The sequence below is a fragment of the Cyprinus carpio genome, chromosome B11 (genome assembly GCF_018340385.1).
Source record: "Cyprinus carpio isolate SPL01 chromosome B11, ASM1834038v1, whole genome shotgun sequence".
Taxonomy (NCBI): Eukaryota; Metazoa; Chordata; class Actinopteri; order Cypriniformes; family Cyprinidae; genus Cyprinus; species Cyprinus carpio.
Window position 1 is genome coordinate 3,195,740 of NC_056607.1, and position 70,474 is coordinate 3,266,213.

At 36.8% G+C, this 70,474-nt stretch overlaps 7 protein-coding genes across 9 annotated transcripts; 4 read left to right on the forward strand and 3 right to left on the reverse strand.

The window, feature by feature from the left end:
- Positions 1-2,600: 2,600 nt before the first annotated feature.
- LOC109077394 (inositol polyphosphate 1-phosphatase) lies at positions 2,601-9,683 on the reverse strand. Its single transcript, XM_042733612.1, has 6 exons — positions 9,488-9,683; positions 8,457-8,669; positions 8,292-8,352; positions 6,665-6,865; positions 5,011-5,185; positions 2,601-3,875 (listed from the first exon to the last, which is right to left on the reverse strand). The coding sequence occupies exons 1-6, from the start codon at positions 9,488-9,490 to the stop codon at positions 3,371-3,373; spliced, it is 1,158 nt and encodes a 385-aa protein (XP_042589546.1). The 5' UTR covers positions 9,491-9,683; the 3' UTR covers positions 2,601-3,370.
- Positions 9,684-15,228: 5,545 nt separating this feature from the next.
- LOC109048808 (microspherule protein 1-like) lies at positions 15,229-26,387 on the forward strand. Its single transcript, XM_042733387.1, has 15 exons — positions 15,229-15,389; positions 15,624-15,708; positions 15,904-16,066; positions 16,158-16,296; positions 17,201-17,365; positions 18,158-18,267; positions 19,119-19,227; positions 19,364-19,502; positions 19,595-19,670; positions 21,318-21,346; positions 21,449-21,541; positions 21,625-21,707; positions 22,407-22,494; positions 23,462-23,589; positions 25,810-26,387. The coding sequence occupies exons 2-15, from the start codon at positions 15,699-15,701 to the stop codon at positions 25,894-25,896; spliced, it is 1,419 nt and encodes a 472-aa protein (XP_042589321.1). The 5' UTR covers positions 15,229-15,389; positions 15,624-15,698; the 3' UTR covers positions 25,897-26,387.
- A 788-nt stretch (positions 26,388-27,175) lies between these two features.
- suox (sulfite oxidase) lies at positions 27,176-33,765 on the forward strand. The gene is made up of 4 exons (XM_019066476.2): positions 27,176-27,404; positions 30,752-30,818; positions 31,065-31,257; positions 31,967-33,765. The coding sequence occupies exons 1-4, from the start codon at positions 27,263-27,265 to the stop codon at positions 33,464-33,466; spliced, it is 1,902 nt and encodes a 633-aa protein (XP_018922021.2). The 5' UTR covers positions 27,176-27,262; the 3' UTR covers positions 33,467-33,765.
- Positions 33,766-37,168: 3,403 nt separating this feature from the next.
- Positions 37,169-40,736, reverse strand: LOC109048652 (tubulin alpha-1B chain). Its single transcript, XM_042733389.1, has 4 exons — positions 40,580-40,736; positions 38,792-39,017; positions 38,555-38,703; positions 37,169-38,436 (listed from the first exon to the last, which is right to left on the reverse strand). Exons 1-4 carry the CDS (start codon positions 40,580-40,582, stop codon positions 37,456-37,458), a joined length of 1,359 nt encoding a protein of 452 aa, XP_042589323.1. The 5' UTR covers positions 40,583-40,736; the 3' UTR covers positions 37,169-37,455.
- Positions 40,737-41,421: 685 nt separating this feature from the next.
- Positions 41,422-43,887, forward strand: LOC122138790 (tubulin alpha-1A chain-like). The gene is made up of 4 exons (XM_042733412.1): positions 41,422-41,529; positions 42,091-42,313; positions 42,402-42,603; positions 42,669-43,887. The coding sequence occupies exons 1-4, from the start codon at positions 41,527-41,529 to the stop codon at positions 43,648-43,650; spliced, it is 1,410 nt and encodes a 469-aa protein (XP_042589346.1). The 5' UTR covers positions 41,422-41,526; the 3' UTR covers positions 43,651-43,887.
- Positions 43,888-46,239: 2,352 nt separating this feature from the next.
- On the forward strand, positions 46,240-54,621 carry LOC109048806 (plasticin). Its single transcript, XM_042733388.1, has 9 exons — positions 46,240-46,903; positions 50,863-50,923; positions 51,473-51,568; positions 52,159-52,326; positions 52,428-52,553; positions 52,849-53,069; positions 53,176-53,225; positions 53,908-53,981; positions 54,186-54,621. The coding sequence occupies exons 1-9, from the start codon at positions 46,410-46,412 to the stop codon at positions 54,255-54,257; spliced, it is 1,362 nt and encodes a 453-aa protein (XP_042589322.1). The 5' UTR covers positions 46,240-46,409; the 3' UTR covers positions 54,258-54,621.
- A 1,795-nt stretch (positions 54,622-56,416) lies between these two features.
- LOC109048649 (SAP domain-containing ribonucleoprotein) lies at positions 56,417-63,072 on the reverse strand. Of its 3 annotated transcripts, none has more exons than XM_019066299.2 (11): positions 62,984-63,072; positions 62,111-62,210; positions 61,713-61,753; positions 60,596-60,660; positions 60,392-60,443; positions 59,172-59,245; positions 58,726-58,763; positions 57,698-57,717; positions 57,528-57,590; positions 57,355-57,441; positions 56,417-56,603 (listed from the first exon to the last, which is right to left on the reverse strand). In XM_019066299.2, exons 1-11 carry the CDS (start codon positions 63,014-63,016, stop codon positions 56,562-56,564), a joined length of 615 nt encoding a protein of 204 aa, XP_018921844.1. In that variant the 5' UTR covers positions 63,017-63,072; the 3' UTR covers positions 56,417-56,561. The 3 variants fall into 3 exon arrangements, with proteins under 3 accessions (XP_018921844.1, XP_018921845.1, XP_042589333.1); XM_019066300.2 differs by having other exon boundaries at positions 61,713-61,750; positions 62,984-63,052; XM_042733399.1 differs by having other exon boundaries at positions 57,698-57,708; positions 62,984-63,052.
- Positions 63,073-70,474: the final 7,402 nt, after the last annotated feature.

A 70,474-nucleotide genomic window follows, 5' to 3' on the forward strand; every position in this document is an offset into this window, starting at 1 on the left:
CAGACAGTTTCTTATTGCACTAAACTTCCTCCTGATGTTAAGGTGTTGCTGACCTTTTGAACAAAATAATGGATCGCTTTAAGTTGACTGGCGTCTAAGCATCAACAAAAATGAGTAGCTCATGTTGCTTTTATTGTTTGACGAATGCATTTGTAAATTTCATTATATGTGACAATATTCCACTCGCTATTTCAAGAAAACGTGATGGGTATTGTATTCATTACATTCACTGTACTTGAGAGTTTTAACATCTGGTCGAGGTGCTGAATGGACAAATGTATTAGGGATTACATGAAGGTTTATTCCAGACAGATGTGTTGTAGAGAGTGATCTAAAAATGTTCTAGATCACTCTAGATTCAGACAATCATTATAATGGTGATAATGTGCAGGACACTTTTTTCATGATTTGGTATCTTGTTGCCTGTCACCCAACACCCCTATATTAAAGCTGATTTCCTCAAATGCTGTGCTCTTCAACCTGTACAAGTGTAACATCTGTGCGTTTAACTCCAGTATACACCGCAGCAGCTGCTCAGTGCTGCTCTAGAAATAATGTTCCCACTTCTATCACAGAATGTGTTCCGTTAGAAGTTGATAGAAATATGTAGGACAGTGCAAACGTCATTAAAGGCCATCTGCAGCTCAGTGTTTTTTTTTTTTTTATTCTGCTAAAGATGTCAAAATATACCTTCTTAAGGGTAATATTTATTTGTTTTGCCAAAATTAGTTTATCATTGTTCGATGATGTATGATTTGTGCTAATACTTTAGTAACTGTAACAAAATTCTTACTCTTGTTTTTCAGCATTGCTTTGCTGTGTGTGTGTGTGTATATATATATATATATATATACACACACATACACATACACACACACACACACACACACACACACACATACTATTTAATGCCTTCTTGTCCATGGTAGCTCATGGTTTAATGAAGGTAAATGTAAGACTTTTTAAGACCAAATAAAGAACATTTAAGGAGCACAATTCATCAATGTTCTTAAAATGTACTTCCAACAGATATCCATTACTTTTTTTACATTTCATTTACAAATTAAAAAAAAAAATGACTAAAGGCTTGAATAACTGCTCCCGACCACTAGAATATGGAAATAACTTGTACCTTCTGATCACATGCACTGCAAGTGATGTTTTTCCTCAGAGTTTGTCTTGTCTAGCACAAATGTTTTAAATCTAGACACAATCACAAAGAAAAAAAAAATGAAGTACGTTTTATTAGAACAATGGTCCCTTTAAAAATAATTCCCTTTAAAAACAATTTAAAGGCAAAACGAGTTTTTCCATCCCATTAACAGATATTTGCATAATTTCTCAGAAAACGAGATGTTTTATCTTCATTTTGCATAAGGATGTTTAGATATTTTGATTGGAAAACATTAAGGCCTTCATTTGTGGAAAGGCAAATTACACCCCGCAGAAAGCCTGGGCTTAGAACAGATGAAATCTTTCAAGGAATAATGTATGATTATGCTTGCTAGAGTTCAGTGTGGCACTATAAGGAGGAGATCAGCTGTTGTATTTAAGACCACAAGCAGCTGTCAGATTAGCATTTATATAATTCTGAAAGACTAATAACTTCACTGCACTTGATTAAACTTCATTTTGATCTCTGTCACCTTTCATGACTATATTATTGCGGATAACAAGCATTAAAGAACTATGGCCCTTATCCAAAAAGGTTTTGTTCATGTGAAACGTATCCAGTATTTTCTATGAATTCATATGTGTTCAGTGTAAAGTGACACTTTGGATCCTTTTCTAGTCATTAGCACACTGGCACTGACATGAAGCCAAGAGGGAATGAAATGAGGATCTTTTAAAACAGCTTTTGCACATAACTAAACACACTTTCCCCATCAGCCCCTTAGCTCTCAAAGTTTTTCCATCACAACAACAAATACTTTTCAAATAAAAAGACTTCATTATTTAATATTTCAAATGAAGACTGTTACAGATTATGACGAGCCAACAAGGGTTGCAGTATATAAAGGCTGCACATCTGCTTTTTTTCTTCTTTTTTTTTCTTCATATTTTGGTCCACAGTGCCGGTCAAAAGTTAATTATTAAGAATAATTCAGATTTGTTAATGATTCTTAGGCGGAGCAAGGCTGTTTTCATCTAATTAAAAACACAGTAAAAGCAGTAATATTAAGAAATGTTATTACAGTTTAAAATAATTTTTTATTCTTTTTCAAATGTATTCCTGATGTCAAAGCTGAATTTTCAGCATTATTACTCATCTACAGTGTCACATAATCCTTGTTGCTCAAGAAACATTTCTGATTATTAATATTGTTGAAAACAGTTTTTTATAAAGAATGAAAGAAATGCTTTAATTCAGCAAGGAGGCATTAAATTCAAAAGTGACAGTGAGGACATTTATAAAGTTACAAAAGATTCTATAAGATTATTTTGAACTTTCTATACATCATTAAAAAAAAAAGGTTTACAACTATTTAAGCAGCAGAAATTGTTTACAACTTTGATAAGTAACCAATAATGCATGAGCAGCAATTCAAGAATACATTATAGTGTAAGATGTAAAAATAAAACAAAAATAGTATTTCAGATGTTTGTACAGTATTTTTTATTACATAAATACAACCTTGCATTTAATAGATTTATTTCTCAAACATTTTTAAAAAAATCATAGCTTTTGACCAGTACTGTATTTTAACAGAGAATTGAAGAATCTAAAAATTCCGCAATTGTTTTATTACAGTATTTACTGAAATATTTTGTAATAAATTTAAATATAGTCAGTACCTTAAAAGTTTGTGCAGAATGTTTTAGGTTTGAAAGATTCATAAAGGCCCTTGAATGTTTAGAATGAGACTGAAAAATACAACTCAAACCAGTCAAATGTCTTTCCTGTGAGAGACTCCTTTTCTCAATGTTTCTGCCATACACAGAGCAAAACATAAGAGGGGGGAAAGGAATCAAGTAAAAAACATCACCATAAAAGAGCCTGAATGTCCATGTATCATACATGATAATCTAGATATGAAACCCTGAGAAGTTTCGGTGTCTGGTTTTTCTTTTATTTCAGGTGACCATCAGAAACTGTAAAACGTGATATTATCTGTAACATTTACACAACATTACAATACAGTAACTGCTTTCCTTTTTGTCTTGAAAATATAACCAGCTTCTTCCAAAAAATAAAACTTACTTAATATATATATTGTAGATAAGCATTATAACATATTTTCTCCTGAAAAGCTACAGCCTTAAATTAATATTTGATTATGCCACTAAATCTTAAAATAAAAACGACATAGGATTATGCATAAAAAATACAAGCATACACTTGCATACACTACGCTCTTGCATTTCAGCATCAGAATATCTTTCCAGCAAGTGCCGCCACGACTTTATCAATTATGCTGGAGTCCAAATATGCGATTATTCCTCCTCGGTTCGCCCATCTGTCCACACCTTGACTTTCGGTGTGCGGTTGATGGTAGGTCAGTTCAGCTGTGTGTCCCTTGTTTCCAGAGACTCGGGCACGCATACACTCCCTCAGGTCCGAGACGCCGCCGCCCAGCGCCCGCAGAAGTGCATGAGGTGCGCATGAGTCCCACCTGAACGTGCTGCCCTCGGAGAGCACATACACATCCACCAGACCCTGGACCACGCACAGGATCTTGTATCCGGCGCCGGACGCGTACATCAGCGAGCTGCTGGGAATGGCTGCTAGAGCGTCCTTCACAGCCGGCTTCTCGCTGGAGCTCAGCAGCACAGACAAACCATCTCTCTTTTGTGGACACGATGGCCTGCGATGCTTGAAGGAGCAAACGTTCACTTCACCATACGAAACGCCCCAGAGGTGCTGGCCTTTCCATCTACAATCACCACGACATGAGGACATTAAGAAATGCAGTGACTTACATAAGCAACAGCTCAGGAGAGAACTGGTTTTCAGGGTCATTAGAGGTGGAACGTAACAGTCTGTCATATTTATTTATAAAGCAAATTTAAGAACAACAGCACGCTACAATTATACCACTGCACCTACTTATGACCATATGCAAAATTAGGTTTACGAAGAGACTTAAAATCAGCGTATGGTGGGGCAGTTTTTTAAAAGATGGCAAATTGTTCAAAAGCTGTGGAGCAGCCACTGAGAAGGCACGGATCTTCTTTCAATTTTAAGTGTCTTTGGAACAGTTAACTGAAGACTACTAGTTGATCGAAGTTCCCAGGAGATATTATGGTGGAACGAAAGGAGATCAGAAATACATGGAGCCAGTCCATGCTACCCCTTATAAACAAACAATACTGTTTTAAAATGGATACGATATTTAACTGGGAGCCAGTGGAGAGAGAGATCAAAAGGATGTATTACAGACTCCATGTCTCTTAATGTTAAGAATGACTTCATTTTCACATTTTAACTAGTTACAAATACTTTCGTTACAGTACTTGAGTAAAGGTGCCGATTGAGAAACAGGGCGAGATGGTGTTTGACAGGCAATTTTCCAACTACTGGGGTGGAGTCCTGCCCTTCAAGCAATAACAGATATTGCGTGCAAAACTAACAAAGACTATAGTATAAAAAAAAAAAGAGTTCACTCCTATTTCTTGGAGCAAATTAAGAAATAAAGAAGCCACAGTACGTTGAAAAGAACCGGAGGCCAAAAAATGAAGGTTTGCTAGAGGTTTTGATAGAACTGGTATTGCGTGACTCCTAGTTGAGGGTTTTATTTCCTGAAGCAAAAAAAAAAAAAAACTGTGTCCACGCCTTTTCAGCGCGTCTTTAGTAAAACTTGACATTTTTAACACCAAAAGATGGTTTGCACTGGCGCAAGCTGTTAGTAAAACTGGCCCCTAGTTGTAGTTATTTGCACCTCAGTGTGCAAAGTCACTACAAGTCATGACAAAACAAAAAAGTTTTTATTTTAACTAACAAAACTAAAATTAACTAGCTGTAAAACTATATCTGTGAGGAAAAAGCATAGGTTCTATTCCTACTCTTACCCTTTACCCGTGGAGTCTTTGTGGTTGAACGGCTGGTTTATGACACCCATGACCGGTTGGCCAGTGGACCGTAAGTAAACCCCAATCAGAACCAGAGCACATGGGAGACCGAATGGACAAAAGCCTTCATCAGGCTCTTCTTCCTCTTTCCCTTCGATGTACTGACTTGTTCCATCTATCAAAAGAAAATAGCCAAATACACACAACCTGAATAATAATAATAATAATAATAATAATAATAATAATAATAATAATAATAATAATGCATTTTATTTCATGGCGCCTTTCAGAACACCCAAGGTCACCTTACAAGCAATATACAGGTCACTGCATAAGACAAAACAAACAACAAACAAACAGCATATACATATAAAGTGCATTTAATTCTCAATAAAACATGTTATAAAAAAGCCTGTATAAAAAGATATGTCTTAAGACGTGTTTTAAAAGTCAACAAGCACTCGCTATTTCGAACATCGAGGGGAAGAAAGTTCCATAGGCGGGGGGCAACATAAATAAAAGATCTAAGGTACCGCAAGAGAAATTGAAGATGAAGATCTAAGTGCATGTGAAGGAGTGTAAACCTGGAGAAGCTGAGTAAGCTATTGTGGTGCAAGATTATGAAGTGCCTTATAAGTGAGTAGCAAGATTTCGAATTCAACTCTATATTTTACTGGAAGCCAGTACAATTGCTGGAGTTAAGGTTGAATGTGATCAGTATAAGGTGTTCTACAGAGAACACAAGCTGCAGAATTCTGAACCAATTGAAGCTTATGCAGCAGTTTGGAGGGAATACCTGTGAGAACAGCACTGCAGTAGTCTATACGTGAGGTGACTAGTGCATGAATGAGAACTGCAGTATTATTATTTGAAATATTCACACACCAGGAAAAAGAAGTGTCATAAGCATAACTGGTTGGTTTGTTTATTGTCCAGAAAGAACAAATCTTTCCAGTTTAAGATTTCACAGCTCCCGTCTCACTTTTTTCACAAGAAAAATAACTGGTTCTGCAACTACTGACACACAAAGACATCCAACTGTACACTTCTTATGTACAACCTCAGGTATATCAGCAAATATTTCCTCTACCCTTAATTCTTTGGTTTATTAAATCTTTATGCTATTTAGCTAATTACTGAATGTGGAATAAATATAAAATGTAATGTTGTTGGTTATACGATGTACAGTGTTAAATGAATAAGCCCACAATGACACTGCACACTTTACATTATCTGTGCTGATTTGAATGCTGCTGAAAACACAATCAAATTAGCCAAAACATTTCATAAGGATGTGTAGGATGTGAATGATGGGTCACTATATGGCAAACGCCAACATTTCCATGACTATTAAAAATTACTTTTTTTTTTGTCTGATCTTAGTGCTGAATGTAAACAATACAAAAACTGCAACAATACCAGTTAGAGCACAAATGTATCTCACTTTTGACTGAACATCTTACAAATGACACTAACCTTGAATATTTGTTTAGTAACCTAATGTACAATAAACATGGTACTGTGAACTATGAAATGTTGGCTCTACGAAAAATGCTCTTTATTTGGATTTTTTAAAAAGTCTACTGAATGAATAAAATGTAAAAGTAAATAAATTACCAAGTAAAAAGCTGGACAGAAATAACAAATACATTACCAATGGGATCAATCCAGATGCCCACATCGGCTGGGCTGATTGACAGCTGCAGAGATTCAGCCGTCTCGTCTTTAATCTGAAGGTCCTGGTGGATCACCTTGGTCAGGAGGGACGCTGCGTTTTGATCACCATCCAGAACTTTAGCCAACAGAGCAGTTGTGTCCTCTTCCTGAGCGCATACTCTCACAGTGACACTCTCCCCTGAAAGAAATACAATCACAATCAAATGGTGTTATTTATCTGATTGATACATTGCCTAGCTCTAAGTTTGAGTGTTCATGGCCATCAGAGATGCATAAACATACAATATGAGTAGCAAAAGCATACCTGCAAACTCCAGACTGAAGAAAAATATTCTGAAAAAGTATGGAATGATAAACCACACATTTCAGCCTAAAACACAATGTACTGTGGTTAACCCTGTACACAAAGCAAGGCTTTGCTTCTATTTATTTCTTTATTAGGCATTGTAAAGAGGTAAGATGAAAAGAAAATGTCATCAAAACTTATCTGAAGACAGTCAGTTCTCTTCAAATTAACATTCATATAACAATCTCCCAAATAAAACCTCCCTGGATTTACAAATCATGTGAACAGCCTATTTCTTTGTCAGAAGAACTAATTTTAGCACATTCGATGAGTTTGCAGGTATGAAAAACAGTGGAAGAAAACATTAATTACACATTATTCCCTGGCATCTCCTGAACACCCCAAAACAAACACAAGCATTTCATCTCATGCCAAGTATTTCTCAGCTCCTCCAATATAATCATAAAATACTCCATAATGATAGCTACGACTTGGCTATATTTTATAATCATGCAACCATTTGCCTACCATGTACCATAGCCACAACCTAACCACTGACTTTATCCCATCTAATTTTCAAATTGTTTGCATAACCCCAATTCAAATAATGACATATTCACCCCCTCAACCCAGGATAAAAACAGCTTGAACCCAAACTGACAGCATTTTTACTCTTCTCATTGTGTTTCATCTGGATCTGATCACACAATCACCCACCGCTGCTATAAACAGAGAAGCGCATCTCTGATCTATACTCTTAGACTGCCTATGCTATTTGATAATTGGACCCAGCAAGTGCTGTGGTCATGTAGTGAGCAAGCCCTTAAAAACCCCTGAGATCAGAAAGCCATTAAATTGAATTTAATGTAAACCGGGTCTGTCGCTGCAGTTGCAAAATATTTATTTTCTACATCTTGCATCCTAATAGAGAGTCCCACAGGGCTTTGTACTTGGACCATCCTATGTTCTCTAAAACAGAATGCTTGGCTCCTTTAAGAAAACATAGTTTCTTACACCAGCTCAACATAACGTACTTCAACTAATAGTAAAATTATCTGAATATGCTTTAAACTTTAAACTGTTTTAACGCTAACTTAATTTTATCTGATTTTACTTTTCCATGTGATCATCAAAAACAACATTTGCCATGCAAAGAAACATGTACTTATGTTGTCAGATGATCTACAGCTCTCCATATTTCAGCGACGCTGAAAGTCAAATAACGAGTGCCACAAGAGTGGTGAAAATTTGAATACAATGACATATGAAATCCTATCAAATGCAGCACAGAATCAAAGCTGTTCTTGGGGTAACTTACCAAGTCCATTCTTAAACTTGTTTGACTCCTCTCCATGAATAAATCCAGTCAATTCTGGAAACTATAAAGCAAGAATGGAATTTTTAGCCATCAAGATGACAACAAAAACAGACAAATCTGACTAAAATTAATTTTGATTTTAGTGAAAGCTTTATATTTAAGAACCTTGGCACAAACATCATGGCGAATCATTTCCTGTATCAACACATCAGCAAGTGTCTTAAAATCCTGGACAAATTTCTTGTTTTTGTCAACTCCTGTCTTCTCTTGTACCAAAAGTTCAAAAAGAGGTGCTTCCTGTCGACAGACCCGTGCCACATTGGCAGCTTTTTCTGCCACGCTCAGGAGCAACCGCAGCAACTCTGCCATACCTGAGGCCTGTGAATCACACATAATAAATAAGCTTGGTTCAATATATTGGATAGGCAATGGTCCAGTTTTATATGTCAGTAACATTTCAGCACACTTAAGAACTAAACAGGTCAAGTTAAAATCAGGTCAAGTTGCAAAAATATTAGTAACCTAAAGAAGGACTCATTATCTAAGTGAGACACGAACTTTAAGATCAAAGCACCATGATGAATGCCAGAAGAAATATAAAATTAGACAGATGTTTCTGCAAATCACAGCTTGAGAATGAAAAGCCTCAAAGAGGTCCACATAAACACATTAGAGTCTTGAGTATCATGGTGATAACATGGTGACTTCATTGTGAAGTCATAACCCTGAAAACATATGTTATGTGAATTTGGAAACAGTGAGTGTATTTGTATCAATGTGCAAATGCATGTTGCTTGTTCAACTTTGGACTCAGATACAGTGAATGGTGCAAATATATGCAAATAGACAAACAAATGTACATCAATGGACGTCCTCTACACAGTAAAATTACAGAGGGATAATGTCTACTTAAAATTACATTTTGATTATTTATTTTGCTAAGGATTATACAGCTTTGATGAATGTTACAAGTTCACATCATCTCTGACACCAAAGGTCCGAAAGACACAAAGTCACGCAGACACACAGAGACAAAATACATAAACATGTATACATGAAGCACAGCTACAGACAGAAACACACAAAGAGAGAGACACACACTGCCCACATCTGTGGACATACTCGAAAGCTTTCCTTATTAGAAGACAGACCTAACAAGCAAAGGCAAGACATGATAACGTAATTACAGCTCATACCATTGAAATAAATCTGTAGTGGTTAGATGTCCTTGAGTTGAAGTTGAAAGCTTCCTGTGTGTCACAGTTCTGTACTGATCCTCTGTCTAAAAGCGCAAACACACTTCATCTCTGCTGCGTGACGACAGCGCATTTTAACGCAGATGTGTAAGTAATGGAAACGCCTCGGAAATGAGAGCATTTCCCCCCTCAATGCGTCAAAGTAAATAACGGCAGGAGTGTGTTCATGAATACCGCCCTCTACTGGAGTCATACATGCATTACAGATAAACAAAAATGAAATCAAGTTTTAATACATAAGTCAAACAAAAGCTTGGACATCCTCTGCTCTCCACTTACTTTTGCCTGACTTTTGGACATGTCTGGTTTTAGATTGGCTACTTAAAAAAAAACTGTTGATATCAGATGGATATCATAATAAAGCAAGAGAATCCTACTATTAATCATAGACTGTGCTATTAATGCAAAATACTTAAAGGGATACTCCACCCCAAAATGAAAATTTTGTCATTAATCACTTACCCCCATGTCGTTCCAAAACCGTAAAAGCTCCGTTCGTCTTCGAAACACAATTTAAGATATTTTGGATGAAAACCGGGAGGCCTGTGACTCTCCCATTGACTGCCAAGTAAATAACAGTGTCAAGCAGGGCCGCTGCTGGCCAAAAGGGTGCCCTAAGCAGGATTGTACTGTTGTGCCCCCCTTCCTCAAATATGATGATGAAAAAAAAAACCACCTACTATAGGGGTGAAAACAGAACTTTAATAAAATAAAAAAGTCAATTAATAAATGAATAAATTGTATTATTTACAAATTACAATTGTAGCTCTCGACATTTACCTAAGACTATAACTATATTATGACTCTAATTTAGTCTCAAAGATTCAGAAATCATGCAAAAGAAAATTAAGTAGTTTTACTATGATAAAACCGTGGTTTCTTTTTGTAAGGGTTGTGATGTCCACATGTTTTTTTTTTTTTTTTTTTTTTTTGAAGAAATTATAGAGGCTAAGTCATCTATTACAAAAAGGTGGCCAAAAATGAAAGATTAAGTGAATATTTGGATTAAATGTTTGGCCAATAGCCTAAACAAGGATTTGATCGTCCTGTTAGTGTAACAGCAGTAATAACCAGGCCTTTGGCTCCCTTTGCAGGTATATTCTTCTGTGTCATCCATGCCACAAGGATGCACTGTTTCTATGTATTTAGCTTTGATTTGAAATAAAACAGCGCATCCTTGTGGCGCGGATGATACAGAAGAGCATACGCAGCATAAGGTGATATGGAGAGACACAGAGGAGACCGTTGACAAAGAAATTGCTGAATAAAGTTGTTATTTTTGTTTTCTTCGCTTACAAAAAGTGTTCCCGTCGCTTCATTAAACCCAGATTGCACGTCTGATGGCAGATGGAGTATTCTGACAGCGACTTTCATACATTTTATGGACCTTGACGCTGTTATTTACTTGGCAGTCAATGGGAGAGACACAGAGCTCCCGGTTTTCATCCAAAATATCTTAAATTGTGTTCCGAAGACGAATGGAGCTTTTATGGTTTTGGAACGACATGGGGGTAAGTGATTAATGACAAAATTTTCATTTTGGGGTGGAGTATCCCTTTAATATTAATTGTAGTACATAAAAGAATGTCTGCCTGAAGTGAAGACAGATCTGTAAGAGGTTCTTAAGAAGCTGACCATAGACACCCTGCTCAGTCATGACTGGATGAAGCCTGCACAACTGACAAAGCCATTTCTGTGTAGCAGGGACGTACAGAGAGTTCCTCAGGGGCAGCGGCAGGGGCTCAGATGTAAAAAAAAAAAAAAAAGGGGCAGTGTAAAAAAAAAAAATAATAATATTAATAGATCAAATGTTTGGAAACATTACGATTTTATATTTTTGCAAGAAGTCACTTATGGTCATCAAGCCTGCATTTATTTGATCAAAATTTTAATATACTTTAAAATACATTGTATGCAATGCTGATTTAAGCTATTATCAATGTTGGAAACCTGTGGTACTTTTTCAGGATCCTTTGATAAATAAAATGTAAAAAAAAAAAAAACAGCAATTATTTAAAATATAACTTTTGTAACAATATACACTACCGTTCAAAAGCTTGAGGTCAGTATTGGATTGGTCAGCAAGGATTTGTTAAATTGATAAAACAGTGATAGAAAAAAATTAAATTGTTAGAAAATATCTCTATTTTGAATAAATACTGTACTTTTTAACTTTTCATTTATCAATGAACCCCAAAAAAGTTTCACAGGGCAAAATAAAAAAAAATAAGCAGCACAACTCTTTCCAATATTGATAATAAATCAGCATATTAGACTGATTTCTTAAGGATCATGTGACACTGAAGACTTGAGTTATGATGCTGAAAACTCAGCTTTGCGTCACAGAAATAAATGATATTTTAAAGTATTCTTTTAAACATTCTTTTAAAATTGTAATAATAATTCACAATATTACAGTTTTTTTTATTTCTCTCTGTGTGTGTGTGTGTGTGTGTGTCTGTGTGTGTGTGTGTGTGTGTGTGTGTGTGTGTGTGTGTATCTGTGTGTTCCAGGTGGCCTTTATTTTTTGAGGTAATGCACTGAAAGCTATGATTTGTGATATGATATTTCAAAACTGAATCTGTGATATAAATGGAGAAAAAAACCTTGGGAGGAACCAGGCTTAGTTGGGGGACCAGTTTATCTGGTTCCCATGCTCTTGTGCCAATGAGCTCAATACTGAGGTGCTAAAACATTCAGGGCTTTAAAATATGATTAGCAAGATTTTAAAATCTATACAATGTTTAATAGGGAGCCATTGCCAGTGTTGACAGAACTGGACTAATATGCTCATACTTCCTGGTTCTTGTAAGAACTAGCTGCTGCAATTTGGACCAGCTGGAGTTTGTTTACTAACCATGCAGAGCAACCACCCAATGAAGTATTACAATAATCTAACCTTGAGGTCATGAATTAATGTTTCTGCATTTGAAATTGAGAGCATAGGCTGTAATTCAGATATATTTTTAAGATGGAAAAATGCAGTTTTACAAATGCTAGAAATGTGGCTTTCAAAGGAAAGATTGCTATCAAATAGCACACCTATTCCTAACTGATGACGAAGAATTGACAGAGCAGCCATCTAGACATTGTTCTGGGTTATCACATGCAGAGGTTTTTGGTCTGATAATGAACTCCTCTGTTTTTTTCGGAATTTAGCAAGTTAGTATTTATTAGATAATATTAGAAATTAGTAGTCATCCATTTTTTAATGTCAACTATGCATTTCGTTAGTTATGCAAATTTGTATGTTTCGCCGGACCACGAAGAGCTGTATCATCAGCATAACAGTGAAAGCTAACACCATGTTTCCTGATGATATTTCCCAAGGGTAACATGCAAAGCGTGAAAAACTTTTTCTCTAAAAAAGGAACATAATTGTGATGATACTACCTTTTCTAGTATCTTTGACAGAGAAGAGAGATCCATCTGGAATTAACTAATTCTTTGGGGTCAAGTTGTGTTTTTTTAATAACAGCCATTTTTTAAGTTTTTTGGACATATCCTAATGACAATGACAATTTAAAAATATTCAGTAGAGTCACTAACATACAAGTTGTTGGTTTAGATGATTTAAGGTTATACAATTCTTTCTATAGCACAGAATGAGTGGAATTGTTACCCAGGGGATCTATAGCGCACTATCTGGTGCGATACTGTAGCTGACACATTAACAGCTTTAGCTATATGGAGTATACATGAGACTAGATAATAATCTGAGATATCATCGCTCTGCTGCAGAGCTTTAGGTGTATGTATTATGTGTTAGTATTGATTATAGTGTGTGTTTTTGTCGATAAGTAAGTCCTGACACATTCTCTAACCCCAAAAGAGTTCGGAATGTATATAAATACTAATCCCAATGCATCTTTTTAATTATCAACATGGATATTAAAATCAACAACAATTAAGAATGTATCTGCAGTCAGCACTAACTCTAATAGAAAATCAGCAAATTCTTTGATAAAGTCTGTATGGTGCCTTGCATGGTGGCCTGTATACAGTAACCAGTGCAAAGGTCACAGGGGGTGTATCATTCATGCTTACCACTCTAGATAATGAAGCACCATTATTTCAAACCTGGGCTGTCAAAAAGGCTGAAAAACTAAATTCAAATTTTGTGCTTAAATATTATATTAGAATTTAAAATGCATAATTTCAGTTAGGGTAAAGAAAAGCTTTTGGCTTTTCTCCTGAGGCCACAAGAGGGCGCATCGAGCATAAGATAACATGACTATCAGTGAAAAAAAATGTTTAAAATAATGTTTATAAACCAATTATAATTAATTAAGTTGCTTAAACAACTATAAATAAAACAGCATCATGTATCTATTCATAGTTTAATACAATGGGCCGAAAGCCAATCACACAGAGTACATTTTTCATTTAAAAACAGGAGTTGCAGTGCTGGGGGGAAAAAACCCGCCATTAAATCTCAAGATTTGTTTTATTCTCTCTCTCTCTCTCTCTCTCTCTCTCTCTCTCTCTCTCTCTCTCTCTCTCTCTCTCTCTCATCTCTCTCTTCTCTCTCTCTCATCTCTCTCTCTCTCTCTAGCTCTCTCTCTCTCTCTCTCTCTCTCTCTCTCTCTCTCCTCTCTCTCTCTCTCTCTCTCTCTCTCTCTCTCATCGCTCTCTCTACTCCTATCTCTATCTCTCTCTCTCTCTCTCTCTCCTCCTCTCTCTCTCTCTCTCTCTCTCTCTTCTCTGTCTCTCTCTCTCTCTTTTGCGAGACGCGAGTGCAACGGTGATATGATGTCCCTCTAGAAAATGCGCGAAATATGCGTTCTGTGTGAACGGCTTGGTTTCAGTTTTGACGTAAACAAGATCTTCTCCACATTGATGTTCTCTTTTCCCGCAATATTTGTAATCAAAAACGCAGTACCTAGCAACCACCCCGGGTACCCTAGCAACTGCATAGCAACACCTTAGCAACCACCCGAGTACCCTAGCAACCGCATAGCAACTCCCTACCAACCATCCTGAGTAGCCTAGTAACTGCATAGCAACACCTTAGCAACCGCCCAAAGAACCCTATCAACCGCATAGCAACACCCTAGCAACCACATAGCAATACCTTAGCAAACATCTAGAGTAGTGGTTCCCAATCCTGGTCCTGGAGAACACTGCACGCTGTTGGTGTCTCTCTTATCTGACACACACATTTGAGGTCTTGGAGTCTTCACTAATAAGATGATGAGTTGAATCAGGTGTGTGTGTGTGTGTGTGTGTGTGTTTAATTGATTTAATGAATTGTAATTCTTATAGTAGCTATAATGCAAAAAGGAGAATTAGATTTAATGCTTCTAATTTGCATATTTTTCCGCGCCCTGTCTAAAACTCACAAGCACTCTATATTAATACAATAACACAAATTTTACAGACCTTCGTATTTAGTTGTATTTGATTACATGCATTTGCTATTAGTTTGCAATAAGTTTTCGTTGCATTCACAGTTTTGACCAGCAGGCGGTGTTTTGAGCGCTTCAAATCGTTTTTAGAAGCAATTGGTTTATTTGATTTAGAGTTTCGAAAAGCTTCGTTTCTATCACTAAAGTGTAGGATGTTTAAAAATACCATACATTTACCCTATTACAACAAATGCAGGCACGTTATTTATTTATTTTTTTTTTTTAACAAATGCAGGCACGTTTAGCAGAGCTTTGTTGTGCTCTGACGACATTTCCTGTGTAACCCGGAAACGCTTCAAACTCCACAGAAGCCTTCAGTTAGCTTATCCTGATTTAGCCTTATCGCTTTATTTTGTTAATCAAATAAAGGAATAAAATATTAAGTTATATTTGAATTTGATCAGAGTCAGAGCGCAACGATACTCATTCTAAAGGTAAAACCTGCATCGCCTGAATTCTCGATTTTAATTTATAACCTAAATATGTTGTGGTGGTGTCACGCTTGACAGTAATTGTCGCAATTAGAGCTGATAAAGCAAATAAATCGTAATAATAAACATCTAATGTAAAATTATCCGATATATAATAGTATAGTATTGCACTAGTTTTAACGTTGTAGCGTCTGCACTGTAACGTTACATGTATTAATAGTGTTTATTATTGTTTAGGTCTGTGTTCTGCCTCCAGTAACGTTATTCATGATTCATCGGTTTTGTCAGAGTTAAACAGCTGATCAGGAGGTTATGGAGAAAGGTAAGACAACAACCAGCGATTGCTAAATACACAGAATAGCATAAGTTTTTATTTCTAAAAGATTTTTGGTAGCAACTTTCACTCAAAAAAGTGGTATTTTCTGTGACGTAGGCTGTAGATGAACGAACAGTGTGTTTGGAATAATTGATGTTCAGAGTTATGATGTGTTCTGATTGATAAGGTGTTGTGTTGCAGATGTGAAGGCAGGCATCTCGTCTGGCGTGGCTGCAGAAGCGGTGGCCGGACCTCTGGTGACACAGAGCCGATCCGAGGACGAGGAGTCCACTGCTGTAAAGAGGACAGCCGCTCAGGCCTTCAGCGGAGCCGGAATCATTCCCAAACGCAGAAGCTCCTCCAGGTGAAGAGGAGTCATCCGTTACCATAGCAGCCCTCTACTTCACTGTGCTAATTTACATATGTCTAAAAGGTGTCAAATCATTATATTTTAGATCAATAAAGAGAAAGAAGTTTGATGATGAACTGGTTGAGAGCAGCCTTGCGAAATCTACCAGTCGGGTCAAAGGTCAGCCAGTCATCGAGGCAATCAGATACCCTGGAAATGACCTTGCATCCAGTGACAAGAAGAAGGTAATGAGGGTTATTGGATTTAATTTCACAAATCTCTGGAATATTTGATTGTGGGAAATCTTACATATTATTTTCTGGCCAAGAACAACTGTATGATAGACCACTGAAAATGTGTGTGTGTGTGTGTGTGTGTATGTGTGAGAGAGAGAGGAGAAGAATTATATACCTACATGTCAAGAGTTTAAATTTGTTGAAATTTAGGTTTTCATTTGTAATTTATTGCTGTGATCAAAGCTGAACTTTCATCATCATTTCTCCAGTCTTCAGTGGACTATTTTTTTCAGTGAAAAAAAAAAGCATGGTTATTTTTATAACTGTTTTCTATATTGAAAATAATGAGAACCATTGTTAATAATTGAGGACAAATAATAAAAAATTATTTTAAAAAAAGCTTAGTTTCAAATCAGAATATAAGAAAGGTTTCGGAAGGACTGTGTGGAAATTCAGCTTTGCCATGACATGAATGCATTTTACAATATATTCAAATACCAAAATTGTACTGGCATTTCAAAATATTACTATTATTACTGTATTTTTGACCAAATAAATGCAGCTTCAATGAGCATTTGAGGCTTCTTTCAAAAGCATTTTTAAAAAATCCAGTTTTAAACAGCAAATATTAAACAACAAATTTTCTGCATAGCTAAAATAAGGTTTTGCGCTTTTAATATAATAGAATCATTTTAGCTCATATATATTTATTTTCTATACTTACGTATGTGAAATACAGTCATTAGATGTTTTATATACAATGATAGTGTGTTTTTGTGTCTTTTAAAGTAAACATGCATGGTGCTAGAAGATTTGTTTTACTGATATGTAACGTCTGTATTTTAAGTGTGACATGAAACATTCTTTACATTTTAGTTGTTTTGATTCTCCATAATTTGTCTCTGAACTGTAGGGTTTAAAGTCTGGCAGCTCTCTTACGCCTCCTCTTACCATGGTGATCGCGCCGTCATCGATGACCAAACGAATGAAGAGAAACAAGCAGCCGTTGCAGATCACCAAAGACCTGGGCCGCTGGAAACCCACTGATGACCTTCTGCTCATCAATGCAGTTTTACAGGTCAGCTGTCAGATTTTCGGAGCTTAATAGTTTAGAGAGGTTCTGCTGAGATGAGTTGAACTGACGTGCATGTACAGTTGAGATCAAAAGTTTACATCCCCCTTGCAGAATCTGCAAAATGTTCATTATTTTACCAAAATAAGAGGGATCATACAAAGTGCATGTTATTGTTTATTTAGTACTGACCTGAATAAGCTACTTCACATAAAAGGCATTTACATATAGTCCACAAGAGAAAATAATAGTTGAATTTATAAAAATGACCCTGTTCAAAAGTTTACATCCCCTTGATTCATAACACTGTGTTGTTACCTGAATGAGCCACAGTTGTGTGTTTTTTTTTTTTTTTAGTTATAGTTGTTCATGAGTCCCTTGTTTGTCCTGAACAGTTAAACTGCCTGCTGTTCTTCAGAAAAATCCTCCAGGTCCCACAAATTCTTTGGTTTTTTAGCATTTTCGTGTATTTGAACCCTTTCCAACAATGACTGAATGATTTTGAGATCCATCTTTTTACACTGATGACAACTGAGGGACTCATATGAACTATTTCAGAAGGTTCAAATGCTCACTGATGCTCCAGAAGGAAAAACCATGCATTAAGAGCCGGGGTGTGAAAACATTTTGAATTTCAAGATCAGGGTAAATTTAACTTATTTTGTCTTCTGGGAAACATGTAAGTAGCTAATGAAGGGGTATTAAATGAAAAATTATGATATCATCTTCATTCTGTTCAAAGTTTTCACCCCCCGGCTCTGAATGCATTGTTTTCTCTCAACTGTATTTTATGTTCAGACCACAGATCTTACGTCAGTTCATCTGGGGGTGAAATTCAGCTGTCGCTTCACACTGCGGGAGATTCAGGAACGCTGGTACGCTCTGCTGTATGACCCTGTCATATCAAAGTGAGTTTCTGACCAAATCATTCTTCTTATATAGTTATAGTTCTTGTTTTAATCTGGTAGAAAAGTGAAATCAATTTCAAAAAAAAAATTGCCATCAACCTCATGTCATTCCGAACCCCAAAGACTTATTGCTTCCCTAGAACACAAAAGGACATCATTTCAAGATTGTATACCTTGTTCATTTTATAACAGAGTCATAAAAGTTACACCTCTTGCCCTATTCATTCATTCAGTTCATGGCAATTGAACGCCAGGGACAATATATCATCTGATATTTGTTTTGTTTTTTTCTTGTTTTATTTAAATGACTGTTGGTTTGTTCAGGTAGCATTGGAAGTGAGAATATTATTTTGATGCAGAGAAGCCCCAAGGCAACTATCTACCTCTTAATTAGTTACCTCTCTTGAACGGTTCTACCTAATTCTAAAAAGGCTCGAATAATTGATCATTATGCTCATACAGTCTGCAAATTAGCAATTATTTAAGCATGTCTTAGAACAGCTTAATCTAATAAAATTAATTCCGTGAACCTCAAACTCTTAGTTACAGTTTTTTTCTTAATCATATGTCTTGTGAATTTGTTTAGTTATAATAGGATTCTAGAACAAAACCAAGGAGAAGTTGATATCTGACATGTAAGTCTGTGTGTATTGATGCCTTTAAAAGGATTCATATTTAAATGAAAAGCTCTTCAGATTTTCTTCTCTGGAAGGGATTGGAATGACATGAGGGTTATTAAAAAAAAAAAAAAAAAGAGAGAGAGAATTTTTGTTTTTAGTTTAGTTTTTTACTATTATTTTAACATAGGATCTGAATGTACATTTTTTCTAAGGGTTTTGTCTGTTCCTCAGGTTGGCGTGGCAGGCCATGAGACAACTGCATCCAGAGGCTATCGCTGCTATTCAGAGTAAAGCTCTCTTCAGTCAGACAGAGGAAGCCCTGCTCGCTAAGATCAGCTCAGTGAGACATTCATTCTGGAACGAGATCAGCATTTTAATGACATATTAGAGTGAATGCTTTCTAGGTTTTATTGCTGCTGTTGTTGTTTTGAATGTCATCGCTGTTCAGTTGACCCTTGCTTCATGTTTGTGAGTAGAGCAGTCAGCCCAAGCTGGAGGTTTTTCAAGATTTACTCAACAAGCACCCAAATGTGTTTTACCCATCACGCACTGCTAAGAATCTGATGGTCCACTGGCAGCTGCTCAAGCAGTACTATCTGCTGGAGGATCAGAGCGGTGAGATGCTCTCATGCGTCAATGTAGTCTGGTGTCTGTTCCTGCATGCACTGATGATTTTCATTTACACAACTCATCCGATGTGTTTCTAGTTCAACCTCTGCCTAAAGGAGAGCAAGTGCTGAACTTCTCTGATGCGGAGCAGGTGGTTGATGATGCCAAACTCAAGTAAGTAACCCCACTCTATCATCTCACCCGACGCTACACCATCATGTGTTATTAGTTAATTAACAAATTCAATACCACGACTGAGGTGAGACCCTTGAGCAAGGCACCGAACCCCCAGCTGCTCCCTGGGTGCTGCATCACTGGCTGTCCACTGCTCCGGGTACTGTGTGTGTGCACTTGGATGGGTTAAATGCAGAGCACAAATTCCGAGTATGGGACACCATACTTGGCCACACGTCACTTTCAAATAATATTTCACAATAACACTTTGTCCTGCAGTGTGAGTAATGATCTTTTTAAAAAAATATTTTTTTTATGTATCAGTTGTTATGCAACAACAACAACAAAAAAAACAGATCAAATTGAAATATCACATAATATATATACTATGAATACAACAACCAAAAAATACACACATGCCATAACACTTACCCTTCTTTCCCGAACACACAACAGATACAGTAAATATGATTACCTAATACAAAACCGTTCATGATCCTTGGCAGCTAAAAAACATTGAAAATGAGGTGAATATGAGAGGAAACTGAAGAGTAAATTCTGTTAAGTTTAGCTTTTTTACTATAATGTAACCTAATGTGTCACTTTAAATGACAAATTAACTTTTAAAAGTTTAATATTTTTAGTCGTGCTGCAGCACACTGTTCTAAATGTCACTCACTATGTGTACATGCACATTAGAAAACTGTTTATTGTGAGAAAGCTTGTGTTCATGCATATATGTGACCCTGGACCACAAAACCAGTTGTAAGTCACACGAGTATATTTGTAGCGATAGCCCAAAATACATTTTATGTCAAAATTATCTTTCTTTTATGCCAAAAAAATCATTTGGATATTAAGAAAAGAACATGTTTCCATGAAAATATTTTGTAAATTTCCTACCGTAAATATAACAAAACTTAATTTCTGATTAAGTAATATGCATTGCTAAGGACTTCATTTGGACAACTTTAAAGATTTTCTAAATATTTAGATTTTTTTTTGCACCCTCAGATTCCAGATTTTCAAATATTTGTATCTCAGCCAAATATTGTCCTATCATAATAAAACCATAAATCAATGGAAAGATTATTCATTCAGCTTTCAGATGATGTATAAATCAAAATTTTGAAAAAGTGACCCTTATGACTTGGTTTTGTGGTCCAGGGTCATGTATGCATATTAGCGGTGTAATCTTAACTCATCTACATGTGTACTTGTGTTGTCGTCAGTAAGCAGTACACAGTTTTAGTGCACTCTGCTTTGCTTTGAGTGGTTGTTTCCTTCCACGTTGTGCATTAAAATCTTGTAATGCACACCAAGTCAGATTATCCTCTATAATATTTATTTCAGATTTTTCCACTGGTCTTTGCATTATTGCAGAAAATAAGCTCTGTGACCAACAAAAATGTATGATTCTTACACGTTTTGATCATCAGAAAAAGCAACACAAAAAAACACTGACTTCAGAATGATGGAACAAGAAGCGCTAAAATATTGTTTTTGCCTTACAGGCCTGCAAAAATACGTCCTCCCTGCAGCTCTCTATATTCATAATGTGTTTCCTCATTAGTCCCCTTGAAGCTTTTTGTGACAATTATGTATGACTCTGACTTTCTGGTTCTGATCATTTATCCTGTTCATCAGGGACAGCAGAGATGAAGTCTTAGAGCACGGTGAGTTGTTTCATACAGCCTCTTGTTGTTTTAAACATGCTAAAATATGTTTCAGTACTTTTTCCTGTGTCTGTCTATGAAATGTTATTGCATTTCTTGTAGAGCTGATGATTGCAGATAGACATCAGAAGCGTGAGATCAGACAGCTGGAGCAGGAACTTCCTCGCTGGCAGGTGTTAGTGGACAGCATCACAGGTCAGATTTAGTCCACTGGCTGTTTGTATAGTTATCAGAAGAATGTGATTGCGGAGTCTGATTGTGTGATATCATTATTTTAGGCATGAATTCACCAGACTTTGATAATCAGACTCTGGCAGCTTTACGTGGACGAATGGTCAGATATCTGATGAGATCTAGAGAGGTCAGTGAGCATTTAATGTCATTCATGTGCAGGAGTTGAATCTGGCAGTATGATGCTGGAGTCCCTCAATGAATGTACTCAAACCACAAATACACTGGATTGGTAAATGCTACTAACCATTACCAATACATGCCAAGTGTTTAAAGAAATTTTAGTCCTACATTTTTGTTTTTTTTGGGGAAAGGACAAACCACATGTATACAGTGACCCCAAAACATATTTTTACACTACCTAAAATTGCAATTGTAAAAAATGTCTGAAAGGCACTGTATTGGAGAACAAAATATTGGCTGCACTTCATTTCACAGTTTGTGCCCTTACAGTGAACTTACCCAAGAAAGTACTGCATAATAGAAGTGCATGGACTCAACATGGGTTCTGGTTTAGTATCTAGTAATTACCCAGGTATTGTGATTAATATAGTAAAGTACATAGTGTGAAAATGCAGAGCACGACTAAAATAAAGTGCTAATAAAATATGTTCTGCTGTACAAAACCATGATCTATCTGTTGTTTTAATAAGCAGCAGACTTTTTTGTGAAATGCTTCACTTGAAATGTGTTTGTGTTATTTAAAAAAAAAAAAATAATAAACTTACAATAATATTTAGTTATTTAACACAATATGAGGCACAATTGTTTTAAAAGAAGAGAGTTCGCCCACAGTTGACTGATAACAAACTCTTCTGAACGGTTTCAGATCACACTAGGACGTGCTACTAAAGACAAGCAGATAGATGTAGATCTGTCTTTGGAGGGACCTGCATGGAAGATCTCCAGAAAGCAAGGTCAGATGGTTGAACAGCATTCATGATGCGCATGGTGCTGTGTGATCAGTCCTGCTCCTTGATGCTAAGTTTAGCTTTGCATCACTAAACTTTATTACAGCATAACCCTTGTTTACTTTTTAAAAGAGGAGGGATTATCTGATTTACTGCGTGACTTAGGGATTTTGAGTTATCTTCAGCACCCGTTAAACAGTGCACTTTCTTCTACCACCTGAGTGTGTCATCGATTACAGCATTCCATTTATGTTTACTGCCGTTACATCAAAGGTTTCTGTTTACAATAGAGATGCGTGGATCAGCTCAAATGCCACCCGAATCCACTGCTTCAAACAAATCATCCACCCACACCTATAATTTTCCCTGATATAGTTATCTGCACCCAAACTTCACATTAATTATTCTAATTCTTTGTTTAATGCATGATGATATGGTCAGTGGATCGTTGATTTTTAACAGCACATTCAGTGACGTTAGAGCTAATCTGTGCATCTCTGATAAAAATAATATGTTGATCGTAAGCTGCTAAAATAAGCACAGGCTTTACTCCATTCAGACTTTATTGGCAATATCGCAGTTGAACCCAATGGATGCGGTGCTGTTCATACAAAATATTGCCGTTCATATTTATCTATCACCGTTGCACTCACGTCTCGCGCAAGAGAGCCACATGTTTAGAAAGCCATGTAAAATTAATGTAAAATTAATGTTTAAACGAGGGGTTTTAGGAGTGTGTGGACAAGTCTTAACTTTTATAAAGAATATCTCTGTGGGTTTGAGACTTTAGTCTTTGCTACTTTACAGATCTTCTTTATTCACCAAGAGCTTGTAACACTCCAAAGAGAAAGGAAAATTTGAAATCGCATCATATGACCCCTTTAAGAATTTTGATGCTTAGAATTATCATCAGGACTTTTGAATGGCATTGTGTAAACAGGATGCAATTTTAATGTTTGTTTTCTAACTCCAGGGATCATTAAACTGAAAAATAATGGAGATTTCTTCATCGCTAATGAAGGCAGAAGACCCATTTACATTGACGGTCGACCAGTTTTGTCTGGAAACAAGTGGAAACTCAACAACAACTCTGTGATGGAGGTATGGACAAGCTTATGTTTGAGTCACAAAATCACATTTGGAAAAATGACAGCTGATTTTTTTCAAGACCATGAAGATCATAAAAGATTTTTCAAAAAATTGCAATTCTATTCACACATAAGTTTTAAGCAAGACAGCTCGCATTTTGCCTGATAATGTAATACTTAAACGCGATATGTATTTGTTTTACATTATGCCCCACTCTAAAATATTTTGTCAGCTATAACTGCTCTTCATGAAAAATCTGGGAAATTCATTTGTCAAAGAGGGTAGGAAAACTGGAATTCATTTTTGTATACAGTTCTAGAATATTTATAGTATCAACTCCTAAATATCAGAGAAAGTTTTCTATCACATTCTCCTCTATGTACACACAGTGTATCAGCTACTATTATTATCAATCACCAAAAAAAACTATTATAAGGGATTCAGTTAAAGCTCAGTTTTTATTGTGGAGGCCATTAGTATAATTTTGCAGCTGAATCACATCCATATTTTTCAACAGCAAAATGTTTGCAAAAATAATGACAAGTCAGAGTCATGTGTTCAGTCCCTTGAAAATGACTTTCTAGCTCTTGGTTTCGGTTAGACCACAGGTGTCAGCTTTGAGGCTTGCGGGCCAAATCTGACCCGCCACCTCATTTCATGTTGCCTTTGAGTTCATTTCTGAAATCTATAAATGAAAAGTGTCAGTTAGTGCTTTCCTTGTGAATATTAACCCATTTGATGTGTGTGATCACACTTTTTGTTTAGAATGTTTGGCGCACAATGTGATGGTGCGTTGACCGTTTAGCGTCACTCACAGGACATTTAAATTCTTAAAGTTCCACAGTGCATACAGCAACCATCGTAATAAAGTGTTGCCAGATTCAGCTTAATCTGTTTTGGATAAAACTGAATGCACTTTTTGTGTTGTGCAGCATAGTATCATTTTGCATAAATGTCGCCACAGGCATGTTTTTCTAAAGAGCCTGCCTCTTCGCTGCTAACCCTAGAGGGCTGTTTTTGTAGGTTCATGTCTTTAGGTTCATTACACCAGCAGGTGACAAACAGATTGTTTTTTTTAGCAATGAGTATTTGAATCATTTAGAGCTGCAGCAAACAACAAGATTTGTGTCTTAGAAATAAGAGGTAAATGAACACAAGAACAGAGATATCTTGAAATTTCAGGAATTCTGGAATTAATCAGCCTTACTGTCACGGTGACTGTTTTTTACAGAGAATGCACACTAATGTGAAGTGTTTGACAGCTGCCAAGTCAGTCAGACATTAGCTGTTTCCATCCAAAGTTGCGAATTTAACTTGTGCACAAATATTGCCAAAAACATTGGCGAATAAAGCATTGTTTCCATCCAGCAAGTCAAAGAGAACAAAATCATCATTTCCTGTTAAACTGGCACTAAATATCACTAAGAAAATTAGGAGATGCCACTGAATATAATCATTTTCATATATAATTTATAATGAATAATTAATTGGTGTATTTGCTTTCGGAGGTGGATGCCTGCTGTTTGGGAACACAGTCGTGTAAGACAATTAAACAGAAATACTTTGATGACAGACTTTGGCTTAAGCATTTCAGAATGACCAAAACAACATTTGAGAGCCTGTGCAACGAGGTCAGTCCTATGGTTAGTCAAGTTGCATCAAAGTCACATGACTTTTTTGATACACATCGAGGAATTTATTCAGCAAATACGTTTCCATCTCCCATTATTCGCAAGTCAAAGACCACCTACAGCGAGTGTTAAAACTTTTTTGCAAATTATGGCACTTATGACAATATATTTGGCATTTTTATCACTTGTTTCTGATGTGATGCATTACATAGCTATTGTGCCAAATCCAGTCGCTTCCAAGGTTATTATAGTTTTGATTTATTTTGTTTTCTATATCAAATTATTTTGTTTAGTTTCATTAAAATAACACTGCTTCACGGAGGCTGGTATTGTGTCATTTTTGTAAAATGTTCATCACACTTATTGCGAAACTAACATACTGAAAATAGCTGTTTTGTGGACAAGTGTGTCATTACATATTGTTTTTATAATAAGTCACAATGAACAAAATGTATAATGTATCACAGAATGTCAGAATGCTGCCTTACCTTTAATCCTAATAATGTTATTGCATATAACATGCTCAGAAGTTGTTTGCACAATGATTCTCTAGAAAGAATGAAAAGCTGGTCAATAAAGCATGCGTGTTTGTTTTGTCCAGATTGCAGGTCTGCGCTTTGTGTTCCTGATCAATCAGGAGTTGATTTCTCTCATTAAAGCTGAAGCTGCCAAGATGAATCAGTCATGATGCTGAAGTCAGCAGTTGACAAGCTTTCAAACACCATTCAGTCTGACACCGACGTAGCAAGACAGAGCTGTACTGTCCTGTCTTTACCTCTGAGTGGAGTCATATACTGGAGACCTTTCAGCACAAGATTATAGTGGCTCTCATAGCAACAACTGAGCCGGGGTCTGGAGCTCAGATTGGAGGAAAAAATCATTTGGAGAGGAATTGGACATTTATATGCCTGTTATTAAAGGCACATATGGACAGAAAGAACTGAATGTTTGTGTGTGATTTTAGATTTGCTTTTTTTTTTTTTTTTTTTATGTATAAACTGTTTATACAAACAGAAACTGTTACTGTTTTGATGACTTGTACATTTTTTGTTTGTTTATGCTTAAAACACAGTAACCTTGTATTGTCTCATCAAAGACAGTTTGCTAATATTCTGCAATGACAGAAATAGTGTAAATATATTCATAAAGACTGATTAAAAGTAAAAGGTGTTTCATTGATGTATCTGTGTATTGTAATGCATTGTGTGGTGTCGTATGTTTGTCATTGACTGTAGCAACCACGAAAGATTTTAGAGTCAGAGTGGCGAACTTTGCATGCATCACTTTGGCCCTTGACATGAACTAATGTTGCAAACCCAGAGTGGATACAAGTAAACGACAATGCATAAAAATACATTTATAGTAAAGCTTCAGATCTAATTATAATGCACAATTACTAACTACACTACAGGTCAAAATTTTTGATTTTTTTTTTTATGTTTTGTTAAGAATTCTCTTCCATAGCTGAATTAATTTGGTGACTAATTTATTAATACAGTTATACTGACTTTTATTACAATTTAAAATTAATTTCTATTTGAACGTGACACTGAGGACTGGGGTAATGACTAATAAAAAAAAATCATCTTTGCATCACAGAAAGAAATTATATTTTAAAATATATTCAAATAGAAGGCAGTTTAATTCCAATACCATTTCAGAACATTCATGTACTACTGTATTTTATGTATCAAATAATTGCATCCTTGGGGAGAATAAAAAAAACTTTTGACCTGCGCCTTGAACGTTCGACTATGAAATGTTCCAGAAAAAGAAAATGACAAATGTGTGATACTAAAATGAGCTAAATTATAATTTTATGAAAAAGATCATAGCCGTGTTTGCATTGCTGCAGATTAGTCTGTTAGTTTTAGGTCAAATTATTGGAAAAAGCAGAAGAAAGTCCAACAAAGGACACCCCGCTGACATCAGCAGGTAAATACGGTGACGTAAAAAAATAATCAGATGCGAGTTGATCGATTCAAACATTGGGAGAAGGGCTATTGAATATATGTATATTATATTAATATAATTTGAGAATCTGATGTTTTTGGATGTGGTGTAACCACAGTAAACGTGGTGCTTGTGATGATGCGACAGGCTGCGTACACGTCACACTCGTGCGTCTCATAAAGTTTCCGAGCGGCTCGAGAAGGATCTGTAGGTCGAGATCTCCGAAACTGCAGGATAGTTACAGTAAGATCACAACTCTTCTAGCAATTTATAGATCGGGAAATCGGCAGGGTTTGGAATTCAAAGCAACGCGGTTTGTGTGTGTGGTTTTGTATTTGAAGTTGTGCAGCGATGGGCTGGGTCGAAATTCGTTGGGTTGTTTTTTTGTTTTACGTGGCACCTGACTATTATTTTAGCCTGCTGTATACAAACGATTCGATCATTTTCTAATTTAATAAGGGTGCTAATTATTTCATTGCCATATCAATAATGGTGCATTTGTGTTCATTACATGATTTAACCATTCCTTGTTTACAAAAGCATATGTTTGAGTATTCTCTCTTTGATTGCAAACTACTGCACATGTGGCATAATTATGTTGGTTATCAAACGGCAGGTTTTTTTTTTTTTTTTTTTTATAACAAATGCATGTTCATTTGTTTAACCAGTCAAGGAAATTTAACTCTCAAAGTTACTAGAACCTCCTCGGTTTCTAAAACAATGACCAGTGCAACCTAGTTGGGCAATGAAACAAAAAACAGATTTAATTCATTTCCACCCACTAAATGACAAGTGAGGGTGTGTTAGACGCACAGTTCCAAGATTTACTGTCACAGAATAGCTACTGTATTATTTCCAAACAATTGGTTGGACTTTTTTCCAGTGAGACGTTTCTTGTGGACAAATTAAGTAGTTGACCGCTTACTATATTTGCACCACAGTTACAGAAATGTAGCCAACCTTGAATGAACAGTTTATTACAGTATTACACCACATTCCATCATTTTAATCCATTGTAAAGCCTAATAATAGTCTCATAGTTGGCTTTAATGTTAAATGAATAAGCGTAAATAAAGTCAGTAGGATTTGTTATTGATCCTTTTAATGAAAAGACAAGCAAGGTTCATGTTTTCTGTACACACAGAACTTCATGGACCAAAACAAGTGTCTTATCCACTATGACACAATCATGTCAGTCCAAATATTTGAGCAACAGTGACTCATTTCAAACCCTTTTGTTTCTTTGGTTACATGACTGTTTGGTGGCTTGTTTACAACGAGGCTGTAGTTTCATATTTTTATTTCCAAGAGATTTTCTCTATGCAGGAGTCTTTCTGCTTAACCCTGCTGTCCCTCTTCTTATCATGTGCAAATATATGTTAATGACAGGCCATAAACCGTTTTAAAACCAGTAGCTCATGCAGTGCATGTATCGCTGATATAAAGCTAATAGACTGCAATCCTAAGTGAGGTCTGGGCTGATATGTAATGTTGGGGTCAGTAAATAGATGTTTATTGGGCATAAATCATTTTGTGTTGCAGTGAGATATACAAAGTTTTAAGAGACTAGTTAGAATTTTCTTCTCTTTGGTCACTTCAGGACCAAAAGACATTTTGGACATTTTTATTTATTTATTTATTTTTTTTTTTTTTTGGTCATTACCCAGCAAGCTTACATGTGGTTGCAGTGATAAGATAAATATTTAGGTTTTGATGAGTCATGATGGTGGTTAGTCTGAAAAGTTCCATTCAGTATGTTTTAAATTCACCTGATGGCTCATATTTAAAACATTGCACACATTGCAAACACAGATAAAGACAAGTAAACTTATGTCCTGAGTACCTTGCGTTTTGTTAGTTTTACTGCCCTGCATCTTGTATTTTTCAATGCAGTAATCATATTCTGTGTTAGTGACTTCTTTGACATTAAACATTTTTTGTCCCATTGTTTAGAGAACTGATTGTTTGCACAAAATTCACATCCTTTTTTAATTATATATTTTTGTGTTTTTTCACTAAGATGAATACTTAGAGCAGTACTTGTGATGACTTATTGAATTTTACATGCATGAAAACACGACTGTGAGGGATAGACTTACAGACAATCTCACGCTTCGTATAAAGGTGGTAGTTGATATTTTGTTATTATAAATATTTTTTTTTGTATTCTTGAGGAATATTTCTTTTGGCATGCAGGATTAATCGTTGGAGCTGCCACCATGTTATTACAGTTTCAGGATACGTCATAACTCGCTTTCCAATGATGTGTTGTACTGTGTAGTTAATCAGCGAGTTGCAATGCTGTCAGAGAGGTTTCTAGCCTTTTCATCAGTACTGGTGCCCAGAGACCGCTGCGCTACAGCATGTGTCTTGAGACCAATGTTTTAAAAGGTTAAAGGGGTCATATGTTGCAATTTCAAGTTTTCCTTTCTCTTTGGAGTGTTACAAGCTGTTTGTGCATACATAAAATCCCTAGAGTTGCAAAGACTAAAGTCTCAAGCCCAAAGAGATATTCTTTATAAAAGTTAAGACTCATCCACGCTCTCCTAAAATGCCTTGTTTAAATGCGCCTACACGTCTACGTCACTGTGTGGGACGATTTGCATAACACCGCCCAAATGTTTACGCAAAGAAAGAAGGTGTAACTTTTATTCTCGCTGTTGCCGCCGGCGCCATGTTGTGGAGACGCTGTGTGTTTCGTTGTGAAAGCGAAGCTACTTTGTTTGGCCTTCCAAAAGTGGACACAACTAGAAATCAGTGGTTAAGTTGTATTTACAACACCGCTCCAGAACAGTTCAACCCAAATATTCAGATTTGTGCAGCGCATTTTACAGAGGACTGTTTGTAGCCTACAATGCTTCTGTGCACTAACTTCTTTTTACCTGACACAGCAGAAAATGCGAGACGTGATCGCAGTTGCCAGACACATACTTTTAGTGCATGTTTGCATAGAGAACAGTGGAAAAACTGTGTGCTAGCTTTAAACTTAATTTTGATATAACATTTTAAAAATGTCCAGTGTCTTACATCATCATAAAGGAAAAGGGTGGATCCTGAAGCTTACAGGTTGGAGATCGAGGGTCTCCCTGGTGGAGTATTATCACTTAGTTTCAGTGAGCTAAAGTCTCTTTTTCCAAAACACACCATCACAGCGACGCTTCAGTGCGCCGGGAAATGTCATTCTGAGATGAACAAAGTCAAGTTCTTTTCATGTACATTATTGTGAACACTTTTGTGTCGTTTACCCATCTACTTGAAAACATTAAAAACTACATAGGGTCACTTCCCCTAAAACATATGATCATTATCAATTTGCGTTAAATATTACCTTTTAATGGAAAGTTGGAGGTTATGGCCTATACCAAAAGCAATATCCTAAATCTCCATTATTGATGAATTTTGATGATGAATACTGATAAATTTTTTAATTACTTTCATCTGCTTTTCTGTGGAATGATAAAAGATCAAATATAAAATCTTATTATATTCATTGTATAACATGGACTGGATTCACACTAGTCATCAAAACGTTAAGGTTTTAGACTGTCATCGTACTTTGACATTTTGTTGTTCTTTGTCTCTTTTCTCAGAAAGAGCAATGCAGCACCTAAAGCATTGCCAAGGTCTTGCTCAGGTCTTCCTTATCAGGAGTCAAAGGTAATTCTGCCATTTCATAAACCTTAAACCTTTGTTCCTTATCATTTAATCATTTCCAAATAAGACACATGAAAGTTTATCTTTCGCTTAGTCTGACTCTGAATCCCCCACATGGCACCTTGATTTAATGATTTGCTTAATGTAAATGATTGAAAATACATGGCCAGATTCTGTGAAATGCTCTGTGAAAAATTTGAAAATGTTTGTTATAATGAAATTCTTTCTGAAACATCTCTTAACTCTCAGTTCCAGACTTTCAAAGAGCGTTATCCCGTCACTGTCCGTGTGGGATGGTCATTTCTCTTGTCGCTGGAGGAGTACTGGTGGACATGGAAGACAGAAATACTTTAATGACAGGCTGCCGAAGTTTAGATTTGCCCTGGCAGGGCTGCTGGCAGGTACTGGAGCTGTTTTAGCCTATAAGCTCCACCAAGACAAGGTGAGACACCTGATATGTTTTCTGATTCCTAAATAATGAAAAATCTCTAAAGGCATAACCAGGGGAAGATATCTACAGCAGTGGGTGCATATAAATCTACTAAAAATAACAACAACGTCACACAACCGATGAAAATAACCTTTCCAATCAGGGTTGATTAATTTGTTGAAAATGCACAAAACAAGTCACAAAAAAGGATTGCTTTGACAAACTTTGTGTTTCAAACACGTTTGGAAATGTGCTTCTGTTGCCAAAAGGTTTGTCATGTTTTTCTCAGGAATAACAAAGATGTATGTGTACATTGTCATTACTCATACTTGTTGAGAAGGAGGGAGAAAGTTAATCATGTTTTGTAAATATGTTTTTTTGTTTGTGCAAAACGTTCAAAAACAACGTAAATTGAACTTAAGAAACTTATTCAAATAAAAATGTCATGACCTCTTTAAATTTTGTGTGTAAATAAGGATGTCAAAACCGACTGCAAAGTCAAACCCTGTCAATTATTACTAAAGTCTTACAAAATCATACAGTTTGACGTAAAAGACCATTGATGTCTCACAGTCTGTAAGATCTCACCGGGCTCATATCATACTATCTGACAAGCAACAATTGTAAAGGGCATAAAAATTGCAGTGTGCCTGGTGCTTTAGTTGTCATTGAGCAATCTTTTTTTTTTAATTGAGTTTTTATTGTGTCTGTTTTTGTTCAGGTTCAGTTGGCTGCTACCTCAGCACAGTTACGGGTAACGCAGACTTCAGATCTTCCCGTTTACACCCTAGAAGAAGTCACAAAGCATCGTTCCCTTGACAGTGGTGTGTGGGTCACCTATAAAGGAGGAGTCTACGATATCACTGAATTTGTGGCCATTCACCCTGGTGGTGACAAAATACTTCTGGCTGCAGGTGGAGCTCTGGAACCATACTGGGCATTATATGCCGTTCATCAGCAAGACCATGTTCTAGAAATCCTCTCTGAATATAAAATTGGTGTTCTTAATCCAGAGAGTTACAAGAAGCAAGAGAGTGCCAACCCTTCAGACCCTTACTCTGCTGAGCCAACACGTCACCCTGCTCTTCAAATCAACACTCTAAAACCTTTCAATGCCGAACCACCTGCATCTATACTTTCGGATAATTACATCACCCCTTCAGTCATATTTTTTAAGCGTAATCATCTGCCAGTGCCGAGGGTGGATCCTGAAGCTTACCGGTTGGAGATTGAGGGTCTCTCTGGTGGAGTAGTATCACTTAGTCTAAGTGAGCTAAAGTCTCGTTTTCCAAAACACACCATTACAGCGACGCTTCAGTGCGCCGGGAACCGTCGTTCTGAGATGAACAAAGTCAAGCAAGTCAAAGGTCTCAATTGGGGCATTGCCGCAATAAGCAACGCTACATGGTCAGGTGCACGTCTGCGGGATGTACTATTATACTATGGCTTTGGAACAGAGGTTGCAGCAAAAGCTAAACATCTCCAGTTTGAAGGGTTGGACAAGGATGTGACGGGTACAGCATATGGTGCATCTATTCCACTGAACAAGGCTGTGAGCGAAGAAGGTGATGTTCTCCTCGCGTATGAGATGAATGGCGAGGACCTCCCACCTGACCACGGCTACCCAGTCCGTGTAGTTGTACCTGGAGTTGTTGGAGCCCGCAATGTCAAATGGTTGGGGAAAATTGTTGTAAGTGATGAAGAAAGCAAGAGTCACTGGCAGCAGAATGATTACAAAGGCTTTTCTCCAGGCACTGACTGGGACACTGTGGACTTCAAATCAGCACCAGCCATCCAGGAGCTCCCCATACAGTCAGCCATCACTCACCCAGCAGAGGGAACCTCAGTAGACCGCAGTGATAGGGAGGTGACTGTGAAAGGCTATGCGTGGAGTGGGGGAGGAAGAGAGGTTGTGAGAGTGGACGTCTCGGTAGATGGAGGGAAAACGTGGCATGTAGCCAAACTTCGCACTAGTGATCAAGGACAGCACCCTGCTCCTCCTCCTCCACCTGGAAGAGCCTGGGCTTGGAAGCTGTGGGAGATAGATGTCCCAATTCCTCATAGGGCTCAGGAGCTGGAGATTGTGTGCAAAGCAGTGGACAGTGGTTACAACATGCAGCCAGACACTGTCGCTCCAATCTGGAACTTACGAGGAGTGCTTAGTAATGCGTGGCATCGAGTAAAGGTAAAAGTGAGTGAGGGTTTCAAAGACCAAAAATGAACTTTGTATGTAAACGTAAAATGCATATAAACAAAATTGTTGGAATTCTCTTTGGTGCAGGTTGGGTTGTGGCTTTGCAACTGTTTTGAGCTTGTGGGTTCTTGAAAGTGCTTGAAATTATTTTGATTTTACTCACATAACTGGCTTCATGGATAATTCCTGGTGATCAGGACTAGGACACTTAGTCAAAACTGACTGTACCAAACAAATTATTCTTTAGTACTTAAGATAATCTTAAGAACATGTAAGTGTACTCAAATGTGATATTTTGGGACACAATGAATATGAATTAAGATTAATTTTTAGTATAAAAAGTACAAAATTATTGCGTGAAAATAGAGGACTAAGTACATTATGGAAGTCCCCTTTTTTATCTGGGTTGCTATCATGAAATCTTTTGACATGTAAACCACTTCGTTCATAATTGTATTCTGAACATCAGCATGTTCAGTGATGAAGGCTTGCATTTCCACTGACAACTGATTGTTACATAAACTGCCTACTAATAAGGTCTGTTTAAGAATCGTATTCTTATGTTTTAAAGGTGCTGTATGTAGGATTGACACAGAATGGTTGAACTAGGTATTGCAGTCCAAATTCAAAATATTGGAGAGGGTTATTTTCACCCGGTCCCTCCTCCTCAGACTTGACGCACACGCAGGTTGCCAGATTGACGCTCTGACCCCTTTCGTTTGCCGACTTGCATGACTGAAATTAAATGCGCTGTGTTTCCTGCCAACTGGCCACCTCGGGAGCCGAAATACAATTGGGTAAACTGGCAGTGGATGGGTTTCACAAACCAAAAGAGAGACCGACATTCCAGCCTGGAACGCACATTTTTAAAGGGAAATAACTGACCGTAGCATTGTTTTTCAGATAAACAAATATGTTAACTTAGCATGTTTCTTAAATACCTGCAAACATATTATGGTATTTTTATGCTTTAGTAGAGTCAAAAACTTACATACACCCCCTTATATATATATATATATATATATATATAATATATATATATATATATATATATATATATATAGATGCAATTAAAAAAAAATTGTTACACATTTTTTTTGTGTAACTTATTTCAAATATTGAAACTTTCATATATTCGAGATTTATTACATTAAAAGTAAAACATTTCAGAAGTTTTTTTTTGTTGTTTTAATTTTGATGATTAGAGCTTACAGCTCATGAAAGTCAAAAATCCTGTATCTCATAATATTAGAATATTTGCATTTGAGTGTCATTAAATGACTATCCCTAAAGTATAAATTCCGGGGACCTCTTGTTCTTTGAAACCATCTTGGGGAAGGCTGCTGACTTGGCAATGGTCCAGAAGACAATCATTGACATCCTCCACAAAGAGTGTAGTTCACAGAAGGTCATTACTGAAAGGGGTGGCTGTTCACAGAGTGCTGTATCAAAGCATATTAAATGCAAAGTTGACTGTAAGGAAGAAATTGGGTAGGAAAAGGTGCACAAGCAACAGGGTGTTCACAAGCTTGAGAATACTGCCAAGTCGGTGCATCAAGAGTCACCATGCTTAGACATCTTCAGGAGGGCTACCAAGCCACTTCTGAAACAGAAACAAAGTCAGAAGCATCTTACCTGGGCTAAGGAGAAAAGGAACTAGTCTGTTGCTCAGTGGTCAAAAGTTTTTTTTTTTTTTTTTTTTTTTTTTTTTTTAATTTTTTGCATTTAATTTGGAAATCAAGGTCTGGAGTCTGGAGGAAGACTGGCGAGGCACAGAATCCAAGCTGCTTGAAGTCTAGTGTGAAGTTGGGGTGCCGTGATGTCTGCTGGTGTTGGTCCATTGTGTTTTATCAAGTCAAAGCCAATGCAGCCATCTACCAGGAGATTTTGGAGCACTTTATGCTTCGATCTGCTGACAAACTTTATGGAGAGGCTGATTTCCTTTTCCAGCATGACTTAAGCACCTGCCCACAGTGCCAAAACCACTTCCAAGTGGTTTGCTGACCATGATATTACTGTGCTTGATTGGCCAGCCAACATGCCTGACCTGAATACCCCATATAGAATCTATGGGATATTTTCAAGAGAAAGATGAGAAACAGTGGATCCGAGCTGAAGACTCAGCAGAGCCACAGGCTGATCACTTCCATGCCACACCTCACTGATGCTGGAGTTTGTGCTGAAGGAGCCCCGACCAATTATTGAGTGCATAAAGCAACATACTTTAAAGAACTTTAACTTTTCAGTTTTACATATCCTTTTTATGATTGATCTTAGGAAATATTTTAATATCTTGAGATACTGGATTTTGGAGCTGTAAGCTCTAATCATCAAAATTAAAATAAAAAGGAGTATGATATAAACGTGGTTTTGCACAGCTTGTCAGTGAACAACGGCTCTGTGTAGTAAATGCTGCTCCATGTGAAAGCACGCACATGATGGAGATTTACAGAACCAGCTTTACTGACAATATGCACATTAAATATTGAATGAGATTTATCAAGCAGCCCTAATGTGTGTATACGTGTGTGTGTGTATATATGTATGTAATGTGTTCTCAATTAAAATTATTCAACCCCTAGATCCTGTATAATATTTTACAAATGTAAGCTTTTCTTAAGTTTATCTGTTTAATGGCATACTGGAAGTGATCAATATGCAATGTGATGTCAATATATAATATTTTTTGAGTTGTAGTTTTTTTTCCCCTTAATGCAGCTTGGTTTTAATTATTCAGCCCTTGTTTTAACATTGCTGTTCATAACATCACTTACTGGTATCGCAAGGTGCAATTTCATAATAAAACAAATTAATATTTTGTGGCCTGTATAATAACACTTTCTAAGCTTCAACTGTGACACATACATAAAATTAGCTCATGAATGCAACTCACGTTTAGCACATTCATGATGACATTCATGTCATCGGCCGCACAGTCAAGACATCTTAATCCTAGTTTTGCTTCCTAGAACATATTTTATCATTATATCCAGTAATTATATTTTTCATACCATCACAAGCTGGCTTTGATTTTGAGTTTTTAAATACATAATTAAGGTGTGTAAAATTGAATTAAAAACTTTTATTAGAAAATGTTATTAAAAATAATAATTACAATTTTAGAATGAAAGGAAAAATAAAGTGGCTATAGAGGCTGTTTAGTGTGGTTAAAATAGAAATGAATGCAGAACCACATTCCACTGGCTTCAACACCATGCCATTGGAAAATAGGTATACTGGAGTAAAATTCAGAGTACTACAGTGCCATATCATGACAAATGTAGGTTTCCTATATTAAAATTACATTTTACAGTCCCACTTCTTTAAATACATAAGTAAAATGGCATTTGAATGTTGATTTATTTTGTATCCATTTAAACATTACTATTGTAATGTTCAGCGCGTATTGTAGGAGTATTATATTGTAAATGCAATACCTAATACAATTTGTAATGTGAATCTAATTGATATTTTGTCAATCACTACTTAGAAGTAAATACTCAAATGTGTTAAATGAATTTTGTCTTATTCTTTTGGAATATTGATTTTAGAATATGGTATACTTCATGTTAAATATTAAACTGCAGTATGTCATTAAGGGAAAAAGAAAATAGACATTCATCCATTCATATGTCTATGAATTTGTCTATATATTGTGTGGGTGTGTGTGTGTGCGTATAAATTGAATGTTTTTATGGGGTGTCAGTGAAAGGATACACAACTCGTGTCTTGAAATGATCAATTTATTGCAGACGTCAGTAAGGTCAGTGCATCATTTTATTTGATCTACACACACTAATTGGAGGAATCACAAAATATGACTCAATCTCAGTTGACTGCAGCATTAAATATGTAATTGACATGATCTAAAGAACAAATGTTTACTATACGATAGACAAACTGAATACTCACTTGACACGTTACTTGTCACCTTTAAAGACTCATTTCATTTACATTTCTGACTAAACTGATTATTGATGCAAAGCTGTAACTGACCTGGAGAAGAAAAAAATATCTTAATACTCCTCTCCCTCCTCTTCTCCTTCTCCCTCGACTGAATCTACACCCACCTCCTCGTAATCTTTCTCCAGGGCTGCCATGTCTTCTCTAGCCTCAGAGAACTCTCCCTCCTCCATACCTTCACCTACGTACCAGTGCACAAAGGCACGTTTGGCGTACATCAGATCGAATTTATGATCAAGTCTGGCCCAAGCCTCTGCAATAGCAGTGGTGTTGCTTAGCATGCACACAGCTCGCTGCACCTTAGCCAAATCACCTCCAGGTACAACGGTAGGGGGCTGGTAGTTGATACCGACCTTGAAACCAGTTGGACACCAGTCCACAAACTGGATGGAGCGCTTGGTCTTTATGGTGGCAATAGCAGCATTTACATCTTTAGGTACAACATCACCACGGTACAACAGACAGCAAGCCATGTACTTGCCGTGACGTGGGTCACATTTGACCATCTGATTAGACGGCTCAAAGCAAGCATTAGCGATCTCAGCCACTGAGAGCTGCTCATGGTAAGCTTTCTCAGCAGAGATCACAGGAGCGTAAGTTGCTAAAGGAAAATGGATACGTGGATACGGCACCAAGTTGGTCTGAAACTCAGTTAAGTCAACATTCAGGGCGCCATCAAACCTTAGGGAGGCAGTAATGGAGGACACTATCTGACTAATCAGCCTGTTAAGGTTGGTGTAAGTGGGACGCTCGATATCAAGGTTTCTACGGCAGATGTCATAGATGGCCTCATTGTCGACCATGAAAGCACAGTCTGAGTGCTCGAGTGTGGTGTGGGTGGTAAGAATGGAGTTGTAGGGCTCCACCACAGCAGTAGACACCTGTGGAGCTGGGTAGATGGAGAACTCAAGCTTGGACTTCTTTCCATAATCAACAGAAAGGCGCTCCATCAGTAAAGAGGTGAAACCAGAACCAGTTCCTCCTCCAAAGCTGTGGAACACCAAGAAGCCCTGAAGTCCAGTGCACTGGTCAGCCTATGAAGAGGGGGAATGAAAAGAAACAGTTATCAAATCTATCATATTTAATATTGAGTTAAAACCTAAACAAATGTTGAATGAAAACATGCTGACTGTGATTACAAAGATGGCTTACCAGTTTGCGAATCCTGTCAAGAACTAGATCAATGATCTCTTTGCCGATAGTGTAATGGCCACGAGCGTAGTTGTTAGCTGCATCCTCCTTTCCGGTGATCAGCTGCTCAGGGTGGAACAGCTGACGGTAAGTTCCGGTGCGAACCTCATCTGAACCGCAAAAAAGAGTGTGGAGAGAATGAAATCTGTGAAGCTTGTGGACTAACCATAAGAGACGGCTAATCAGACAATTACTAACCAATCACAGTGGGCTCCAGATCTACAAACACTGCCCGGGGAACATGCTTGCCAGCTCCTGTCTCACTGAAAATAGCTGTGTTGAAGGAGTCATCCCCTCCACCAATGGTCTTATCACTGGGCATCTGTCCATCCGGCTGAATCCCATGCTCAAGGCAGTAAAGTTCCCAGCAGGCATTGCCAATCTGGACACCGGCTTGACCCACATGAATGGAAATACACTCACGCTGTTGTGGAAAAGGAAAATAAATGACTCTGTCATAAACATTTATCCTGAAAATTATGATAATTTCCTGTAATGAGACATAATGAAGCTTTATAAAATGTAATTTTATAATGATGTATTTGATTGCACAACAAAATGAATTCAAATTTATAATTTTGTAACAAAACGTTATTAGGTAAACATTTTAAGTTGTGCTATGAAACCCATAACTATAAAAATATGATACCAACACCATTTCAGAAGTGTAATTATCCAAGCTAGGCAACAATGGCATGCAATGTGAAATGCCAGATGATATAAAATAGCTTGTCCCACATAAATGGAAATACACTCATGCTGCTTTAAAGAAGAAAAGCAACAGATTTATTATATAATAGTTAGTTGCAGCCTTATATAATTTTGATTTACTACGTGACTATGAGATAGAAAGGTACATACTTTGCAAATGTAAACTGGTTGTTGCAATAAATTTGACATGACAACATGCAATTCTATGCTTTAGGTGTAAGACTGAATATGGCCAAAGAGGCAAGAGCAACCATGGATGCCACCTGCCTCCTCCTCTTCTATTTGAAAAGCTCAAGCTCCACCCAGCTGTTCCCTATTTCTTGCCTGGCAACATGGGTTTACTTAAAGAACTACAAGCCATTTTACAAATTGCAGGACTATTTTTCAATCTACAGTCTATGCGATATAAATTCAGTCCAAACCAAGGCTTATTATTCTGGGTTTATACATAATTTCTTTGCTGATAGGAATAACAGAATTTGTTTAAAGCACTGTTACACTCAGAAGAATACTGTTTCTAGTAGGCTACAGCATATGTTTCCTGGGTTTAGCTGGTCAGAGTAGATTATTTATTTAGAGTAGTGCATTTAATGAGATTATGACTGTCTGCATATGCTGCAGTGTGCACTCACTGCTATGCCCTTGATGTTTAAAATTTCACAAAACAATAAACGATTCCTATAAGCAAGGATAGTTCTAAACAAAACCAAAACGTCTTTAGTCCACACATAAATAAATAGGCCTACATGCCCTTGTGAATTAAACCTCTGCTACTTAATCAATGGATTTGACCGTCAAAAGGTCTAATATATTTATGACGTAGACTTCTTGACCACAGTTGTGTATTAGACCTATAGGCTATATTGTATAGGTGTTTTAATATTGTAGACTATCGCCGTGTTTAAATAATCATCTTTGCTTCGACGTAAAATATTATCACTGTGAACATCTTAACGATTGAGTCGCGCAGAATGAATACCTAGATTGAAAACTGAAAATCATGTAGGCTACTAATAAACAGTTCATCAGCATCAAACAGACGAAAAGCGGCCACACATCCCGATATAAAAATAGCAGAGAGTCTACAATATTCAGCAGGAATATATCGAGCAGATGCAGTTTATTAAAGCGATGGCACAGGTGTAGTGCTCCTCTGTAACCTGCCTTAACTAATCCAATAATTATAATGTAGCTACACAAGATTAAGCATATAGGCCTACATTCTTTAAAATAATATAGCCTAAAATGTGATAATGCAGCTAGTCAGCTACTCACCATTTTCGTATACTTTGGACTAAACTGGAAACAATATTTTGCTGTACTGCGTTACTGTTGTCGACGGCGAAGAGTCGATGTAGTAACTGCGCGCAAACCTCGAGTCGAATCGCTTTTATAGCGCGACAGAGCGTCATGATATGTGACCTACTACAACACTCAGGCTTTTTGCGTGCCGTTGATTTATGAATAATCTCTGGGAATAATTTGAAATAATTGTCACTTTATAGAATTCCCAGAGCATTTTATGTAGGCTACACTTTAAAAAAAAAAATGAAATAAACCCGCTATAGCTATGACACTGAGTCAGTCAGTTCAAGTTCTCTTTCAAAATCAGAAAGATTTATTTTACATTTCTTGTTGAACAGTTTTGTTTTGTTTTTTTGGTAGTCTGCAGCATTGTGACGTCATCTACTGCAGCAGAGTCTCAGACGGGCGGTGGCCCTGGTGCGTTTAGACTGGCCCTACAAATATTGTCTAGACAGCAAATATAAAGGTTTTAAAACACATTTGCATGTTTGCATGGATCAGAATGATAAGGTGCGGCTGCATCAAAGCATTTAAAACGCGTCTATTGTTATTCATGTGTAACTATCGGTCTGTTCTGAATGTGTTATAAGAAATGTGTTAAGTAGGTTTATTGAAATTTACAGTCAAAATCAACACGTATGGCATAATATTCAAATATCATTTTAAAAGATTTTTAGGATGCAGATTTTATTCAGTCTAATAAAATTACACGAATGCCACTTTGTGTGATGTTTGTAATTTAGCTTATAGTTTCTGTGCATTTTACAGTATTTGGAGTGTTTTTAGAAGATGTATTTGGTTGTTCATAAGCTGAGCCACTCCCTCCTGCAGCTTGCTCTGTCATAGCGACATCTCCATCTTCTCTGCAGTGAGATCAGCACATATCAGCGTCTGCAGCAGCTGGAAAAAACGACAAAATGGTAAGTGAATACTTTAATTTCTCTGTTCATTTTCTGTCTTATAATATTCATCTTATTTTGCTGTTTTGCACTTTAATCAGAGGGTTTTGCACAGTTCTTGTAATTTATTGTGGCTCGTCATTGTTAGAAGAAGCATGATGAGCTGTCTATTATTCATAAGACAACATTTCTGGTTTGAGAGCCTAAAAAGCTACAGCTACAGCTAAATAGCTATTTTATATATTTTTCAAAAGCTGATTTTGCAGTTTTTGAAATATAACGGTGTTTGCACATTGCAAGCCATTGTTGCTTAGCTTATTTGGATAATTATGCATGTGAAAATTTGCTGATATTTTATTTTTATACAGGTATGAGTTTAATAATACAGCTTAGAAGGTTTTGCTAAAAACATGTTTTGTTGGTAAATAAATATAAATTCGTATTCAATGTTTTGTGTAATCAAATATATCGTTATAAAATGTAATTTTATAAAGCTTTATTGTGTCTCATTATTGGTAATTTATCCTAATTTTCAGGATAAATGTTTATGACAGAGTCATTTATTTTCCTTTTCCACAACAGCGTGAGTGTATTTCCATTCATGTGGGTCAAGCCGGTGTCCAGATTGGCAATGCCTGCTGGGAACTTTACTGCCTTGAGCATGGGATTCAGCCGGATGGACAGATGCCCAGTGATAAGACCATTGGTGGAGGGGATGACTCCTTCAACACTTTTTTCAGTGAGACAGGAGCTGGCAAGCATGTTCCCCGGGCAGTGTTTGTAGATCTGGAGCCCACTGTGATTGGTTAGTAATTGTCTGATTAGCCGTCTCTTATGGTTAGTCCACAGACTTCACAGATTTCATTCTCTCCACACTCTTTTTTGCGGTTCAGATGAGGTTCGCACCGGAACTTACCGCCAGCTTTTCCACCCTGAGCAGCTGATCACCGGAAAGGAGGATGCAGCTAACAACTACGCTCGTGGCCATTACACTATCGGCAAAGAGATCATTGATATAGTTCTTGACAGGATTCGCAAACTGGTAAGCCATCTTTGTAATCACAGTCAGCATGTTTTCATTCAACATTTGTTTAGGTTTTAACTCAATATTAAATATGATAGATTTGATAACTGTTTCTTTTCATTCCCCCTCTTCATAGGCCTGACCAGTGCACTGGACTTCAGGGCTTCTTGGTGTTCCACAGCTTTGGAGGAGGAACTGGTTCTGGGTTCACCTCTTTACTGATGGAGCGCCTTTCTGTTGATTATGGAAAGAAGTCCAAGCTTGAGTTCTCCATCTACCCAGCTCCACAGGTGTCTACTGCTGTGGTGGAGCCCTACAACTCCATTCTTACCACCCACACCACACTCGAGCACTCAGACTGCGCTTTCATGGTCGACAATGAGGCCATCTATGACATCTGCCGTAGAAACCTTGATATTGAGCGTCCCACTTACACCAACCTTAACAGGTTGATAGGTCAGATCGTGTCCTCCATTACTGCCTCCCTAAGGTTTGATGGCGCCCTGAATGTTGACTTAACTGAGTTTCAGACCAACTTGGTGCCGTATCCACGTATCCATTTTCCTTTAGCAACTTACGCTCCTGTGATCTCTGCTGAGAAAGCTTACCATGAGCAGCTCTCAGTGGCTGAGATCACTAATGCTTGCTTTGAGCCGTCTAATCAGATGGTCAAATGTGACCCACGTCACGGCAAGTACATGGCTTGCTGTCTGTTGTACCGTGGTGATGTTGTCCCTAAAGATGTAAATGCTGCTATTGCCACCATAAAGACCAAGCGCTCCATCCAGTTTGTGGACTGGTGTCCAACTGGTTTCAAGGTCGGTATTAACTACCAGCCCCCTACCGTTGTACCTGGAGGTGATTTGGCTAAGGTGCAGCGAGCTGTGTGCATGCTAAGCAACACCACTGCTATTGCGGAGGCTTGGGCCAGACTTGATCATAAGTTCGATCTGATGTACGCTAAGCGTGCCTTTGTGCACTGGTACGTAGGTGAAGGTATGGAAGAGGGAGAGTTCTCTGAGGCTAGAGAAGACATGGCAGCCCTGGAGAAAGATTACGAGGAGGTGGGTGTAGATTCAGTCGAGGGAGAAGGAGAAGAGGAGGGAGAGGAGTATTAGAATTCCTTCGTTGTCATGCATTATTCAGAATGAAAATGGATAGCAGGTAGCCTTTAGACTGAATAATTTCACAAGCTTTAAAAACGGCAACAGACATAATGTTCTGCCTACTTGGTGTTAGCTTGAATGTGTGTAATTTGCTGACAAATGTTACAACGAAAGCTAATTGTGGATATTCTATGTGCTTTTTTTGTTTGTTTACTTGTTTAAGGAACTCAATAAAAACCTTAAAATGTGCATCCATATGCTTTTGATCATGTTTTGAATAAATTTAAGGGGACTTCAATAATTAACTGACCTTTTTCCCCTTTATCTTTGGAAATAAAACAGTTTGATTTACTATGTAGAAAAAATAACTTTTAAAACATCCTCCTGTTTTCAGTTGGTCTTAACTAATGACAAGATGAGTAACATTTGGGAAAGTCTTCATGTCAAGCTTTTGCGAATGAAAAATGTTTCCATTTCCAAATCAATCAAATCAAATAATGCAGGAGTTTATTATATTTTCAAAAGCACAATTTTGACCAAAATTAAGCTAATTGTATGAGGTCTCATAAAAATATATATAACTATTATTAATACTACAATGAACGAATTGGAAATTATTTGTAATTTAAGGTATAATTTATGCTACTCAGGGTATTATAATGACTAATGATTATTTTCACTTTTTTGTACTTTTTAGTAAAGTTATTGTGCAGGTACATGTATTGATTGATTGATTTATGTGGTACTGATGTAAAAGCACGTAAAAGGGGCAAGATGACGTCAAAGGAGCACAAACATTTACATAAACACTGTCTCCAGAGCAAGACATCGACAAATAGTCATCTTCTCACCATAGGCCCCGCCGACTGGCATCCAGTCGTTAACGGCTGACTTGATTACGCTTAAGGCAAATGTGTCATATCGTCAAAACGAATAGAAATTACAATCACTGGCGCTATCTTGTCTACACCAGATTCAGTATACACATGTACATTCGCTTTCTGACACAGTCCACACACTTGAGTCTGTCGTCAGGACAAATGGAGTGAAATAACGTTTGCTTTGACGCAGTTGGTATAAACAGCTCGTTCACATCTTTGTTCAGCAATAAGAAGGATTCCAGGTTATCAGTTGGATAGTTTATATTTAATGGCTTAGGATTTTGGTTTGTAAAAGAGGCACAGTGTCATGGAGAATTCACAAAGAAACATTTGTTGAGAGATCAGCTGCATCACAAACCGTAAGTAAATGATTTCATATTTTGATCATGCTGGCAAAACACTCACATGCAATAGTAAGGGGGTGGGGCATGGATACTGTTTCCTATGCAATGACATTAGCCAATCACAACAGTGGCCGATTACTGGCAAGAATTAAAGGACACGCCTCTTAAAACAAGTTGTATTTGGCTTAGGGTCAGAATGAGGGTTGAAAATAATAATTTTTCCAAATTTTTTTTTTTTTTTTTTTTTAAAAAAACCTTTTATTAACTCAAAGGAACATTAAAATAATAATAAAAAATCCATGTCATGACCCCTTTAAAAATTCTTTTAGCAATACTAACCGCATAAGAATAAATCACTAATTGCCTCAGAAATAATAATGATAATTGTTATATACAAAAATCCTTATTTTATGGATGCCAGTTATTTCTTTAGAAAATGTCATGCTTGTCATACTGTTTCAGTGATGATGATTTTATTGACTGAGCAAAGGAAAAAAGTGGAAGCTATGTATGAATTATTGTAGCACAGTATGTGCTTCAGTCTGCAAAATAATTATTCAGATCGTTCTACATGTTTTTGTAGAAAACGTTGATTATAACAACCATTATAAAATATGTTATCTCATATGTCAAATTCAAAAATGTAATAAATTAGATTAATGCACTCAGGAAAAAAAATGTACAACTACCCTCAAAGGACCATCTTTGTACCTTATTTACCCCTGAAATGTAATTATTATTGGTACTGTCTCAGTGACAAGTTTAGGGTACAAGTATGAAATACTTAAATATGAAACAATGTTTGAGACACTGAACTATTCAAAATATCACTATACAAAATATGAGACACTGAACTATTCATTAATGCTTGCTTTATTCAAAAAGATAGAGGTTTGCACAAATATTTAAAGCAGCAAAAAATTTCATCACAACAAAGAGCAACATTTCAAACCAGTCAGGTCTTTCTTAGACATTTTTTGACCGGTAGGTCTTCATCTATCTTTATTATTGTTTGTTTTTCTGTCCTGCACTCCAGCCCAGTTTGGGCCCAGTCTAGCCCCATGGATGTTATGGCAAGTCCTGGGATCAGTGGATGTTTAGGAGATTCATTTTGGTTCTTTTGCATTGAATTTAACTTCTACCATACACTGTCATACTTAAAATGCTTTGTCCAGTCCCGTTAATATTATTAATTAAACATTTGCACATAAAGCTGTGGACGATCAGTGTTTTGTAGCAAGAATTCCCGCATCAAATGGAAAGTGTCAGAGTAGTGCCCAGGTTGGGCTTGGGAGGGAGTGACTGTAAGGATGAATGATAGATACATAAAGGAAGATGAGATCAGGGGCTCTGGAGACTAGGAAAGGGCTGGGCTGGGCGGAGCTTAGATCAACTGACCAGCTTCATGTATAAAAGTCACAGTCTCACATCCTTTTGTGACTCAGCTTTGATCAAAACTACTAGAGACAAAACGACCAGACGAAGAGAAAGATACAAAAAGGCATATCAATCAATAAAGGTTTAAACAACAATTAGAAGTATAACCATGAGTCACTCTACATTTCGCACCTCTTTTCACCGCACTTTCGGGATGCCTGTCTATAGCCCCGTGTCCAGTCACATAGGGGGTCGCTACATCTCTTCCTCTGTTCCCACCCGCTCTGTGGACTTCAGGAGCCGCTCCAGTGCTCCGGCCCCCCGTCTCTCTTATGATAAAGTGGACTTCTCATCGGCAGAGGCCGTCAACCAGGAGTTCTTTGCCACACGCAGCAATGAGAAAAGAGAACTACAGGAACTCAATGACCGCTTTGCCAGCTTCATAGAGAAGGTCCGGTATTTAGAGCAGCAGAACTCAAAGCTGATTCTGGAGCTGGGTCAGTACAAGGACCAGCAGCAAGGGCCATCAGGCCGCATCAATGATCTGTGCCAGCAGGAGATGAGAGAGCTGCGCAGACAGCTGGAACTGATGGCCAGAGATCGAGACCAGATGCAGGTGGAGAGAGACAACCTGGCCGAAGATGTGGCCCTGCTCAATCAGAGGTGCGTGTGCTGACTGGTGTATGCGTGTATTATTGTTTTTTAGTATATATGTTTGTTTAGTGTGATTGTGTTTTAATATATATATATATAGTGGTTCAATTTTATATTATATGCATTGTTTCGATTTTTAGAAAATTTTTGACATTTAAAATGTTTGACACAGGCCAGTGTATTAGTGGATTGTTATAAAATAAAAATAAAATTTTCATAATCTATTCCAAACCTTTGTTTTTTGTAATTATATCTTTGCATAGACTTCGACTTTCATTGCATTGACGAAAAAAGTTCTAACATTTTTCAAAATTGTGCTCTGCTGAGAAAAGACAGTCATACAGGTTTGGAGTAACACAAGGGTGAGCAAATAATGAGAGAATTTTCTTTTTACTGTTAAGAATAAAAATTATAAATGGGTTTAAGTTAAATGTGCCAAAGTCAGAAATGTCTTTGTGCCCCATTTCTAATGATATTATAGGCCTAACGATGTTGTATCTTATGATTCTGAAAGATTAAGCTTTTCTTTAACTGTTATAATTATAATATTCTTTTTATTATTATTTTTATTATTATTATTATTATTCATTTTGGTTACACTGGCATTATGGATATAGAACTGAACAGAGTTTAGGCTATTTTAAGTTTAGTCAGGATGGAGAAAATATGTTTAGCCCCTATAGAAAATATGTTTATTTTGATACAGAGGAAAAAAGAAAATAGAATTGCTTTAGTGGAGAAACTTCGCAGATATCACTTCAGAGGCTTTAAGTGATATTATGGTTGAATGCATTAAAGATTTTATCTTTACAAATAACAGTAGGCTATGTCTGCATAATGATGTTCATGTTATATGGGCGTGGCAGCGAATGAAATTAACAGAGACAAAGAAGCTGCAGCAGGGAGCCTCCCATCATCATCATCATCAGCATGTCTAACGCGGTTAGACTGTGTCTAATGGATGAGGCATTTACAATTAATGCTCCATATATACACACACAACCTTATGTTGGCCTATTCAGTCTTTATGATTAAGGACATCATGCTACAGTGCGTATAGGCTACTTTGAAAGTGAACGACTTTAACCAGCACTCCTAGAACTTTTATAAAATTCTGCTTTATGCCCATTTCACACCGTACACGATATCGGTGCATGCGCAAATTTGCAGCCTAATTAGCAACAGTAACTAAGGAGGGCGGGTCTATGCGAACGGTTCTGCATGAGCTGTCGGGCTGCGTCTCAGTGCTGCTGATAATAAAACGACTTCCGAACAGGGGCGTTTTCTCCGACTAGAAAAGGGAGGGAATATCTTCTAAAAAAATCGAAAGAGAAAGTAAAACAAGTATTACAAAATATGAAATCAAACAGTGTGTAAACCATTTATTTTTTATAGAACAACGTTCCCTTAAATCATTAATTTATAAATCATAGACATCAATAGACATGATATGATAGATCAGTGATTCCCAAACGAGAGTAAGCCCGGGGGTACACGATAATATTTATAGGCCTAATTAAGACAACTGTCGGAAATTAAAGGACTCGTTAACTGGGTGTAAAATTCTAATAATAGGCGTAAAAAAAAAAAAATCCTTTCGCCGTAATTTTTTTTTTTTTTTGCCATGGAATAAAGTATAATTTAGCATAAAAGGTAAACTAATTGCGACTTTTTGTCTTTTCTTCTAGTAACTGCAAGTTTATATCGCGAGTTCTGTGTGATATAAAGTCAGAATAAATATTTCTGAATAAAAGCAGTTAGTAAATAGGTTAAATTGCAAGTAAATAGGTTAAATTGATTCAGTGACTTACTGACTTGCCGCCACTTATAACGTTTTTAGTTGCATATATAGCCTGTATAAATATATAACGTTACATAGAGAGAGAGAGAGAGAGAGAGAGAGAGACTTAAATAATTTCATATTTACTGATTTTATTGGTAACAGCCCTATGGTGACTTATTATTTGAACTTAATTTATTGATTCAAAGTAAGGATATTACATATGAAAAAAAAAATCCTCATTTAATGCCGAATGAACATAACACTAAACTACAATATATACATCAGATATGGCTAGATACTGATTAGTATACTATTTAGTTTTAGACAAATAACTTTTAGGTTAGTACAAAAAAGTCACAATGCGGGGCTAGTTGGACACCAATTATATAGCTAGAGCAGAGAGTCTTTCTTCCTCTGCTGAAAAAACACAGCTAGATATGCTGAAAATACTTACTTTAGATTCCCAAGCTGTGAAAAGTAAAAAAACAAAAAAAGACACACAAATTCTTTTGAATCTTCACAGCTGATTTGAGTATACAGCTTTACACTTCTCACAACAATGGGGATCAACAAGGAGAACAAACAAGAAGGTAATCCACAGGTATAGGGGAGCAGTGTATTCTGGGAGAGGGAGAGCCCCAATCCTCCAATGTAGAAGATGAAGAAACAAAAAAACTCCCAAAACACCTCATTCATAAATCCCTGGAATACAGACACTATATGGCATGCATGACATTCATAGTGGACAGTGGGGGTCACAAAGACAAGGTTGCAGCCAAGTACACCCCAGAATGATGTCGGCCCTCCGGAAACCAGGAATGAGACGTAGTCAGGATAAGAGTAAACTGATGGTTTACCCACTACTGAGCATGGTGGAACAGATGGAACTTACTGGAAGACGAGGAGCTCTCAAAGACATTCTGAGATGATATAAAGGTGCCAGCTCTGCAGTACAGACAGAGTCTACTTTGAAAGACTTTTAAAGGAGTCCACTTTCATAAGATCCTCTAAGCCTAAGGTGTGTGGCTGGGTGGCGAAGCTCATAAGGTGATGATACATGAGGCAACTTTTTGAGCAATGTTGCTTGGGCACTTTCCCATTACGAATGGGCAACAAATTTCTTTAGATTGGTCATGGGCCCTGTGTCTCACCTGGCTGCCCGTTGACGGCAACATTGCCCAGCAACATTAGTTAACATAGAAAATGTTAGTTTTCTTCTTTTACTTGCAAAGTTATTTATAGTCAGTAGAATGCCTGTTAAATAAAGTGTTACTTTTTTGCCCTTCATTTATCTGAATGTATCAAACATGCAGCCTTCATTCTTACAGTTTAATTTTAATCATGGTTTTGTCTTTTGATGAAAATATCCTTTAAATGTAGTCATCATTCAATTATGGCATGTAGGCTCCATTCATTTTAGTCAATATTGACGGGTTCTAATTGTAGTTGACAAAACTTTTTATATATTAATTTAAACATTTCACCTATCAGTATTTGATTTAGAAAAAAATGTGAGAACCGTCCTTAACCGTCTTTTACTCTTAATTTCATCAGCAGTAGGCCTATGTTTTAATGAATCACTGTAATTACAAGACACATAATGAAAATAAGATGTGAATAAAATACACATAAATAAATTTAAAAAATTAAATAAATTGGGTGTACAAGTATGCTATAGATAAAGTAGAATATAATAGAATAAGATAACTGTTTTTGATGCCTATTTTTAGCTGAACCTTAAGGATCATACATTGCTGTGGTTGATGTTGTTAGCATATGATAACATATCTATTTATGCTTTAGTGTAGATTTAGTCATTTTTCTTTGTGTCTTATGCTTTGAATAGATTATTACATTTGCAATAAGAACATTTCACCCTACCGGTACTAATGTAATCTCAGATGCTTTTAAGCAAATCAGCTAATTGCTCCTCTGACTCCCTGCCAGATATGATTTTATATTTATATTACAACCTTCGCTTCAGACATCCAGTCTTTAAGGGCCCTCTCTCACTCATCCCAGAATCAAATAAAAGATGGATTACATGATTCTTCTTACAGCACACTAATGCATAATTCAATTTTCTGTTACTCTGGGAAAAGGTATTAAACCTTTATTATATTATAGGTATTACATTTTTTTATTATTATTATTGAAGTGGATTTTTATTTTCTCGTATGTGCAGGTTAAATGAGGAGATGCAGAAAAGACAGGAAGCTGAGAATAATTTGACTCTCTTTCGTAAGGTAATGTGATAATGGAAAGTATTTTATAACATTGCATATTTCCACTGAATGCTTAGGTTCATTATTTTTGTCATACAGTAACAATAAGAAGTCCACACGCCTGTCACAGTGTCAAGGTCTTTGTGTTTAACTTGTGCTTAACTTTAAAAAAAATGGACTTAAGGACAATGAGATCAAAAGTGCTAAAATGATAATTGTTTCCAGGTTCAGGCATATCATTAGAGTTGATTTCCGAGTTCCCCAGAAGGCACTCTCATTTGTGTGCTCATTTTGGGATTGACTCCCATCCTCACTTTCACCAAAAAAAACAAACAAAAAAAAAACAACATTTTCAAAATGATTTGAAACCTTTTTTAAAATCTCATTTTTTTTCAGTCTTCTTCTGACATTATTTGCACCCTTATCATTACTTAGTCAGTTAAAGATCTTACACAAATTCACAAAAATGCAATGTTTAAATGTTGAAAGTATGTAAAAAAAAAAAAAAAAAAAACAAAAAAAAAAACAGATATAACAGTATTAATAATCTGAATGTGTTTATAATTGAAGGATGTGGATGATGCCACACTTGCTCGTCTGGAACTGGAGAGAAAGATTGAGTCTCTGATGGATGAGATTGAGTTCCTCAAGAAGATGCATGATGAGGTGAGACACTAATATTTAATTAAGAAATAATGAATTCATTGAATGTGAAATTCAAATTCCTGTCTATGCTGAAAATATCTGGTTTTGAATAGCTGAAAAACTGAACTGTTACAATAAACATGTAAGTTTATAAGGATAGTATCTAAAATACATGCTGGTGTATTACCTCAAAGAAGCTAGTATTTGTGGGGGAAAAGTATCTAAGAGGCTAATCCATCAGTAAAGACAACTACAAGCCAACTATACTTAGAATACTCAATAGTATAGTATAGGATAAGATAGATAGGACTCAATACCGGATAGTTTATGCAAAAATGAACATTCTGCCATCACTTTTGTTTTGTTTTGTTCTTCTGCTAAAGACAAAAGATGATATGGTGAAGAATGTGGTCAACCAAGCAATTTCTAGTCCCCAACAATTTCTGTAGAGTTTTTTCCTATACACTTTCAAAATATCTTCTTTTATGTTCTTTTATGTTCAATAGAAGAACTATTTGGAAAAATCCATTTTGATTCTGTCTGTATGCTTTTTTCAACAAAAAACAACAGCACACAAGCATTCAAAATAATCGTGTATTGTAAATGTGTAGGAAATTCAGGATGTACAGGTGAGTGTTCAGAGTCAGCAGATGAAGATGGAGGTGATGGAGACCTCCAGCCGTCCTGATCTGACAGCAGCACTTCGAGACATTAGAGCTCAGTATGAGAGCATCGCCACCAAAAACATGCAGGAATCTGAGGAGTGGTACAAGTCCAAGGTGAGAGACATCATGAAGAGCCACTGTGTGAGTGTGTTACTAATAATACACAGATAAAATACTGTAAAACTTACTGATCATCTCTGTGTTTTCTCTGTTAGTTTGCTGATCTGACTGATTCGGCTAAGCGCAATGCTGAGGCCATGAGACAGGCTAAACAAGAGAACAATGACATGAGGAGACAAATTCAATCCCAGAACTGTGACATCGATGCTCTCAAGAGCACTGTATGTACATATATTAAATATTTATTCATCTTCTTTTCAAGCTGCCTAAAGCTTTGTGTGTATATATATATATATATATATATAATAAAAAATAAAAAAACAGAAATTGATTCAGGGGTTTCACTAATTATGCTATATTTGAAACCTAAACTGTTTAGTTGTGTCAAATGTGTGTGTATTTCTGTAGTCATTAAAGGTTGCTTTATGTAAAACAATATAAATTTATGATATTCTCTTATTTAGATAGCTAAAAATGTGTGTGTGTGTGTGTGTGTGTGTGTGTTTGTGATGGTAGAATGAGGCTCTGCTGAGGCAGATGAGAGAAATGGAAGAGCAGTTTGCTGCAGAAGCTGGAAACTATCAAGATACTGTGTCCCGTCTGGAAGATGAGATTCGGCACCTGAAGGAGGAGATGTCACGCCACCTGCGGGAATACCAGGATCTGCTCAATGTTAAGATGGCCCTAGATATTGAGATTGCCACCTACAGGAAACTTCTGGAGGGAGAGGAAAACCGGTAAGAATGATACCATTGAGCCACTTTAACAAGTTTCTGTGTGTAAATTTTCTGTTTTTTTTTTTTTTATTCTGGTAACTGATGTCCTTCAAACTGCACCTTTCAGAATTGTGGGTCCTAGCATGAAAATGCCTTCAATGGGTGGACACAGTGGTGGTGAGTCTATCATAACATACTGTCTAAAAGAAAGTGTTTATTATCATTATTATTATTTTTTTTTAAAAGAGCAATTTTGGATTTATATTAGGATGGAATGGTTGAAGGTTTTCAAGGAATAGTTAGTGCTTTGAAATATTAAAAGTAAAAGATCCATGTACTGCTCTTTCCACACAGACAAAATAAAAAATACATAACAAAAAGAGCTACCTTGCATTATTATGTAGGCAATTGCACAGCACAAATTACCTTAAAGCAGCAATTGAATAACTTGTTAATAACTTTTTCTTATGTCAGAATAGACCAAGATTATCATATTTCAATGTATGTGATCAAATCAACAAGAGCTAATTCAAACGTTATATAAAATGTAATCAAAAGTAGTTCTCACCTAAAACCAGTTAGATTACTTTGGAATAGCTGTATGTTGGGTGTACTATTCCTTTGTGTAAATGGTCAAATTTCGTTCTGCTGAAACGGAATCTGTTCCAAGAAGCTGAGTTAACTTTGATTGCTCATGATAATGATGACAACAATAGACAGATACAAGGGGTAAACAATTGTTTACATATCATGTCCTCTGTCAATCTGTAACATTTTTTAATTCTCTGTACTACTAAGCTATGAATTCTTTTATTCCACCTTTGCATCATATCATCTGCTGTGTGATGTCTTTGAACAGATTATGGTCTGTTTTCTGATACTGTACCTGGAAAGAAAGTCGTAATCAAGACTGTTGAGATCCGTGATGGAGAGGTGAGACACTTTGCTTCCAGTCTTATTAAAACGATTCCTTTAACGATAAATTGGCCATTGAAAAAACACTGTATGCACAGTATTCTTATGTTTAACATTATATCTTGTTAGATTTAAAAAAAAAAAAAATAATATATATATATATATATTTGTAACATATGTTGCATATACTGTATCTGATTGATTATTTTGTTCATTGCTCAGGTGGTGAAAGAATCTACAAAAGAAAAGAGCAGAGATGAGAAAAAAGATTCACATGGTCAAGACAAAGATTAAATCTGACAAAGATTAGAGCTTGCAGATAAATGAATGCTTGATGAGTTATTAATTATGTGTTGCAGTTTTAAAGGGACTGTAATGGTAAAATGTGTAAAACACGTGCTGTTTACGATGATGCTTGTAGTGTAGTGAATAATCAGCAAATATGTGACTCAGTATTGTGCATAATATGGTGCTATTACTATATATGAGCATAACATGACAATGCCTTAACTAATAAATCATGTATGCAGACCTAATAAAGTCACTAACAAGATGCCCAACAAACAATCACTTACAGACAACAAAAACAATATTTCAGAAGTTCACGTCAATATAATCTTCAAATAAAAGTGAATGGAAACTGAATGAATTTGTCTTCTTGTCCATAATTAAGTGTTTGCCTTTGAGTCTTGCCACAAATCAGAGGACTTTTAATCTGCTCCCCAACAGCACCGCACATTTTGTGATCTGGATCATTAACTCATTAGGAGATCATTAGCTTGTTAAAAAGAGCTGCATTTACTCAACTGAGTGTGTCAGATAAGAGAGACAAACAAAATTGTCCTCAGAAAAGAAAAACTGAAACACTGACACCTAATGAGTCTTTTTTTTAAGCATATTAATGGGTCATTAAATTCTAATTGTAGAATAATTAGAACAGTCTTCTTTTTACGTTTTATTTTACATTCATCACTGATGAGAAAAGACACAAATGTTTTGGCTCAAAGTCTTCCTCATTAACGTCTAAAGACACTTTATTTAGAATGAATTGTTCTGTACATGTAAGCAACATGCACACACGTGTAGTTTTGAGAAAGTCAATTGTAAACTAAGAAGAACAGAAATGTAAGGACACTGATAAGGGGCCATAAAAAAATATTAAATATATTTTCAGAAAAAGACTTTATACCCAGATTTGTTGTGCTGTTTAGCAGTGGAAATTCCACAATATTCGTTACATACATACATTTATGACGTAAGTACTAAGTGACAGTGAAAGCACAATTACTTGTAAATTCTACATTTACAAGTAACTGTAAATTGTTTATAATAAATAAAATATTATAAATAATAAAATATTAAAAAAAAAATTGTAAAGTTTTTTTTTTGGTATATGAGCTTTATACTTCAAGTTCATTTTCTAAAGTAGTCTTTCCAAATATACTTTATGTAAAATATTGAAACAGTACAATACAAATATACAGCTAGTGCATTGATACTGGCATAGTTACTACATACATTTGTACTTAGTACACATATAGAAGTAAATAACTTAAATTTACTTCAGTTTACTTAATAAAATGAAACTGAAGGTTTTTTTTTTAAGTAATTGAAGCTGTTCCACCCCAAAGCTGACTTGTTACTATAAACTCAAACTTATAAGTTTGTATGATAGTATGCAAACATATACTGGAGTACTACCTCAGTGTGTGTGAAAAAGTATGTAATAATAGGCTGCCAACTCATTTGGCAAGAAGTGAAGCGGTACATCACATGCAATGCAGATAATAGGGTTTTTTTTTTCTTGTGGCAAAACCTGTGCTTAAAGTGTAGGCACTGCTGGAAAGCCTGATCTGTTTTGGTTTGTGACAGCATATCCTGCAGAAAGCTGAGAAGCAGAAGGAGCAGGAGGCATCCAGTCAGCAAGCTCCACAACCAGAGCTGCAGAGTTCCATCATCTCTCTCAAAAATGGTGGTCAAATATGAAAACTACTTTCCAATGATATAGGGTTTGTGTAGAGATTAATTTATGTTCTAGAATAACATATAATGGTTCCAAATTAGTAATAACAATGAGCCCACTGGTGGACTTGTGAGAGTTAGCAGCTTTAATGGAATAGTTCTTCTAAAAACAGAATAATGTGCTTACTCATTGCCTCAGGCCATCCAAAATGTTGGTGACTTTTCTTCAGTGGAGTATAAAGATTATTCGTAACTAAACCCATGCATGCTTTGAGATCGTAAACAATTTTTTTATGCTTTGCATTGATACAGTTCATTAATCATTTAATTCCATGCATCGATCCACATCAATGTATCATTACAGCTCTAGCAACTAGTAGGTACACCTTTCCTGATCTACTTCTGAAGGACGCATATCAATACCGTAAGAACCCACACACACTGATGCCAAATGCAAATCATCTATCACATCACGAGACAAAAGAGAGAAATTAGTAAGGAACTGGGGTACTTTTAATGTAAATAGCAGATAAACAACCATGACACTACAGGGATTACAAGCTTATCACAAAATGAACAGCAAAGAACACTTAAAAAAATTAATAGAAAAAGTCCAAAAAGGGTAAGATCCATTTTTTATACATTTCCAAACCGCTCAGCACGTTTTCGCTTCTTTGCCTGAAGAAGAAAGAGAGGGTGGGGTGAGGAGAAGGGTTATACAGTGAGAAACACAAGATTGTAACATGGTCAATACTGATATAAATAGGAGCCTCGCTTTATTTTTAAAAGATCCCTTCTGTCCTTTGTCTAAATTATACACTACATTTAACCTGATCATATGGAGGTGATGGTGAAACCAGTCCTGCCACAAAGTGACCCTACCTTGTCTCTTGTATGGTAGGCAATGTTAGTCGCCCCACAAAATATTATCAAATTTGCAGAACCATTATTTATTCCAACAAAGATAACCTGAACAATTTTCCAGAAATATAAGACATTTTACTCAGTGTGGCTGTGCAGTGCATACCCTCTATACATTTACATGAATAAATGAGAAGGGGAAACTCTAAACAGATATATGCAATGAAAAAGAAAAGGAAAAAAAAAAAACAGATGAAGTTGAACAGAGCGGTGAATTTGCTTCTCCTGTGTTCAGAAATGAAAACTCATTTCAAACTCATAAAACTTTTGTTCATCCTCAGAACACAGATACTTTGTAATATTTTCTCAGCTTCCGTCCATCTATCAAAAATCTACGTAATCAACATTTTCAAGCTTGAAAAAGCACGGACATTGTAAAAGTCTCCTGAGAGACTATCACTTTACATGATGAACAGATTTCAATAGGCATTTATTCACATATAAACACTGATCATCACACATAGATTTAATGAACCTTTTAAAACCAGTTTACCAGCAGAACCCATACCTCTGCATCACTGGCTCCAGCAGACGCTGCACTTGTGACAATGCCAAATCTCTCCTTCCTCTTCTTAAGCTTTTCATCATCCTCAATCTGTGAACACACACAAAACATTCAAATAGCTACTATGCAAGACAAATGTCATTTGTAAGTTGTAAGTGAAATATGATAAAAGGTACCTTTTTAGAAACTGAAGAGACATTCATGCCAAAACGTTCTGCTCTCTTCTTTAAAACCTCAACCTGAAAGAAGAGTGGCACATTTATTAGTGGTTTTGCAGAGATTTTCAAAAGTTGTTTCACATTTCAATTTCCAAGCCCCAATGAAAATGTGCACCCAAATTACTCACATTTGGTTTGGCTGAAGTTCCTAAAAAAAAAAAAAAAAAAAAAAAAAAAAAATGAACATTTCTATGAATATGGAACTTTTCATTAATAAGACACTGCAGCTTGAAACTAAGTTTAAGACTGGATTCCACAATATTCTGCACACAACAAACACAGAGCAAGCACTGATGTCCAAATTCAAATGACTGACTTATGTGCCAGTTTTAAGAAAATAAATAATTTTAATCTTTTAATAAACAAACAAATTCAAAGACATTATCAGACTAAAAATGTAAAACAACTGAATCAATGAGTCATTCATTGCAGTTGGTCATGACCAACTATCATCACAAAGAAAATCAGATCAAAACACTGTACTTAGTGACTGACTGGTTGTTCAAATGTCATGTCATATCTTTCATTTGCAACTTTATTTTTTAAAATTATTTTAAACATTTTTATTTTTTAAGTACTGTATGATGCTATTTTAATCCACCTTATTTTCCCGTAAGAGCTGGAACAGCCATTTGTAAATCTAATGTGTCTGGCTTCTGGTGTCACCCGATTCCAGCTATATTTAGTTGTACAAAACAGCTTCCTTTGCTACTTGATATTGCAAACTGGTGTTTCTTACCATAACATTTAAATACATTGTTTTAATTATAAGCACACTGAGTTGTACCACAAACATTTTTACGGTTTATTGCACTGTTATTCTTCTCATCATTTCCCTACAGGAGCTAATTATGCAGAAGTCTCACACATTCACAGAGGAAAACTTATTTCTTCATTATTAAATAATGTGGTTGGTGGATGTTGTTAATAAATGTGTATAAAAAATGTGTGTGGCAGCAGAAGAAATATGTCGCACAAAAATAATAATAAAATTTATAATAAAAGATAATATCATGGACTTACCCATGACAACAGCATCATAGCGGCACAACACATAATAAACTTATTTGAAAATAACCAATAGCAGCAGTATTTTAACAAAAGGACTTCTGAAAACAGCTGAGATGCACTGTACACATATTAGATGTCAACTCACCTTTGGATGACACAGATTCAGGTACTTCCAAACCAAATCTATTAAAACAAGAATAGGAATTAAAGATATATAGAGGTCTCAAAACACACAAAATAATCTACATAAATATTAAAGCTAAGAGATGATACCCATGAATACGTTCACATGTCATCTTTCCCCATTTGACAGGTCCAATTTTACAGTTACAAGTCTGTTTGTTTCTCTAGAATGCATGTGCAATTTACTATTGTTCTCAAATTTTATTTCTACTTTAAAGTGATTTGAATGTTTGACAAACAGTTATGTTGATTTGTCTTATTGACACAGAAAAATGAGAATTTGTTTTCTTACATAAGACCACTGCACAGTCCAAACACTGAAGAATTCTGAGAATTTATTTTGAGTAAAATGCAGTCTTCGACCCTCTTTTAATGACATTTAATGTAATCTCTCTCAAACAAGCAAACCTTGCTGCTCGTGCCGCCTTTTTGCTGTCTGCATCCGGTGGAAGATTGAAGCGCTCTGCTCTTTTCTGAAGCCTCTGCAATGAAAATAATAATTTAAATACTGCAACTACTTATTTTATGGCATGTAGAATATACCATAGGATTTAAATCATAAATAATGCACATAAATAATGCCCTACTGGAGCAAAACACCCCTTTGTGCCACCTGGCTGTGATTTCACAAAAAAGCTTCACAAATGTTTAATAGTATCAAAATACCAAAGTGAAGTACCAAAATGAAAATGTTGTCATTAATCACTTACCCCCATGTCGTTCCAAACCCGTTAAAGCTCCATTCATCTTCGGAACACAATTTAAGATATTTTGGATGAAAACCAGGAGGCTTGAGCCTGTACCATAGACTGGCAAGTAAATAACAGTTCCAAGGTCCATAAAAGGTACGAAAGTCGTCATCAGAATACTCCATCTGCCATCAGACGTGCAATCTGGGTTATATGAAACGATAGGAACACTTTTTGTAAGCGAAGAAAACTAAAATATTGACTTTATCCAATAATTCCTGTGTCAACAGTCGCCTCTGTGTCTCTCCATATCACCGTATGCTGTGTATGCTCTTCTGTATCATCCGTGCCACAAAGATGCACTGTTTCTATGTGTATTTAGCTTTGATTTGAAAGAAAACAGTGCATACTTGTGGCGCGGATGACACAGAAGCACATACACCACATACAGTGATATGGAGAGACACAGAGGAGACTGCTGACACAGGAATTACTGAATAAAGTCGTTATTTTTGTTTTCTTCACTTACAAAAAGTGTTCCCATTGCTTCATGTTACCCAGATTGCACGTCTGATGGCAGATGGAGTATTCTGAAGACGACCTTCATACCTTTTATGGACCTTGACACCGTTATTTACTTGCCAGTCTATGGTACAGTCACAGGCCTCACGGGATTTCATCCAAAATATCTTAAATTGTGTTCCAAAGATGAACGGAGCTTTTACGGGTTTGGAACAACAATCACGGAAATGAATCATGGTAAGTGATTAATGACAAAATTTCATTTTGGGGTGGAGTATCCCTTTAAGGGCTGTAGTGTCTAAACTCAGTGACATGGTAAGAATCTTTAAATAAAAAAAAAATAATAATAATAATAGTCATAAGTATGACAAATGTGGTTTGACTAACACCGTATGTGGTTTCAGTAAAGATCATTACCTCACCAACTGCAGCAGGAGGGCTAATCTTGACCAGTTTTTTCTCAGTCACCCTGAAATCAAGAGCACAGTGAATAAACAAACCCATTTCCAAACACTAATCTTCAGGCAAGGCTAGAACTATAGTGTGGCATTTATTTTTTTTTTTTTTATATACACCATGTGCAATGTATGCTGATGTATAAGTGAAAGGGGAATGACATACACTTCAGGAGGAGTAAACTCTTGCTCTTGCTTCTGGACATCAGTCTCTTCTTTGGCAAAGGTCTCCTAAAACACATGCAGTATGTTACATTGAGCAAATCAAACACTATGAATGTTGTCCCATCTGGAACCTGAGTCCTGACACAAACACGATTAAAAATCTGTTAATTTACAGTAAAAAAAATAAAAAAATAATAATTCATCATCACAGGTGATCTGTTTAATTTAACTCCAAAGAGAGATCAGAGAGGCACGTGACCACATTATTTTGAAAAGGTAAACTTTTATTTGTTTTGCTGTATCCTGGACAGTAAAGGACCACCTATTTACCCTTCAATCATCCAAAATACTTTGTTACGCTTTAAAATAAAACTAGATAGGTGAAGTTTGTCAAAGAATAACTAGGGCTGTATGACTAATATATATATATATATATATCTTGACAATGATATAAGTGTGAATGGATAGAGATTTTTAAACTGATTATTTAGCCATGTTAGAGCAATAAAATTAGCACTGAAGAATAAGAAAACACACAGGATGTGCCCAATGTTAAAAAGAGCGAAATGCAATAAACAGTGAAAAAGAACTCAGTACAGTACTCCAAAACTGCACGGCCTGACCATTTTCTTAGCCATATTCAAAAACATTTGTTCTTAACACAACCACTGTGCACCAAGCAGGCACTGTAGTTTTGTGCAGAATACATCATGTAACATGTACATGAGCTACGTGAACTGGAGAGCAACGTTTAAGGTTCAAAAACAGAACTTTCAGAAATCGGATCCATTCCAAACAGATTATGGATATTAGTGATTGTAAGCACCTAATGAGGTGCTGAAACCCTACAGGGAAACTGTGCTTTTTATGCATTCTTTTTTGTGTTTTATTAACATGCATTATACATAGCAAGTGATTCATGTAGTTACGAAACCAGAGACCCTTCCCATCGAAATCATTTCATGGCCACATGTGATCAGATCCTGGTATAAACTAGTCAAACATGCACAATGCATTTCATTTCTATGAAATAACGCTGTAGCTACTACATTTAGTGTGCATCTATTAGATTTTGCCCTGAAAAAACCAATGGAAAAATTACTTCTGAGAAAACTTACCTCACCATATTCTTCCAGAACTTCCTCTTCATTCACTTCTTCTAAAACCACATTTTAAAATGTTAAACAGGCATAGGCAAAAAGTATAGAAGTCACTGGTGACCAAAAACTGTTTTATCACCAACGTTCTTTAAAATTATCATCTTTAGTGTTCAGCAAAAAAAAATCAATTCATACAGATTTGAAACAACATGAGAGTGGGTAAATGATGTCAGAATTTAAATTTTTGGGTTAACAACCTCTTTAAGAAAAAAAAGGAGTAGAATGTCATTAAATAGGTAAAGTATTATACTCAACTTTGATATTAGATGTCTAAGAACACAACTGTAATCAGAACTGGTTAAGAAAGAAAAAAAAAGTATGGCTGGCTGAGATATCTTGCATTAGCAAATGCATACCATGCTCTTCCAGGTAAGCCTGCAGCCGGGCAATCAGATCGGCTTTATTTCCTTTGGCATCCAGCCCACGAGCAGTGCATTCCTGCTTCAGCTCTGCCAACTGTGAAGATTATATTAGTTATAATGACTGGGCTTACATTTACACAAACAAATCACATATCTGCAGTGTGAAACCGGTTTGGTCAGTTCCACAAAGTTGGATAAATGAGTTCTAAATAAATTGACTGTACCATGACATACATACATAAAAGGGGAAAAATAATAAACAAAAATAGAGAAAGAGAAAAACTCTTCATCTTTGTCTACGTCAATGTATGGTCTTACAAGTTGTTTACGTACGCCGTTCAGTAAAATTTTCAGAGCATTATACGCCCCAAAAATGCGGTTAAGGAAGGCACGCTAGGTGTCGATAGACTATGATGGCCAAAAAAAAGTAAGCAACTAACTTGTTTTAAAATACGATGTCTATTGTTATAGCCCACTTTTTAGGCACTTGTAGTGGACGAAGAACACGTGCTGGTTGGGTTTTATTTTTTAGAATGAAACGGTTTGATAAACCACTTTAGTTTAACGTAGTGCCTGAGTGCATGAGGGAACAAAGTAAAAGTCGCATTTAGAAGTCTCTTAAAGATTGAGCTAAAATGTTTTTAAGTAAAATGTTTTACATCGAGGAACGAAAGGTACACAGCTCACGATGTTTGAGGCTAGAGTCAAAACGCTCTGTCTATAGGAAGCTGCCTAGATTTTTGAGCAACATGAGTGCTGAATGAAGCTTGAAACGTTAAATATATCTCGACTTTTTCATCATAGCACAGCTAAGAACAGCTTGCTGTTACAGCTCGACCCAAACACTAAACATAAAGTGTTTCTTACCTTGAGTTTATGCAGTTCCACGACTTCCGCCATTTTCTTGAAGAGGTTTGTATTTTGAAATCTGCTTCATTCCGGTTTGCACAGTCGTTTACGGCTAATTTTGCGCTGTGCGCAGCCACCGGGTCGGGTCAGGAGACTGGGTGACTCCTGTTGAGAAGTGTTCCTCATAATATCCATATTATCCATAATATCCAACGCCCCCCCACACAAACCTCTGACTAAACACCTACATATATGTGGCTTATATTTACATTTAACGTTACAATTTTCAGGTTTATTTTCATGGAATTTCCACAACTATGAACTTTGCAACATGACCCTGTTGTTAACCATTATATTTAGCTAAAAATGACAGTTTTCTTCTGCAGGGCAGAACTTACAGTGGAAATTCGTTTCATACTGCTTAGAATTTTGCAACATCAACACTATTATTTCACAGTTTAATATTGTGAAGCTTGCTTTGAAACTGTATTGTAATTAAGCGTGATAACGTAAGTGTCTCTAGAGCGCGCGCGTGCGCACAAAAAGACACGTCACGTTTGAAAGCAGCAGTCTATCATCGGGTATGAATAGAGTCGACCAAGCCCGTTTTTGCCAATGTGCTATTATTAGTCATCGTTTTCCCAATGTGTTCGTTTGAGAACTTCTCGGAAGGGTAGCCGCCCTAGGGGTTTTCACAAAACGAAACGCAAAATAAACCAGCACCTAATATAGCTACTCAAAACTAGCTCATTTGTTCTCGTAGGGAGTTCCCCGGATAAAAATCCGCATTCCGGAGGGGGTTTTTTTAAAAATACACGTTTTTTCGCCGGGATGCCTCCAGTAAAAATTGGCATGCCAGATTGATAAATTATCACATTGATTTATTGGCCTGGGGTCCGCTTCAAACCGCGGATCCATGAAAAGCAACCATCGGGAACAGGTGTTTAAAAGTAGCTCCATTCCTGCAGTAAAACCGCGGACTTGGCAACAACTGAATGTCCAGCACCCTTTCGTAAACAATCAGGAGGGCGGACGTTATTTTTCCCCCTCAGTGCATTTGGTTTAGGACCGGTTTAGGGACATACGGACATAAAGTTTTATGTGTGGTCGGTTTTAACCGTCAAGTGGGAGGGCTTTGTTGAATCGCTCAGTTGATTGTTTTAGAAGGCCTGAAACTTCTCTGGATGCACGTTTCTTCGTTGGCCCAGAGGGCGGGGGCTTGTTTGTGCGTTTGCAAGCTCTAATAAGCGGTGCTGTATGAAAACGCTGGAACAGCGGTACGGATAATAAGTTGTGACATGGTTTTTTTCAGGCGCCCATAATTTTAAGAAATGCAAAAAATATTGATTTTTAAATTCTTTTGATTGCCGTTTGATAACTACTAAAGTACTCCTTCTTCTTCATACAGGCCGTTGTTTTACAAAAGATTAGAGTGTTGCAGAGTTTGTTCCCTTCCCCGGAAAGGGGCCAATTTGACATGGAGTCTTTTCAGAAAGTCGAGAAGATGGAGATGGGAACATCCGGGGTTGTTTATAAAAGCAAGAATAAAAGGTCACCGGAGAAACAGTTGCCCTAAAGGAAAATTCGAATTAGACACGTAAGTGTTTGTTCACCAGTTTCTTTTTCTATGTGTTAAAATTTGTTGCGTAGTCAGATTTTTGTTGTCATTAGTGGTTTAGATTGAAATATTGCATACATCACACTCTGCTAATTGTAACTTAAAGTGCCTTCCTCTAACGTAACGTTACATGTACCACTGCTGATGTAGATTAATCCAGAATTACACATTTTATGTTCGTTTACCAAAAACAGATGGATGAAGTTTCACTTTGTTAACATTAGTTAATGCATACGGTTGGTAATTAACTTCAAAGGCTTTAACCATAATGAACGTAGTATTACACAAATAAACGGAGCCGTCGGAAGACGTAGGGGGTATTTTAGCAAGCTTATATGATGTTCATTTAGTCGATGTAAACATATGTTTGTGGTTAAATGGCACGTCTTTGATTGACATATCTATTTATTGTTTGATTTCAGAGAGACTGAAGGTGTTCACCAGCACTGCCATACGTGAAGATCTCTCTGCTAAAAGAGCTCAATCACACACCAAACATAGTCATAGTATGTATATACAGAGTCTAAACTTCAGTCCTGGGGCTTGCATTTTCAAAAAGCATCCTGACACTTACAGTTGATCGTAGAAAACAGTGTGTCACCAACTGACCTGCCATCAATGTTAGGAATTATGATGCTTTTGGGAAAATGGAGCCCTAGATGATTGAATTTTTTCCTCACGTGCATAACTTGTGGTTTCACATCATAATGTAGGAGTCAAACTCAGTCAGTGTTACAGGCCAGTTTTAGAAAAACTGCCCTATGCTTCTGGTTGCCTTACAGGGGCTGTTTTCCCTCACCCAGGTTGCATGATGTGATACACACAGAAAATAAAGCTTTACGTGGTGTTTGACTTTCTTCACCAAGCACCGGAAGAGATTTATGGACTCGTCCAACAGTCCCTGGCATATCCTTGCCCTCGTGAAGAGTGAATCCTTTTGGAGCTTATACACAGCTTTTAGTGATAATGTGAATGTGACGCGAACTGTATATTGATGTTAGCAAAGTTTAAAAAATGTTTGCTTAACATCAATATGAAAAAAAAAAAAAGTGCCAGAATGTATTATTTATTATTTTTATTTTTATTTATGTCTTTTTTTTAACCCCTGACAGTAACAATTTTGACAAATAAGAGTTACACAAAATTTATGAAAGTTAACTGCAAACAATATTCTCAAAAAAAGAATTTTCATTGACACATTACAAGATTATTATTCACTTTTTTTCCAATATCAGTTAATATTTGTAAATATTTCAGGTAATGTGTCATTTTATGCCTAAGGAAAAAATTGCGGTTAAACCAGTGGTTTCAGTTGTCATTCCTCATGATGACACTCAATTTAGTTCACGGATCAAATTCAATCAGTGTAGCAAAAAGTATCCAAAATGTGGTATTTGGCCTGTGGCTCTCCAGGATTAAAACATTCTTGCTTTCATATATAGTTAACTTATTATCATGAAACAATCTATATATATAATATATATAAGAATTAACTAATGTCCTAAAAGTGATGTTATTTAGTCTATATAGATTTGTAATGTGTACCTTGATGTGCAGATAGCTGTTCCCTATGATGCTAGAACCGAAATTCCTGCTCAATCTAGATGGGGCAAACCGAAGTGCCTGGGATGGGATTGTGTAAACATCCGCTTCATGATGGCGTGCAGGCTGGTATCCATTCCGAGCTCAAGTGTCCACCTATTGAAGCCACGTTCAGAGTATAGCACTGTTATATGATACAGATTGCGTCATATAGAGGCGCTAGCCGATAAGAGGGGCGGTGCATGCCATCTTGAGCGAAACAGGGGAGCTAATGAGCGAGTACTGATTCAATTATGCAGACAAAAATTTAAATTAATTAAAAGAGAGGACATTAGTAAAACAGACCAATTTTCAGTTAAAGGACCGTCTAGGTGTTGATTTCAATGATGTCATCATCCAGCTTCCATTTCAGTTCTCTTCCAATGTTGTCCTGTGAAATTCAGGTCCATAATATTGCTGGATCATTAGGTGACTAAGTCAAAAGAGCCGACTGTGGCAAAACAACCTGTGGTGACAACTGGAAAAAAAAAAACCTGGGAGAAACCAGGCCTCCTCGCGAGTCCAAATTTGTACATTAAGCAATAGTTCGATTACCAGTATTTCACATTAATAGTTTATTATTGACATATAGTAGCTACTACATGTCATTGAGGCCCTATGAATCTTTCACACTGGGATGATTGCTAGCCAAGATTCTGAGTGCAGATGCAAAAAAGTGAGATTTTCTCTAGATTTCTACTAACTATAGGTCTATAAGCAGGGAAAATCTCACGGGTTTTACAGCAGTGCGGATTAGTGATGTTTATGTTTCATAGTAAGAGTACAAATGGTGTTACTTGAAAATGTTCTACCTGTAAAGGGGTTTCCTGGCCAGCCAGAAAGTCATGAGAAAGTTTATGAGAGCCTATTGCCCATCAGAAGTCCCTCACCCACCCTCACCCTAAAACAAGGATGATGATCCTGACGATAGCTGCTCGTATCTCAGCTTGGTCTACACAGACATTTCTTGCTGGATGAAGAACCATCACCTTCAACATCAGAGCCCTAAGATGGACAATGACAAGAACTGCTTTGTGGATTTCCAGGCACACCCCATCGTTTCGCTTACATTTCACCCATCAAGTGTAAGGCACATTCACACCATACATCCTTCAAAAAAACAGCCAGAAAACCTGGAGTTATGATTGATGATCAGCTAGACTTTCTCAGACCACATTGCTAAAACTGCCGGTCCTGCAGATATTCTTTATACAACATCAAGATAGATCAATGCCCTTGTCTTTCAGACATGCCCACAACTCCCTTTGTTCAAGCTCTTGTTCTGGCTGGACTACTTGCAATGGCTCTGCGGCAGTCTATTCCGTCAGTTTCTATCAAATCTTTACAATTAATTCAAGAATGCGGACTGCAAGATTAGTCTCTTAACGAGCCGAAAAGAACACGTCATGGCACGTCCCCCTCTGATCATCAATTTGCATTGGCTACCAATAGCTGCTCGCACAAATTCAAGGCATTGATGTTTGCATACAAAACAACTACTGGACTCCTGCACCCCTTTACCTAAATTCATTACTTCAGACTTATTGTGCCCCTCCAGGAGCCTCTGTTCTGCAACGTGGAATGGGCTTGATAGTGCCATCCCCAGAAAGGCCAACAAAATCACTTTCACTGACTTTTAAATTTAAATGTTCCCTCCTCGTGTAATGGACTTGCCCAACTCAATATCCGAGCAGATGAGGTCCTCAGTCATCTTCAAAATCAGCATAGAAAACATCTCTTCATCTAGTGATATATATAAATAAAGAGACCAGTGAAATTTTATGACACTATAAAAATTTGTGGGCTAATGATGCTTTTAACAAATGTAGTCCCGCAAGGCTAAATAGTCCCCGTCTAATGTGTGTTGTTTCTAATTGTTTTGGTCTGTTATTGTTTCAGAAGTTTTACCTGTTCCACGTTGCTCCAGGGACTGGCCTTCTGTCACGGTGCTCACCGTGTTCTTCACAGGAACTCATTAAACCCCAGAATCTCCCGAGATCAACGCTCAGGGGGAGATCCAAACCTGCTGACTTTGTTCTGGCCAGAGCGTTTGGTTTGTACCTTTGCGGTCTATACACGCCATGTAAGGTGAGAGGCAGAAACATTGTTTTTCTTATACATAAGGTTTAGTGTGTTGTCACCTTTGAATAAGGTACAATCATCTAAAGCGTAACCATAGCCACATTTACATGTCAAAATTTTTTTGTCATTCCCATTGAAACGATGCGGTGGACTTTTTACATGCGACGTTATCTAATCCCAAAATAAGATGACAACAAATAGCCTACAAATTCCAGCGCGAAAAACTGCACCCAGTGTTTGTGCGTTTAATATTTTTACTCAACTTCGATGCTCTTGCTGAGTACTACACAGGACTGAATATTTGAATCCCTTGTGGTCAATCGAGAGATCAGTCATGTGGGCCGAAACCCTAGTCACATTCATCGAAAGTATACAGCCAATTTCTATTAGTTTACGCACACCAAACAGAACCAAACTGAATTCTCTCATTTGGCCGTTTCTAATAAACTAAGGTGCAACAGATATCTCTCTTATTATAAAATAAAACACAATACAGTTTGATCTCAGCCAGTTGATCCAACACAAAAGCATCATCTATTCGCCATCATTTTATTAATTTTAAAGCAGTGAGGGAATTATAATACCAGTAAACCAATTAAACCACCCTGTAAGTCACCTCTGAAATTATTTGTATTGTGCGACTAAAGGTTTACTGTAGGCTACTTAAATAGCAACACACACACCCTTCTTACCAATGAGTTGCGTTACACCATATAATCCAAGGAGAGTTCTTTAATGCCAACACGGGAGAGTGAGATAAGGTAACAAAGCAAATAGTCCCAGACGAGGTAAGCCTGTTTTCTGCTAGCAATGGGTATTGTCCTGGCTATGGAGAAACCTGATATGTCAAGAAATAGCAGCAAGAGCGGACAGGAGACGCCGAGGTGAAATCTGCATCTGGTGAATGAGTGAAGATTACACATGATGTAACAACCGTCAACTTTTGGTCAAGTTATTTATTTTAAGTTGGGCTATACCGTCACCACAGTCTTATTTTCTACAGCTGAGCAAGCTGAAAAAAATGCGCGATTTCATTTCAGATTCCGTTTGGCCACTCACGGTCATGAGAGGCACTGTATGGCCTAGTTTATCACTACAGCAAGTCGTTACGAAGATGTTCTGCTGTGTTTTAAATCTAAAATTCAACATGTGAATCTTACCTTTAGCGACTATTGCATGAATGCCGTACAGTAATAAGTTCTTACGCAAGTGTTTACATGGCAGAAACTTTATTTTTTTGGGGTTTTTTATCGTTAAGGCTTTTCCCACCCCTGTCCCAAACCGATTAGCATTTTCCAGTTCCGGTTTGGGCACATTGGTTTAGTCGAATTTGAGTCGTGTTAACCATGGAGCTTTTCGTGATTCTTGACTCGACGTTTAAAAAGCGATCACAACACCTCAAACGAGATGATAAACGCACCTACTGTTTGCCTAAACCTCAGGCATGCTAAGGCTCAGCAAACAAGCCAAATTGTCTTGCCACACCAGGTTTACACAGCTGCTCTAGACACAATCAAAAATCAATGAAAATACTCACAACCAATCAGCAGAGTGACTGGGAAGGGCTCCGTTTCCTGAAGCGCACTGCACTACGCGACCACTACGTGGTTACGACATAATCTCATAATAATTGTAATACTGAGTGGCTTCGATGCAATCTGTGCGAATAACCTGTTGGTTCACATTGTGGTCACAGTCATCATGTTTCTTTGAATTGTTTTTTTAATATCTGAGATACAAATTATCCATTTGCGCTTAGTAGTATGGCTTATAAAGTACAATACCGTCCGCAAGGGGCTGTGCCAGTGTGTGACCTCCCATGGTCTCCCCCAAAGCGCCTAGAGGGCCTTGCTCCGGGCTGCATTTTGATGTTGTTTAGATCTATTTTTCACGCGCCACGTTTTTCCACCCATTTGTCCTTTGAAAGACTACAATAGTCATAGTGTAGACAGTATAAGATCTGTATATAACGCACCGTGTCAGTGAAGAAGGTTTGTTGGTTAGCATGACGAAAAAGTTTTTTAAAAGTTAACAAAAAGAGTTTGAGACCTATGCGCTAGAGCCTGCCATTTCACCCCAAACTTTTTAGGCAAGCGGCTGGGCTTGGGCAAATTTTCATGACCTAGTCCGAAGCGGGGCTTCAGGACTAGGCCTTTTCTTTTTATTATTTTAGACAATCCATCAATTAGTGATAAAAAAAAAAAAAAAAAAATTTCCTGCCGCGCTGG

Bases quoted from the DNA above. Each gene is read 5' to 3' on its own strand.
- LOC109077394 (XM_042733612.1), bottom strand. The intron at 6,866-8,291 runs GTAAGTTACCCC...TATTTCTTTCAG, and splicing joins CAAGTTTAAGAATGGACTTG to GGGAGAGTGTCACTGTGAGA. The intron at 5,186-6,664 runs GTAATGTATTTG...TTCTTTTGATAG, and splicing joins CATCTGGATTGATCCCATTG to ATGGAACAAGTCAGTACATC.
- LOC109048808 (XM_042733387.1), top strand. The intron at 21,542-21,624 runs GTCAGATTTAGT...TCATTATTTTAG, and splicing joins GTTAGTGGACAGCATCACAG to GCATGAATTCACCAGACTTT. The intron at 22,495-23,461 runs GTCAGATGGTTG...TTCTAACTCCAG, and splicing joins GAAGATCTCCAGAAAGCAAG to GGATCATTAAACTGAAAAAT.
- suox (XM_019066476.2), top strand. From the start codon at position 27,263: ATGTGGTGTAACCACAGTAAACGTGGTGCTTGTGATGATGCGACAGGC. The intron at 27,405-30,751 runs GTAAGATCACAA...CTCTTTTCTCAG, and splicing joins GAAACTGCAGGATAGTTACA to AAAGAGCAATGCAGCACCTA. The intron at 30,819-31,064 runs GTAATTCTGCCA...CTTAACTCTCAG, and splicing joins TTCCTTATCAGGAGTCAAAG to TTCCAGACTTTCAAAGAGCG.
- LOC109048652 (XM_042733389.1), bottom strand. The intron at 38,704-38,791 runs GTTAGTAATTGT...TTTGCGGTTCAG, and splicing joins TCTGGAGCCCACTGTGATTG to ATGAGGTTCGCACCGGAACT. The intron at 38,437-38,554 runs GTAAGCCATCTT...CCCTCTTCATAG, and splicing joins TTGACAGGATTCGCAAACTG to GCTGACCAGTGCACTGGACT.
- LOC122138790 (XM_042733412.1), top strand. The intron at 42,314-42,401 runs GTTAGTAATTGT...TTTGCGGTTCAG, and splicing joins TCTGGAGCCCACTGTGATTG to ATGAGGTTCGCACCGGAACT. The intron at 42,604-42,668 runs GTTTTAACTCAA...CCCTCTTCATAG, and splicing joins TTCATTCAACATTTGTTTAG to GCCTGACCAGTGCACTGGAC.
- LOC109048806 (XM_042733388.1), top strand. From the start codon at position 46,410: ATGAGTCACTCTACATTTCGCACCTCTTTTCACCGCACTTTCGGGATG. The intron at 52,327-52,427 runs GTGAGAGACATC...TTTCTCTGTTAG, and splicing joins AGGAGTGGTACAAGTCCAAG to TTTGCTGATCTGACTGATTC. The intron at 52,554-52,848 runs GTATGTACATAT...TTGTGATGGTAG, and splicing joins TCGATGCTCTCAAGAGCACT to AATGAGGCTCTGCTGAGGCA.
- LOC109048649 (XM_019066299.2), bottom strand. From the start codon at position 63,016: ATGGCGGAAGTCGTGGAACTGCATAAACTCAAG. The intron at 61,754-62,110 runs GTATGCATTTGC...ATGTGGTTTTAG, and splicing joins GGCTTACCTGGAAGAGCATG to AAGAAGTGAATGAAGAGGAA. The intron at 57,718-58,725 runs GTGAGTTGACAT...TTTTTTTTTTAG, and splicing joins TGAATCTGTGTCATCCAAAG to GAACTTCAGCCAAACCAAAT.